Source organism: Oncorhynchus mykiss, chromosome 18, assembly GCF_013265735.2.
Source record: "Oncorhynchus mykiss isolate Arlee chromosome 18, USDA_OmykA_1.1, whole genome shotgun sequence".
Taxonomy (NCBI): domain Eukaryota; kingdom Metazoa; phylum Chordata; class Actinopteri; order Salmoniformes; family Salmonidae; genus Oncorhynchus; species Oncorhynchus mykiss.
The window spans coordinates 44476768-44548856 of record NC_048582.1 but is presented as its reverse complement, the minus strand read 5'-3'; the positions used below and the strand labels follow the sequence as shown (position 1 = coordinate 44548856).

The 72089-nt window shown below is 42.2% G+C and overlaps 2 protein-coding genes across 4 annotated transcripts; both read left to right on the top strand.

Annotated features, from left to right (window-relative positions):
- The first annotated feature begins 11713 nt into the window (after positions 1-11713).
- Positions 11714-61588, top strand: LOC110496351 (transcriptional repressor p66-beta). 2 transcript variants are annotated; one of them, XM_021572192.2, is made up of 11 exons: positions 11714-12016; positions 39947-40321; positions 40935-41064; positions 41259-41390; positions 42027-42155; positions 42876-43043; positions 43349-43733; positions 44086-44288; positions 47138-47248; positions 51723-51963; positions 56753-61588. In XM_021572192.2, exons 2-11 carry the CDS (start codon positions 39948-39950, stop codon positions 56887-56889), a joined length of 2010 nt encoding a protein of 669 aa, XP_021427867.2. In that variant the 5' UTR covers positions 11714-12016; position 39947; the 3' UTR covers positions 56890-61588. The 2 variants fall into 2 exon arrangements, with proteins under 2 accessions (XP_021427867.2, XP_021427868.2); XM_021572193.2 differs by lacking the exon at positions 11714-12016 and having other exon boundaries at positions 39948-40321; positions 51723-51939.
- Positions 61589-62129: 541 nt separating this feature from the next.
- Positions 62130-71661, top strand: LOC110496350 (DNA-directed RNA polymerase III subunit RPC7-like). 2 transcript variants are annotated; one of them, XM_036952922.1, is made up of 9 exons: positions 62130-62339; positions 62829-62964; positions 63335-63464; positions 64144-64212; positions 64406-64450; positions 64593-64649; positions 69509-69579; positions 69721-69840; positions 70877-71661. In XM_036952922.1, the coding sequence occupies exons 2-9, from the start codon at positions 62845-62847 to the stop codon at positions 70961-70963; spliced, it is 699 nt and encodes a 232-aa protein (XP_036808817.1). In that variant the 5' UTR covers positions 62130-62339; positions 62829-62844; the 3' UTR covers positions 70964-71661. The 2 variants fall into 2 exon arrangements, with proteins under 2 accessions (XP_036808817.1, XP_021427866.1); XM_021572191.2 differs by lacking the exon at positions 64406-64450 and having other exon boundaries at positions 62132-62339.
- Positions 71662-72089: the final 428 nt, after the last annotated feature.

Here is a 72089-nt window from a genome sequence, read left to right as displayed (position 1 = left end):
TCAGGTGGACTGGGGACAGCAAGGAGTCATCATGTCTAGTCACTCGTAGGCTCAGGCACTGGTATACTTTTATTTACAAAGCCATTTTGGGTTTACTGCCTTTTTATTTGAGCATTTTTATTGTTCAGAAATGTGGTGGGTACTCTCTTCGTTCGCTGGACTTTTCCTGCTAACTGTTCCAAATGTCCAAACTGAATTTGGTAAAAGGGCTTTTGTATTCTGCGCGATCGTCTTGGAACGCCTTACAAAATACTTTTAAACTGGAAGAACTTGTCCCGATTGGTATTTTTAAATCACTGATGAATGATCTTGAGACTGATTCCCTGACCTGTCAATGTTTTTAATTTGCTGTTTTTGATTTTGTTATACTCTTGTGAATTCTATGGTTTTTACTAGATTACTTGTAGTTTTTCATGTTTGTCTGTAATTTTTTGTAATGACTTGGTGCTTCCTATCTTGGCCAGGACGCTCTTGAAAAAGAGATTTTAAATCTCAATGAGCCCTTCCTGGTTAAAAAAAAAAAAAAAAATGCTTTCAGGAACAATCGACAAGACAGTTGGACTATTGTGTCAATGTGAGTTATATCTTCTCTTCAGTTAAAGTGTCTTTACTGTTTTATGTTCTCACATGGTGTGTCTGTCTGCTTGTCCACTGTATCTACTGTCTGGAACACCACTTGTTCCTCTCTCTAACATATGGCAGTCTTACCAAAGTGTTTGCTGCCTTATCCGTATTTTGTAGTATGGGTTTTTTAATCAGGAGTTAAACCTCGTAATCTATTTAGAGTCCGTATTTAATGTGGGCCCCATGTTGACACACCAAATTTAGAGGGGGCCGGATTATAGAATGAATTTGGGCAACCGTAATGAAGTGGGTTTTTTTTGGGCAAAGACTGGACGCGGGGCCAGTTGAAACCTACATACTCCATCAGATCTCCCTATGTGTGATTGTTTGTCCCTTTCTACCCAACTGTATGTCGACGAGAGGTTAATGTCAGATTAGGCCAAACAGCACATCTAATTGTGGTGTTAACATATTTCCGTGTCAGCCGGGGCAATGTTTTTTCAAACAAGTGTTTTTGAGTGATGACAAAACTCCACTTTGATCTATAGAGACAGGGCCGCTGCCAAGAAAATCTGTCCATCAATTAGATGTGAGAAAATGCCTATGAAGGGATAACAAAGCAGGTATCTTTAACCACATTATTTTAGACTCCCTGTCCCTTAGAGCAGGGGTGGGCAACTCCAGTCCTAGAGGGCCTGATTTGGTGTCACACTTTTTCTCCATCCCTAGCAAACACAGCTGATTAATCAAATTGCATACTAAACTGAAGATCATGATCAGGTGATTGTTGAGTCAGGTGTGTTAGCTGGGGTTGGGGCAAAACTGTGACATCTATCAGGCCCTCAAGAGGAGGGGAATTGCCCGCCCGTCTTAGAGGGATGAACAACCTGACGTTATTGGTGGCCCAATGTAAGCATGCATTTTAAATGAATGGTTAAGCAACTGCCAGACAACCATATGAGTGGCAGAATGTACCTGTACTGGCTGCAGTTCTCATCAGCAATCAATCCATCAACGTTTGCGATAGCACAGTTTTTCTTTGCCATGCATGCTATTCGCTTAATAGCCAATTAACCAAACTATTTTACTGGAATGTCAGGGGAATCTCCAGTGCTGTAAACAAAGAATATGGCTGAGATTCATTGCATGGAGCTGCACTATAATTGACGTTAAAAAGTCATTTAAAAGGTTATTTAAAAGGAACAACTATATTGCTCTCTTAGACTGAATCCTGGCCTATGTCTTCCGAATGGTTGAGAAGGGCAAGGGTTGTGTTCATTAGGCACCAAACTGCCTAATGAAGAAAACTGACTGAAAGAGGGACTTCCTGGACTTGTTCAATATGAATCGCGGATAACATTTTCCACTAATGAACATGACCCAGGTTACACTGCTGTGCATCACCCTCCCTCCGTATCTGCAGTGTTTTGAGCGGTCCCTCACCCATGTAGCTGTAATTTCCTGTCATGTAATCAAAAAAAACTTTTCAGAACCCTTAATCCCCACCTCCTTTGATGGAGAGTTTTGGTCACGCATCCTTTCATATGGGGTCAGGAAGTCACTCAGTGTCTCTGTTGGAAGTACTTTGAAGAGGTGTTCTTCCTCCCTTTCATTGGAGGAGTCATTGATTTAACATGACTGTTATGTGTAAGTTCTGTGTAGCCATGTAAAACAATACTTCCCCTCTCTTCCTTTCCACACAAAAATGGCCAACCATTAGAGAACATGTTGTTGGATTTACAGTGGGCATGTTTGAAATGTATCTGTAATCTATTGTAGGTAATCACCACTGAATAATCACTACAGAGGAAGTAGTGTTCAAGTAGGTGCTTCACAAGGGGAATGCTTTGACAAAATGTTGCAGGGAAATATGGAACTTTACAAAGGCCTTTGTTGGGCCAATAGTTGACAAATACAGTATTCAAAAGGTTCATATCTAAATCACACTGCTGGCTCAAGCAATGTGCATTAAGGCACTGAGATTAAATAATGCATGAGATAAGTCACACAGCATCCTCACTCAAAGCAAGGTACAATGAATATAATGTAACATAATGCAGTTGGTGGACTACTGCAGTGTTGCGGTGCTGCAACCCTCCAGATGCCTTCTCTGTTTTCTGTTGATCTCTTGTCCAGTTGCAGCGCCCACCTTCACATGAATGATTTAGAGCAGGCACCGGAGAAGAACACTCTGGCTTGCACATTTTGTGCCCTGCATGGTCCTCTGATAGTACAGCTGCTCCATGGATGTTAACAGACATTCGGTGCAGGGGACTATGTCGCATTTCATTCCTACTAGTACATTTCATTCCTACTACTACGTAATGTGTACCTACCATTGCAAAACCACTGCCTGGCGCACAATTAGCGCTTTACTCTAGAAGACAAAGCAGGCTACCGAAAACAGGTTGACTTCTTGTGTTTCTGGGTTATTTTTGGGCAGCAGTGGTAGATCACTTCTGGGAAAGGTTCTGAATGTGTTTGAAACGGACAGTACAGTACTGCAGTTAGAAAGATGACCTGGTGGCTAGGGAATTTGGATAATGAAAACAAGGGAAGCGTTGTGTCTGAATTTAGAGTAGGGGACATAACCGGGAACTGACCCCTATCAAGGTGCACTTGACCCTGACAAACTGCAGAAAAGTAATGTTTATATTCTGTGATGATTTTCCCTGTAATCTTAATTTTAGGATTCATAATTATTTGGTGATGAGAGTCCTAAAAGAGAGAAGTAATCGACATCAGCATCAGCAAAAAAAACTTGCTTCTCACTGAGCGACAGATGCATTTCTCATATTTGGAGTCCGCTTTCAATATCAAGCAATACGTTGATGGCAGGGGTTAATTAGAAACACACACACCCACACCATACACATGCACACAGACACACAAACACACACATTCTAAAAATGAAAAAGTGTCCACAGTCATCATATTCTGCCCATAAAGGGTGACAAAGCTCTTATTTTCACTGTACAATACTGTACATAGGGACTGAAGAACCCTGAGCAAGAGTCTTGTTGCTTGTTTTGGAGGCACTACCTCATCCCATTGAGTAACAGTCAGTTAGTGAACAAAGCTCCCTAACCAGGTTTTCTTGTCTACTCTTCCTAGGGTTAATCGAAAAGCAAGATAAGATGACTTCAAGATGGCCTTGCCATCATGATTATATCAGTGGTTGATAATGTGACGTTCTATTTTACATGACATGGCTAAGCCAGCTCGGGTTATAAGACCAACGTGACCCAGTTTAATATTTAATCGTGAATAATTAATTAAAAACAGTGTAATATAACGTTTATGGTAAATAACAAAAAAACTGATGTGAAACCCATAATTTACAGATGGTAAAAGCCTTAAATTTGCATCACTTACATGAGTAGCATAGTGTTTGTGATTTTATACAATCACCTGATAGGCCTATTGCACATATGACATATAGTGTCATGTGTTGGCCAAGTGCCACGCGAGGGTTCCTTTGCACGTCATAGAGGGCTCAGTTACCGCTGTTGCCAAACGTAATGATATTTAACAGTGAAGATCAACACAATTGCGATTCATATCAAGAAAACTGTGGCTCTGCACGCCTGCATAGGGTTGCAGAGCTACGGGTAATATACCAATGTTTACCAGAATCTTCAGTAATATTGGTAATGAATAGAAAATGCATGGCACTCTATCGTCACGTTGGTCATTTATACTAATAACTTTTATAAAATGTATTCATATGGAGTATTCATGTTTTATATCTGTGTCCATATTGTCCACAAATTTCAAGAGATAATAGCCTAATTAATGAAAAACAATTGCATTATTTTAAATAGCCTCTGCAACTCATCCAACTATTGACTTTTTCGCAACTGCCACCAGTTGGATGCCAAAACATTGTTGTTGACATTATTTATTTATTTATTTACCTTTATTTAACCAGGTAGGCAAGTTGAGAACAAGTTCTCATTTACAATTGCGACCTGGCCAAGATAAAGCAAAGCAGTTCGACAGATACAACGACACAGAGTTACACATGGAGTAAAACAAACATACAGTCAATAATACTGTATAAACAAGTCTATATACAATGTGAGCAAATGAGGTGAGAAGGGAGGTAAAGGCAAAAAAGGCCATGGTGGCAAGGTAAATACAATATAGCAAGTAAAACAGTGGAATGGTAGTTTTGCAATGGAAGAATGTGCAACGTAGAAATAAAAATAATGGGGTGCAAAGGAGCAAAATAAATAAATAAATTAAATACAGTTGGGAAAGAGGTAGTTGTTTGGGCTAAATTATAGGTGGGCTATGTACAGGTGCAGTAATCTGTGAGCTGCTCTGACAGTTGGTGCTTAAAGCTAGTGAGGGAGATAAGTGTTTCCAGTTTCAGAGATTTTTGTAGTTCGTTCCAGTCATTGGCAGCAGAGAACTGGAAAGAGAGGCGGCCAAAGAAAGAATTGGTTTTGGGGGTGACTAGAGAGATATACCTGCTGGAGCGTGTGCTACAGGTGGGAGATGCTATGGTGACCAGCGAGCTGAGATAAGGGGGGACTTTACCTAGCAGGGTCTTGTAGATGACATGGAGCCAGTGGGTTTGGCGACGAGTATGAAGCGAGGGCCAGCCAACGAGAGCGTACAGGTCGCAATGGTGGGTAGTATATGGGGCTTTGGTGACAAAACGGATTGCACTGTGATAGACTGCATCCAATTTGTTGAGTAGGGTATTGGAGGCTATTTTGTAAATGACATCGCCAAAGTCGAGGATTGGTAGGATGGTCAGTTTTACAAGGGTATGTTTGGCAGCATGAGTGAAGGATGCTTTGTTGCGAAATAGGAAGCCAATTCTAGATTTAACTTTGGATTGGAGATGTTTGATATGGGTCTGGAAGGAGAGTTTACAGTCTAACCAGACACCTAAGTATTTGTAGTTGTCCACGTATTCTAAGTCAGAGCCGTCCAGAGTAGTGATGTTGGACAGGCGGGTAGGTGCAGGTAGCGATCGGTTGAAGAGCATGCATTTAGTTTTACTTGTATTTAAGAGCAATTGGAGGCCACGGAAGGAGAGTTGTATGGCATTGAAGCTTGCCTGGAGGGTTGTTAACACAGTGTCCAAAGAAGGGCCGGAAGTATACAGAATGGTGTCGTCTGCGTAGAGGTGGATCAGAGACTCACCAGCAGCAAGAGCGACCTCATTGATGTATACAGAGAAGAGAGTCGGTCCAAGAATTGAACCCTGTGGCACCCCCATAGAGACTGCCAGAGGTCCGGACAACAGACCCTCCGATTTGACACACTGAACTCTATCAGAGAAGTAGTTGGTGAACCAGGCGAGGCAATCATTTGAGAAACCAAGGCTGTTGAGTCTGCCGATGAGGATGTGGTGATTGACAGAGTCGAAAGCCTTGGCCAGATCAATGAATACGGCTGCACAGTAATGTTTCTTATCGATGTCGGTTAAGATATCGTTTAGGACCTTGAGCGTGGCTGAGGTGCACCCATGACCAGCTCTGAAACCAGATTGCATAGCAGAGAAGGTATGGTGAGATTCGAAATGGTCGGTAATCTGTTTGTTGACTTGGCTTTCGAAGACCTTAGAAAGGCATGGTAGGATAGATATAGGTCTGTAGCAGTTTGGGTCAAGAGTGCCCCCCCCCTTTGAAGAGGGGGATGACCACAGCTGCTTTCCAATCTTTGGGAATCTCAGACGACACGAAAGAGAGGTTGAACAGGCTAGTAATAGGGGTGGCAACAATTTCGGCAGATAATTTTAGAAAGAAAGGGTCCAGATTGTCTAGCCCGGCAGATTTGTAGGGGTCCAGATTTTTCAGCTCTTTCAGAACATCAGCTGAATGGATTTGGGAGAAGGAGAAATGGGGAAGGCTTGGGCGAGTTGCTTTTGGGGGTGCAGTGCTGTTGACAGGGGTAGGAGTAGCCAGGTGGAAAGCATGGCCAGCAGTAGAAAAATGCTTATTGAAATTTTCAATTATGGTGGATTTATCAGTGGTGACAGTGTTTCCTATCTTCAGTGCAGTGGGCAGCTGGGAGGAGGTGTTCTTATTCTCCATGGACTTTACAGTGTCCCAGAACTTTTTTGAGTTAGTGTTGCAAGAAGCAAATTTCTGCTTGAAAAAGCTAGCCTTGGCTTTTCTAACTGCCTGTGTGTAATAGTTTCTAGCTTCCCTGAACAGCTGCATATCACGGGGGCTGTTCGATGCTAATGCAGAATGCCATAGGATGTTTTTGTGTTGGTTAAGGGCAGTCAGGTCTGGGGAGAACCAAGGGCTATATCTGTTCCTGGTTCTAAATTTCTTGAATGGGGCATGTTTATTTAAGATGGTTAGGAAGGCATTTTTAAAAAAATATCCAGGCATCCTCTACTGACGGGATGAGGTCAATATCCTTCCAGGATACCCCGGCCAGGTCGATTAGAAAGGCCTGCTCGCTGAAGTGTTTCAGGGAGCGTTTTACAGTGATGAGAGGAGGTTGTTTGACCGCTGACCCATTACGGATGCAGGCAATGAGGCAGTGATCGCTGAGATCTTGGTTGAAGACAGCAGAGGTGTATTTAGAGGGGAAGTTGGTTAGGATGATATCTATGAGGGTGCCCGTGTTTAAGGCTTTGGGGAGGTACCTGGTAGGTTCATTGATAATTTGTGTGAGATTGAGGGCATCAAGTTTAGATTGTAGGATGGCTGGGGTGTTAAGCATGTTCCAGTCTAGGTCGCCTAGCAGCACGAGCTCTGAAGATAGATGGGGGGCAATCAGTTCACATATGGTGTCCAGAGCACAGCTGGGGGCAGAGGGTGGTCTATAGCAGGCGGCAACGGTGAGAGACTTGTTTTTAGAGAGGTGGATTTTTAAAAGTAGAAGTTCAAATTGTTTGGGTACAGACCTGGATAGTAGGACAGAACTCTGCAGGCTATCTTTGCAACACCGCCCCCTTTGGCAGTTCTATCTTGTCTGAAAATGTTGTAGTTTGGAATTAAAATGTCTGAATTTTTGGTGGTCTTCCTAAGCCAGGATTCAGACACAGCTAGAACATCCGGGTTGGCAGAGTGTGCTAAAGCAGTGAATAGAACAAACTTAGGGAGGAGGCTTCTAATGTTAACATGCATGAAACCAAGGCTATTACGGTTACCGAAGTCGTCAAAAGAGAGCGCCTGGGGAATAGGAGTGGAGCTAGGCACTGCAGGGCCTGGATTCACCTCTACATCGCCAGAGGAACATAGGAGGAGTAGAATAAGGGTGCGGCTAAAAGCAATAAGAATTGGTCGTCTAGAACGTCTGGAACAGAGAGTAAAAGGAGGTTTCTGGGGGCGATAAAATAGCATCAAGGTATAATGTACAGACAAAGGTAAGGTAGGATGTGAATACAGTGGAGGTAAACCTAGGTATTGAGTGATGAAGAGAGAGATATTGTCTCTAGAAACATCAATGAAACCAGGAGATGTCATTGCATGTGTGGGTGGTGGAACTAATAGGTTGGATAAGGTATAGTGAGCAGGACTAGAGGCTCTACAGTGAAATAAGCCAATAAACACTAACCAGAACAGCAATGGAGAAGACATATTGAGATTAAGGACAGGCATGCTTAGTCGAGTGATCAAAAGGGTCCAGTGAGTGGAGAGGTTGGTTGAGGGTCACGGCGATTTAGACAGCTAGCCAGGGCATTGGTAGCAAGCTAGCATAGGATGGAGGTATGTTGTTAGCCACCTCTTGCGTTCAGTCAGTAGATTAGTGGGGTTCCGTGTGATAGAGGGGATTAATCCAAATCACACAACAACAAAAATAGGAACAATAGATATAGTTATAGAGGCCCGAGAAGAAAACATAATAATAATAAAAATAAATAAATTGTCCGATTGTCTATTCAGATAGCAGCCGGTAAGACAGCTAACGGTTAGCGGGCCGCAGATGGGCGTTCAGGTAACGTCGCGACGGAGGAGCCAGCCGGATCTCCTTCAGGTAGATAACGTCGGCAGTCCAGTTGTGAAGGCCCGGTGGGGCTCCGCGTAGGCAGTAAAACGGGTCCGGATAGGTGACTGCAGCCCAGGAGTGAATGATGGAACTCAGGAGTGATTGACGGAGCTGGCTAGCACCGGAATAATTGATGTTTGCTCCGGAATCGACGAAAGCCGATTGTCACACGGATAGCAGCTAGCTAGCTGTGAGATCCGGGTATGAATGTCCAGAGAGCAGTTGAAATCCAGGGACATGGAGAGAAAAATTGGTCCGGTGTGTTCCGTTCCGAGCCGCGCTGCGCCGTACAAAACTGGCGATAGATTTGAGCTAAAGGATAGCTGATGACCACAAACCATGGTTAGCTGAATACTAACGATTTGCCAGTAAAGAAGCTAACTAGCTTCTGATTAGCTTCTGGGCTAGCTCCTGGCTAGCTTCTGGCTAGTTTCTGGCTAGCTTCTTAGAGTTTCTGGCTAGCTTCTTGGAGGATTACAGATCTGAGGTAAATAATACTTTTTTATAAATATAAATTGGTGAGGCGGGTTGCAGGAGAGTGTTTTGAAGATGAGTTGATGGAAAATAAAAAGTATGTGAAAAAAGTTGTAAATATATATATACAGGACACGACAAGACGAGGACAAAAGACGTCTGAACTGCTATGCGATCTTGGAGTGAAATAATACAAGTTTGTAAAAAAAATATAAAGGATATTTAATGCTGAAGCCCTCATATTAAACAGCAATGGTATTTACTAAGTTGATGGTTTATATTTAGGATAATATTTTACAGCTTTGTCATTCAATTGTTTATTTAAAAATAATATTATTTCACATGTGATAAGACCAGAGAGAGGGCCCGAGATAATTACACCTGTAACAATCTGATGTACCCAAAAAGGGCCACTAGATGTCCTGTGATGGATTAAATAAAATCTTTGAAAGATACCAAAATTCTGGTAGTTTACTGGTAAACGTCGAAGGTTCCAAGTAATATACCCTCACTTTGCAATGCTGTGCCTGCACGTGCATGTAAAAATATATGGGTATATTTGTCCAACATAAACATTACTCCAATTAACCATTAACTTGCCCCAAAGAAACACCAAGCTCCAGCTGTTGACACACATTTTGACACTTGAAGACAGGATAGTGGTTTTGATTAGATGGCTGCTTATTTTTTAGTCATTACAATAATATACAATGTCATAATAAAATGTAGCATTTGACAGAATATACAGTTCAAGTCAGAAGTTTACAAACACATAGGTTGGAGTCATTAAAACTAGTTTTTCAACCACTCCACAAACTTCCTGTTACCAAGCTATAGTTTTGGTAAGTCAGTTAGGACATCTACTTTGTGCATGACACAAGTAATTTTTCCAACAATTGTTTACAGACAGATTTCACTTATAATTCATTGTATCACTGTTCCAGTGGGTCAGAAGTTTAGATACACTAAGTTCACTGTGCCTTTAAACAGCTTGGAAAATTCCAGAAAATTATGTCATGGCTTTAGAAGCTTCTGATAGGTTAATTGACATAACTTGAGTCAATCGGAGGTGTACCTGTGGATGTATTTCAAGGCCTACTTTCAAGCTCAGTGCCTCTTTGATTGACATCGTGGAAAAATCAAAAGAAATCAGCCAAGACCTCAGAAAAAAAGTTGGAGACCTCAAGTCGGGTTCATCCTTGGGAGAAATTTCCAAATGCCTTAAGGTACCACATTAATCTGTACAAACAATAGTACACAAGTATAAACACCATGGGACCACACAGCCGTCATACCACTCATGAGCAAAATCTTTTTGTATCCAAATCCGGCTTTAAACTTCTTCACAACAGTATCTCGGCCCTGCCTGGTGTGTTCCTTGTTCTTCATGATGCTCTCTGCGCTTTTAACGGACCTCTGAGACTATCACAGTGCAGGTGCATTTATACGGAGACTTGATTACACACAGGTGGATTGTATTTATCATCATTAGTCATTTAGGTCAACATTGGATCATTCAGAGATCCTCACTGAACTTCTGGAGAGAGTTTGCTGCACTGAAAGTAAAGGGGCTGAATAATTTTGCACGCCCAATTTTTCAGTTTTTGATTTGTTAAAAATGTTTGAAATATCCAATAAATGTTGTTCCACTTCATGATTGTGTCCCACTTGTTGATTCTTCACAAAAAAATACAGTTTTATATCTTTATGTTTGAAGCCTGAAATGTGGCAAAAGGTCGCAAAGTTCAAGGGGGCCGAATACTTTCACAAGGCACTGTATCTGACTTCAACTGTATGTGCAATGAAGGGGAATCTGAACTCGGTCACTGAGTTCATATGGAGCTGTCTGTACATACAGTAGGCTAAGCTTTAAGTAAAACTTGCTCATGCACCATGAGCTTTTTCCACGTTTTCCCCTGCAATATGGCTATAGCCTACTGTATAGGTAATGGTTATTATCACAGCCATGGCGGCCATCAATAAACTATGACTGAAGTCTTAGAATTTAGATTATTACAGGCTAAGGCTATACAATGCTTACATAGTCTATGCATAACCAATGCAAAACATGTTTTTAATGAATAACAATATTGCTTGCCTTGTATGGACGACCTAAAGTGGAGTTCAACAATACTTCTGAGCCATATCCCTGTTTTAACAATCCTATTTTAGTTCCAAAATTGCATATTGAAACATTTACATTCGACTGGGTTGTAGTTTGTTAAGTAGGTCAGCAAGTGGAAGGCATTTTATTGTTCATAATCGATTATTTTTAGTATATTTCTATTGTAGCCTAAAATGATAGGCTACTGATGTTACATGGTCATATGTATGAATATGTATGTGCAAGCCCTATATGTAGAATATGTATATAGGCTATATAGCCTATATTTTTTTTATACAAATCCTAAATTGTGTAAAAAAATATACAATTTGAAAATAGATCAATTATATAACACCAAATTGTGTTATCTTAATTACGCTTTTGCGCATATGATTTACTGCCGTATCAAGCGGTTGATCTAGTGTTCTTGGTAGAAAGGCGATACAACAAGTTAATTGAAATAAAATCTGTGGAAAAAATACCAGGTTCAAGATGAGTCATAGAAACGGCATTGTTCCTCGGAGATTCAGTCGATGACCATCGCCGAATGAAGAGGGAGTTCATATGGCTGTCCACTATCTGTCAATGTTGTAAGCTTGCCTGGTGCTGCCGACACGGCGCGCATAACAACCCATTTAGTTACCATCATTGCACTGCTTCTTGTCCCCTCCCCTCCAGACATAGACAACAACACACACCTTAATAATAGGGGCGCGCCTTCGACATAGCCGGCGACCAATAACCCGTCTGTCTGGACTGAGACCAAGGGGATGAGCGCTAGCCGAGGCCCAATCAGCGCTTTTGTGTTGCCTGCCGGTGCCGGGGACTGGTCGCGAGGAGCTACTGCAGCGCTTCAGGATCTGAAAGAGAACCCCGAGCTTGTGGAACCTGAGGGGAAAGTCGAGTCAGGTGAGTCCGAGGATATGGATAAGGCCTAGCTGAGATGGAATATAATTTTTGAAATTGCGGCGGCAGGATTTGGATTATTTCGGTTGGAGTAAACTCTCATTGGGTAGTAATAATCGCATCCAAGGTTATGGGGGGTGATATGGGGGGGTGATAGGAGAGGGGGGGTGCTGCATAGACAGACAATACAATAACATGGTTCATATATTGATGCAAGCTGATTTGCAAGCGACCAACAACCAACGGTTCAAAGTGACTAATCAAGGTCTGGGATCATTTGATAGGCATTTTTTGGATACGTGTCGCGCTTTGTCATAAAGGACTCATGTGAAAGAAACAAAAGTTTAGAGAAATATTAAAGATTCGTGCAATGGCAACAAATCCGTTTCATTTTTTAATTTCGCGTCTCTGGGGGTTAACTCAGATTGGCGGAGAAAGCCCTGCGTGTGCCCGGTGGATACACAAGCAAAGCATGTGCACACGGTGAATCCTCTAAGTATACACAAATATTTCGCTTTAAAACACCTTGTATGAAGCATATCCGTGTGTAAGACCAACGTAGTTGTAGACACAAGACTAAAGTGATAGCTTCACAGAGCTGTGTGGATGATGTTACGGTGCACTGTAGTTGAGGCTGTACAATTATTTTTTTTTAAATCCGAAAATCTATCAGCCATATACGTAAGTGAGGACGTTCTTAACTTGTTCCATATGCACTCAAATGGCTGCCTGACGCATGACATGTTGTAAGACTTGAAATGTAATTCTAACGCGAATGCATGCATTGATTGTCACCAAGGGGCAACCACTGATTAGCAGCGGTAGATGTCTAGATGACTTTAGGAAAGAAACGCAGATCAATAGCTAATATGGGCCGGCTATTATTCTCGGTGCGGCAGACAAGTCAATAGTGAGACAGCGCCTAATTTATTTAGATAGGCAGACTGGGTAGAGCTGAGGCTACTCAACTGGGCCAAGCCTAACTGTCTGATCCTTATGCGGCTTTGGCAACATTTTGGGGAGTCCGTGTGTAGACTCTCTTGCCAGGCATCTGTTGGAATATATATATACATTGGTTCCCACTGAGAATAGTTTTCACCCATTTATTAGCCTATCGATGGGATTGCCAAAATACTTGGATTGAATTCAATTTAAATTATTCTACCCTTCCCTCGTTGAATTACTTTCTAAGATTTAATCTGACAGCAGGAGCGCAGTGTCTATGTAGGCCTGGCTATTGCCTGCAGTTTACAGAACAATGTAAGGAAAAGTCTGCTGAATTGATGAAGACTAGTTGGAACACAGGAGAGACCATTCGTAAAAGTTCCAAATAAAGCCTATATCCACAGCCACATGAATTAGGGGTGCTAAGCACCCCCCTGAATAATCAGAATTGAATAAAAAATAAATAAAATAATACAAAATAATCATGTACAAAACATATTTTTCACAAAAATAGTGCACTGGGCCTTTTACATTATATATATTATACATGTTTGAAGCATCTCCAGCACAGGGTAAACCTTTTTTTTCTCTGCTTTGGCAAAATAAGGTAGCTGTATAATTAAGAACAGTATCTTGCAGGATTCAGTAATTGTAAGAGTTGTTGCCTTGTCCCTTTCTCTGTGATTGTCATTATAATGGGATCCAGAACAAACAAACTCTGTCCTCAAGTATTTACATCAAAAGGTGCAAAGTTATGGGCAAAGACACAAAACAACCACATCAAATTAAAAATGGGAAACAACCACTTTTTGTGCAGTATTGATTTACCATCCTTACAAACCACTTAATGTACATTACTGTATTGTAAATAGGCTAGTCATCTAGGTTTGTACCTGTAGACTTCCCATCAACATAAAGAAAAACAATGCACAATATAGTAATTGAGACACCAAGTGGTTTGAAATGAGATGTGATGATGTGGCTCAGTTGGCAGCATGGCACTTGCAACGCTAGGGTTGTGGGTTCGATTCCCACGGGGGACCAGTACGAAAATGTATGCACTCACTAGTGTAAGTTGCTCTGGATAAGAGTGTCTACTAAAATGGAAAAGGAATGAATAAATCATTTCAGTTTTTCACATAGAAATAAGTTGCATTTGCAAAGTATTTAAAGATACTGGAAAACATATATATCAAGCAAGTATTTTTATATTCCGCAAGTATTATCAGATTAACTGATTTGTGCAGATAAGTATAAGACTCAAATTACAAATGCTGGTACATACTAAAATACATTTAGTTTTTTTTTAAATCAGAAAAGTAGTGCGCTGGGCCTTTACTAGTCCTGTGTTAACAGACCGATATAGACATCTTCAGCGTGGGCAAAAAAAAATAAAAATTGCACCACCCCCAAACTACTTCCCCTGGCTATGCCTATATCTGTTCTATTTTGGGATCTCAACTTCAGAATGACGCAGGGGTACTCGGGCGCAATGAACAAGTTCCTTTTGGAGTTAAAACGCTGAAGCCAAGAGGAAGTATTTTCTTTCAGATCAAATATGGAAATAAGACATGCATAACCTACTGTAATCTATACCAATCCAAGATATGCAGGAATTAAGGATAAACACATCTAAACATGGATCCTTCATCATGGGTCTTGTTGTCTGAATATTGTATTTTTGCTTATTTAATGTTCCCAGTCTTTATAGGCCTACAATACTCTTTGAGAAGTATTTCAACCTGTGCTTTTCCACCAGACACTATATTCTACCAAGTAATCCAAAAGTACAGTACTTTCTGAGCCCTGGAAAATCTAGTGCTCAGCTCTCTCTCTCTCTCTGTCTACCTATCTCTCTCTCTCTGTCTACCTATCTCTCTCTCTCTCTCTCTGTATGAATGAAAGTCTGCAGTCTGTGAATGGGACTCCCTGGTGTTGAACACTGTCTAGCAGTATGAATGAATGGTTACGGCACTGCTTTGTCAATGATGGACCATCCATGGCCATGTCCTCTAATGTGTATCACTCTACCATCCATACGCTCCTTCCCATATGTGTATGGAGAGACCTGTGGCCCTGATCACGCTCAACTACATGGGGTAGAAGAGGAATCCATTACAAATCTCTTTATGGGGTGGCTTTAGCATATTCTTGAATTCTGTTCCTGATATAGAGCATCAATAGTTCATCATCAAGATGGTTTTACCCAGTTTAGGTAGTATGTGACTTATAATGTTATTTATTTATTTGATTTCTTTGCGGTTCTTTAACACAATTGCTGTGCTCCAGTACACTGGCGCTGCCCGTGAAGGGATTTCACACAGTGTGCACACTTTAATTTCCATGGTGCCTTATCGCTACTGACTGCCTGGTGTCGCAAAGCCCATGAGGCCTCTGTCCTCCTGCATTTCTGATGCGACATTGTGCCAAGATTCAACCCTGACAAGTTCCTATTGATACAGATTCAGTTCCGCAGAGAAAGGTATGCTATTGCCTTGATAAATGTTCCACTGGTCGGTTTCTGTAGATGTGTATCATCAATGCAATATTTCAGATTGATCACAGATTATGGCTACAGCCAGTCCCTAGGCTCAGTAGAACTTGCCGATTGAATTTTGATCATCCGCTAAAACTATCAGGTTCTGCATCATTCTAATTTTAAGGATAAGCAACCGCTTCCTCTCCTGGGAACAAATCTCTTCCAAATAAACATTGCTTATAAGTGAGATTTTAGGCCTATATCGGACAAACTGGGCAGTTTTATGTAGGCCTTTATCATTTTTTGAGGGAAAGATCACAAAAGCACTAAATGTAGGTGGCCTTGGCTGTGCTTCAGGGTTGTTGACCTTGGTCAAAAGAAAAAAAGGTTTGAAAATGGACGGGCTGCCCTTTTAAACGCCCCCGTTGTCCCAGACACAACAAAGTGACAGCCTCTAAATAAACGACCAGTGCACCTGCGGTTGGATAACAATAAACCAGGTGCCCTCCACTGATGTGCTTAGGATGCAGTCACAACGACCTCTGATGAAAGGTTAATGTTGTGTTGGAGAAGCTTCAATGTTGAATATCCTATTATTGATCTCATGACTTTCAGAGGGAGGGGATTTGTCTCTCATGGTGTTGGGAAAAAATACGGTGTTGATTGCACTCACCCATTGATTCAGACACTCCGTGCTTGTGTTTCAAGAGACCTGTGTGTGTGTGTGTGATGACCCTACCACTGTGTTGGCATGTCCAGATTGACTCAATGGCCCTGGGTTGGGCAGGGGACTGATGTGCTCTCTCTCACAGATAAAGCATGTGTGTCTTGACACCAGCTGTTCACATTCCCTGTTTTTTCTATACAAAAGCAGAGTCATGACAACACCATTACCTCAGACTTTCCTATGACAGAGTGTACAGGAAAGCTCTCTGAAAAATATAATGAGTGTACGACTTATTGGTCTGGAGAAGCTATGGCCCGGCAGCTTTCCCACTTAAGTTTTTATCATTTTATTTTAATGTTTTACTTAAAGGAGGTCAAATTTGCAGTTGAGTCAGCTTTGGTACCACTATGTTGCTATGTTATTGTCCAGCATTCAAAAGTAGGCCTATGTTTTTGAGCTCAGAAATATTTGCAGTGCAAAAGGATTGTCATACCCAACACAGCCTGTGGTAACTTCTGAAAGCTGCTGTGTCCAACAACTCCTTCCTTGTGTTTTCAGTCATGGGAAGAGGGATCCTTAGCACCCTATTCAAATCTATGCTCATTTAGTGGTCCGTACTTATTTGAAATTAAGAGATAAACGCTCTCTGTTCGAGGGGAGAGAAATCTGTATAATTAGCTCTTAATCAGGAAAATTTAGTTTCTTTAAGAATCCGCCCAAGTGAAACTCCTTTGAGGGCGAGAAGCCTTGTCGGTAGCTGGCACGTGGCGCTAATTGATATGTGTGATGGTAATGAATGCATGTAAAGTGTAACTATAAACAAGGGATTTATCTTGCATAGCAACGTGTGTACAACGGGAGTGTGAAAAAATGTCTTCACAGGCTTCTAATTTGTTTCTGACATGCCCAGGAATAATGTTTTGCAAGCGATATCGCAGTTGATTCACATTGCGATTGTGCACATTCAAGCTTGTACGGAAAATTGAGTATTGAGAAGATCACTGTGGTGCAGTGTTGGTTTTAGCCATTTTCTCCCTTTCTACGGGTCATGAAAGGTCAGCCCAGCTACTGATGTCCCGTTAATTACATGTGTAGTTTGTGTTATGTTTTAACCTATTTAACCTGTGCTGTTCCTTGAAATAATTGTAATTCAAAAGCAGTGCCGGTCCAAGCCAATGCGTAAGCCTTCAGTTTTAGTGAGAGCTAAGGTATTCCCAAAGAGGAGTGTTGAGGCATGCATTGGGGGATATCCTTGCTTGTAATGTGGGTTCTGTTCAGTGGAAGTCCTGAATCAAAAATGGGTAGACTAAATGAAATTTCCAGCAGCTGCAGGCTTTACATGCTTACACATAGCCATTGGTTTACCAAAATCCGTCATTTTGAATCCGGAGGTGAGAGGGGAAGGTATTTGGCTAGACTTTCCCACAGATATTACACTGGTATTTGGGGTGGCAGGTAGCCTAGTGGTTACAGCGTTGGGCCGAAAGGTTGCTGGATCGAATCCCCGAGCTGACAAGGTAAAAATCTGTAGTTCTGCCTCTGAACAAGGCAGTTAACCTACTGTTCCCCGGTAGGCCGTCATTGTAAATAAGAATTTGTTCTTAACTGACTTCCCTAGTTAAAGGTTTAAATAAGTAAATAAATAAAAAAAATTTCATTTTATTTTATTTTATTACATTGACCCATTTGTTGTCAATCATAGAAGAAAGTACCTTTTACCACTCACCTTGGAATGCCCCTTCTTTCAATGGGCAAAGCAACCTTAACCAGCAAACTGAGAAGAGTATCAATTTAATGAATTAGCAGCATGGGATGTAATTGGTTTGTGAATGGGTCTCAAGAATGCTTGGTTTTGCGTGTTAAGTGTGTGTGTGTGTGTGTGTGTGTTTGGCGTCGCATCCTTGTTAACACCTGAATCGGGGTGGCTGTGTTCAGTGGGCTTCACGCAAGGCTTATTAAATCCTACGCAGAAACAAACAGCTCAGATGAATGGCTCCCTGCAACTCTTAATTAGCGGGCTGCCCTAACGTTTCGACTCGATAAGCTACAGTGGAACACGTGGTCACCAAGAATCACCAGGTCCCGGCTGACTCATACCCTTTCACACTACCATGCCCACCCGAACCTTGCTGTGCTGGAATATATATTTTGTTTTCCAGTATAGTTCCAGCAAAGATGGTGGATGCGTAATCAAGCCAGCCCAGTACGACTTGGCTCAGATGAGTAGTGTGAACAGGATAGCCTTTAAATGGTTCGATCAGACGAAACTGAGACCTTTTAAATGACTCCTTTCATAAGAACATTTTAGGTCCACGGGGGTCCTAATGCCACCATGTTCTGTTGTGTTGGACCTCTGTGTCAGTAACCAAAAGGTTAAAACACGTAGGGCACCATGATGGCTAATTGGCACCCTTGTTCTGGATGAGTAGTTTGCCTCTGTTGGCTTTTACAACATCCCCATTTCTGGGTGTTCCTCGTTGGGTTAATTATGTTTTTTGTTAAGATGAGCTTAAAATGCAAATGAATGGACTGCAAAGCTAGGCTGGGAGGTTGGCACGAAGGGGGTGAGTTTGTAAAAGGAACAATAATGAAAGGCTGATGGACTGAGAGAGAAGTGGTTCTATGCTCGGTCCGTTGATCATTTGCATGACACTCGAGTGAAGATGAGTTGACAGTGGAAAGAAGATGTAGGGATAACAAGGCTACAAGATAATGCAACTTTTACTTTGGCGTGTATAAAGTACTGCTTAATAGACTTGTAACATCTCCATTTAGGTGAGAAGACCATTATGTACCAATATCCCCTCAGACTTGGTTTGATGAAGAGAGGTGGTGATATGTATGCAGGTTTTGTATCAGGAACTGCTTTCTGTATTGGACTCATAGACTGAAGTGACACTGTAGATTGACATTGGTAACTCACTTCCCACCTGTCAATGCAAAGATGGTTCCCTTCTCATAGCACTTCCCAGATCCAACAGGCAGTAACTTCTCAGATTTTCTCAAGGTTGATTGTGCAGCTGCAGGGCTACACCACTGTAGCTCTCCTTTTGTTGCACTGTGTACATTTCACATCTGAAAAAATACCTTTTGAAAATTGCTTAGACAGGAAATCACTGTTACGCCCTGCAAAAAACAAATTATTTCAGTTTTATGTTGTGCCATGTCTTGTTAAATGAAGTGAATTTAATTGTTAATTTTTTAAATATATATATATATATTTTTTTTTAAATCCACCAAAATTTGCCATTCACACATCACACCACTTTGACCCTCTGACCTTTTGTAGAACGTGTATCCTGTCACGGCTTTGCTCTTTTGACCTTTTCTCCCTGTGTTGAACTCTTGTGTCCCATGTTCCCAGGGGGACGTGTCCTGGCTGTCATGTGTATCCCTTATCGTCACCCAAACACTGTCCCCTTCATTTACTGTATCTGTAGTGATGTCTATGCTGTTACGATTCAGCCGGAGATGTAAAGTAGTGTGAAAAGAACTGGTTGGTAAACACTGAACGCAAGTTCAGTCTAGTTATAGTTTAATTTCTTTGCTCTCGCTGTCTTAGTTCTCTACACTAAGGTCAGTAGGTGAAGGAGAATCTTGCACTCCATTTTTCTGTCAATAACTGTGCTGTTATCAATGGCGTCCATCTTGGACTCTCCTTCAGGACAGCGTTTCTCAACGTATGTGTTTTCCAGCACCACCTGATTCAACTAATCAGTCCAGCCTTTGATTTGTTGAATCCGGTGTGATGAAATGGAACAAATATGGTTGGGGGTCCCCGAGGGCTATGTCCTAGTCGTCTTCACCCACAGCCCTCTCCCTCCCTCTCTCATATGAGCATGTTTATGCACTGGAACAGATTGCTATTCTACCCCTTGAGTTATTTCCTCATCCGTGTCCTTTATGGCAGTGTCAACCCACCATGATTACAAAACTACGGTTTACCTTCTGCAATAGGGCACCTTTGTGTGGCTGTGGCCAGACCTCAAATGTATTTTGTTCGTACAGTTAGTGGCGTCAGCCCACAGAAGGCATCGGAAACGAGCAAGATGTTTTCATATGCTCTGTGTTTGTAGCTTCCTTCTCTCTTCCTTCCTGTAACCTATTTTCACCTGGCCCTGTATAGTGGGATCTTGTGTTGTCCTTTGTGTGTATGTGTGTGAGTGTATACGAGCCCATTACTCTTAGGTTGAGACAAGTGACTCTGCTGACGCTATCTCCACTTGATGAAGCATCCCTCCCGTAAGAGGGTCAGTTGTGTGATTCAAGGGGTTAGTGCTCACAGGGTTTAATGTAGAAAATCAGTCTGGGTGCGTCTGTGTTGATGTCTTCACTGTACCTATTATTCTCTGCTCTCCTCTCATTTCGTGGAAGACATCGATACCCTCACTGCCCCATTCAACCCCATTTTACAAATCTCTCAGCTACCTCAGTCTCTCCAGGCCTAAGTTCCAGCACCCCCCCCCCCCCCCCCCCTTTTTTTTTTTTTGTTTAAACAACGAATGCCCCACCCTGTGGTCTGAAGTTCCGCAATGATCCCATTTTGTCAAGGTGCCAGGTTTTAGAATCAACGTCTCGCAAGAAGTAGATTTTCCTCTTTCTGCCCTGAAAGCACAGGGGCTTCATTGCCCCTCCCCCACCCCCTCTCCCTCCCTCTGACTTTTTCTCTCTCCCTGTCTTCGTGTGACGTCCTGACCACTAACGGCTACATATTAAGAGATAATTCCATACCCTGAGGTTACAAACCGGCTTAGACTGGCTCTCTCACGTTTTTGACTGTGCTGGGTACTCTGGGTAATAAAAAAAGAAAAGTGAACAGAATTGTGACTTTTTTTTAAAGGAACAGGAGACATTTATGCCAAGAGTGACATTAAGTCAGTGTACTGTGTCTGAGAAACACAGGCACATCCACAAATACAAATGGTGGATGGAGTAGACAACAGATTCTCATCGCAAAATGTGGTAATCGTGGGGATAACCACATATCCTCAATGAACGAGACTCAATTCATTAGAGTAGACTTGTTTGCATGGTGAACCAATGACTTGAGATGGTTTCTGATGCCCTCTTAAAATGCACTTATCTTTTGTTCCACCCTTGCCTCTCCAATTCCTCCTTGAGGAGGCAGAGTACCTCAAGAAACAGTGTCACCAGTCATTGTTATGTAGTTACATTACGGTAAGGTAGGTCAGGGAAAATCCAGTCTCAGTGAAAATCGTAATTAGTTCATCTGTATGCTAACCTACTGTATACGCCACAGTGCTGTATGTCAGCATGCCCTCTTAAAGTGAAAGGGTTCCATGCTTGATATGCACACAAAATCATAATCTATAAAAGCACAACGTCATGTCCATATGACCAACACTCAAAAATGAAACTCATTGGTCTGAATAGACTGGAAAACAGCATGATATTTCAGTAGAAACATAGCTGGAGTATCAATGTTTTTCAAAAAACACATTTTATGTTAGATAAACTATAAACATTATCAGCTAAATATTCACACCTCAGTACCCAATCATTTTCTCATTTGAGCGTATCATGGTTTTCCAGGATGTGCTGAATAAAAGATGGGTTCCATTGAAATGAATTCCCAGTCAGGTTCAATTAAATTAATGAAATGAGTTTACGCTCAAATTCAATGTAGAGACGTTACTGGAACTGGAGGTACTGTAACCAATTTCATTTCGATCCCAGTGTATATGTGTCCAATCTGTTTGTTGTATTATGGAATATGGTGTTTAGGATAATTATTATTATTATTATTATTTTTTTGCATTCGCACTACCCCCAAGCACGGAATATCCCACACCTGTCTTTGAGACAACACATTTTGTTAATGGCCATTCTTCAGAACCCATCTGACCTTTGTGACCATGGGTTATGTAATTTATGTCTTTCCCAAATGAAACATGGGAAACTAGCCTATGGCGTAGGGCCTCGGATGAGCTAGATTTGTTCTCAGCAATGTAACCTAAACTTATTGGGTCCTGGACCAATTTGGTCTGTGATTGGTAACCATGATGACCCATTGGGTTCTTGTCCGTTACCGCCCGTATGGTAGTCTCCAAAAACCCAGACGGTGAGGCAGCCCTGCCGTCTGTCGGGGACTTATTGGAATTAAATCCTGGGTTGTGTTCATTTGGCATCAACTGGAAGAAAACTGACTGAACTGAAGGGAAGGACAACATGGACTTGTCCAGTAAGAAACGTACATTTTTGTTTTGTGTTGCAAAAATATTCTCAAAATAGTTTAAAACTGATGAACACAGCCCTAGTTGAAGATTCATTCCTTTTCTCGATAATGCTGCTACTGCTTGCTGCTCACCGCTGATGGTCCCTCAAGGCCACTGTCGAGCTCCGCCATGTCAGCTACCTCAGGGCTCGCGTTTGTGCGCTCGACTCTTTGTCTCCAAACTTCACACCCCCACACACTTCCTCCACTCTGCCCCCTGCCACTGCCCACCCCTCTTCACCACCACCCTCCTCCTCCTCCTTCCTAGCCGCCCCTCTCTCCCTCCCTCAGGCGACAGCAGAACAGGAATTGATTAGTGGCATGGCTTAAAAATAGAAGGGGGTCGGTTGTCATGGCGATGACCACAATGAGCTGTTGTCTTGTTTAATGAAGACCAGGGGTGTGTTTTAAGTATTGTGGCTGAGCAGGGGTAGTGCGAGCGGGAGGAGAGACTTAGGTGTGTATCGATGCGGGTGTGTTTGCTGCCTGAAGGAGAGATGTGCGTTTGGTGTTCAGTAGATGAGGGAGACTTGCTCGTATTTTATGTTAGTGTGCAGGTGTGCACATATATGTTTGTACAGTTGAAGTCGGAAGTTTACATACTCCTGAGCCAAATGCATTTAAACTCAGTTTTTCACAATTCCTGACATGTAATCTTAGTAAAAATTGTCTGTCTTAGGTCAGTTATGATCACCACTTTTATTTTAAGAATGTGAAATGTCAGAATAATAGTAGAGAGAATGATTTATTTCAGCTTTTATTTCTTTCATCACATTCCCAGTGGGTCAGAAGTTTACATACACTCAATTAGTATTTGGTAGCATTGCCTTTAAATTGTTTAACTTGGGTCAAACATTCTATAGGATTGAGGTCCTATAGGATTGAGGTCAGGGCTTTGTGATGGCCACTCCAATACCTTGACTTTGTTGTCGTTAAGCCATTTTGCCACAACTTTGGAAGGATGCTTGGGGTCATTGTCCATTTGGAAGACCCATTTGCGACGAAGCTTTAACTAACTGATGTCTTGTGATGTTGCTTCAATATATCCCCATAATTTTCCTCCCTCATGATGCCATCTATTTTGTGAAGTGCACCAGTCCCTCCTGCAGCAAAGCACCCCCACAACATGATGCTGCCACCTCCATGCTTCACGGTTGGGCTGGCGTTCTTCGGCTTGCAAGCCTCCCCCTTTTCCTCCAAACATAACAATGGTCATTATGGCCAAACAGTTCCCTTTTTGTTTCATCAGACCAGAGGACATTTCTCTAAAAAAGTATGATCTTTCTCCCCATGTGCAGTTGCAAACCGTAGTCTGGCTTTTTTACGGCGGTTTTGGAGCAGTGGCTTCTTCCTTGCTGAGCTGCTTTTCAGGTTATGTCGATACAGGACTCGTTTTACTGTGGATATAGATACTTTTGTACCTGTTTTCTCCAGCATCTTCACAAGGTCCTTTGCTGTTGTTCTGGGATTGATTTGCACTTTTCGCACCAAAGTACGTTCATCTCTAGGAAACCGAACGCGTCTCCTTCCTGAGCGGTATGGTGGCTGCATGGTCCCATGGTGTTTATACTTGCGTACTATTGTTTGTACAGATGAACGTGGTACCTTCAGGAGTTTGGAAATTGCTCCCAAGGATGAACCAGACTTGTGGAGATCTACAATTTTCTTTCTGAGGTCTTGGCTGATTTCTTTTGATTTTCACATGTTAAGCAAAGAGGCACTGAGTTTGAAAGTAGGCCACAGGTATACCTCCAATTGACTCAATGATGTCAATTAGCCTATCAGAAGCTTCCAAAGCCATGACACAATTTTCTGTAATTTTCTAAGCTGTTTAAAGGCACAGTCAACTTAGTGTATGTAAACTTCTGGCCCACTGGAATTGTGATACAGTGAAATAATCTGTCTGTAAACAATTGTTTGAAAATTACTTGTGTCATGCACACAGTAGATGTCTTATGTGACTTGCCAAAACTATAGTTTGTTAATAAGAAATTTGTGGATTGGTTGAAGAACAAGTTTTAATGACTCCACCCTAAGTGTATGTAAACTTCTGACTTCAACTGTATTTATTTGGAAGCCCCCCCCACGCCAATTGTACGTGGATGTTGTTGCTTCTGAGATGTGAGACTGATTTTCTCTGTCACAGTCTAACCCTTGATAGGCTTACTCAACCTGAGGGTAAACAAAACCACCAATATGAAATGAGATGTTGTAAGTCTGTCAACATCTCACGGTTGCAGTGCTTACTATTGACTTTGAACTCACATCCTCTTATCCATAACTCCTGAGCAGTTCAAGCCAACCAATTACAACTCTGTTGCCATGGGCGCAATCTGCCTAATTGGCCTAATTAGTGTCAGAAACTAGCCGTATGCAAATTCTGGTCATATTCCCAGCAGAGCCCCCCATCTGAGTAATATACGTCAGTGTGTGGGTTGATCAGGATGTAGGTCCAATTAGTACATTAACCAATGAGCTGAGCTGCTGTCTCCTGCCCAGACCTCCCATTGGCTTTAAAAAAATAGCTGTGCCTTGTTGTTTTTGCTATTCCCAGACATAACTTTATCAGCACAACATTTGTGATACGGTTGACCTCAAATTCCCTTTCTAACAACAAAAATGTGTTACTGATCAGTCCTAGGCTGTAGTAACATTATATATATCTACATTTGTGCGAAAAGAGCACATTAAATGTGAGCTATGGACTGCCACCTTTTGTCCGACTAATGTGAACTTTACTTGTGATCTGTGTCTACCAAACTCACAGCACTGATGGTCTTTCCAGAAAATATGTATTTTTACATTTTTAGATTTGATTGTGTTGATGAATTGATTGTATATTTATTTGTAAATGGGATCAAATAATTCAGCATTAGCTGCTATTGATACCATGTAATGTTGCTTCATATAAAAGAATGTATGAACTGTTCTTTCTATCTTGTAGCTCAATCAATTGGCCCACTTACCATTACCAGTTTGTTTTTCTATGTAGTTGCACAACGTTTAGTGCAAAAGCCAAGCTAACGGTATACCTCCCAGCAACTCGTAAAGCTAATTGGCGCATTGTTCCAATTCTCTGCCCTGCCTTAGTGTGCCAGTGAATTTGTCAATAATCCGTTTTTAACAGATTTGATGACTAATGAAAATGGGCTAGTCTACATTTCCCCTCAGTTTTCTTGAACGATAGGATTTAGACATTCTCGCTGTATGCTTCCACTGTTTTCTGCTTACAACATTTGCAGATCCAGGTAGTTTTCCAACCTGCATCAAGGTTTATTCCAATCGTAAGACCAATACTAATCAAAGTATTGATTTCTATCAACTAGATTTGTTTTTTATTTTTATAAACTCATCAGTCAATGTTGATTTGAGGTACTAAGCCTGGAAACCAATATAAGGTTATATAATTACTAAGGAATGGGTATGGAGCTCTTGTCGGAAACCTTTGTAGAAACCAAGCTTTGGCCCCAAATGAACCCACATCTCTGGCATTTTGGTGCTGCTCTCCATTTGGTAAGCTCATGTTCCCCTATAATGCATTTTCCTTTAACTATAAGCACTATAAAAGAAAAAAAGGGGGCTCATCTGCAAATGCTATTACACCGAAGAGATCTTATTGAATGAAATGGGGGGAAAGGTGGAAACAGGACGTCTGCAACGCCAGCGTTTCTGACCTGTATGGTGTTTTGTCTCCTGCAATACATCTCCTGCTCCGTTACGAGGTGCATGAATGGCTGCAGCATGAGATCATGAAACCAGTGTCTGTTGCTGAAGTAATATTTCTGCTTTATGTGCCCTTGGGGATGTCGCACTCTCGCCTGGTGCGTTGTCGCCTGTGTAAGCGAGTTCACAGTGTCTGTGCCCTGCTGTGCAGAGCCCCATCGGACTGCTCTCCTAATCACAAAGGATTGGCTGTTTGTCGTGACGACCTTCAACCCCGAGCAGGGCAGCTCAACTGCCTTAAATCTGGACTTTGTCTCCATTGTGCAGAAATGCGGGTCTGCCGACGAATGTTAATCATAAATATCCCTCAGGAGTTCAGAGCATACAGCTACGCTAATGAAAATAGGCCCTTATCTGATCCGTTGATACTAGGGTCGCAAACGGCCTGTGGAATTCAGAAGAACTCCAAATCTGAGGATGCGTGAGGGATACTCGGGGATTACAGCCAATTTAAACACCAGTCACGTGTAGGAAGCTATTTTCAGCAACTAAAATCATATGACAAAATTATATGACCTCCACATGATGTCATTATTCCAATAACATTATTGCCATGTTCAACTGGCTAATAAATGTTCACCAGTTCGTGAAATGTTCATAGGAGTTCTCTCAGAAATCCATTAATCACAATGTAAAGCCAGTATTTCTATGTTCCATGTTATTCCTCAGACAGTTTATATTTATCTGTGGTACAAGCACACCACCCTATGTCTATAGTTACTCTATCCTGCTTTGGAACTGGGAATGTGGAACTAGAGATTAGTCAGCCATCAATGGCCATGGGCGCTGTGCTCAAATTAAAGATGTCTGCCCTATAGCCTTAGAGAAGCTGACTTACCTTTTCACTTCACCGACCATTATCTTCCACAAATAGGTGCCTATTCCTCATCCGCATGAACTTCCATGAAACGCTATAATACAACTTTGAATGAAGTTTGTTAATTATGCAAGCTAGTTAATCAATTAGACTCCTTTTAATTTCAGCATATGTACATAGTTGTGGCACTATCCCTCCAAACCACATACAAGGCCAAGGGGGATAGCAGGACTGGATTGTGTGTTTCCAGAAAGGTCCCAGAGCCCAGCAGCCACCTCGCATCCCCAGAGACTTGCAATGCTCACCCTGTCTGACCCTGTGACAAGGCCAGGCTTTTATAACTCCTAACTGGGTCACAGCCCAAAGCTTTGTGGTACCATACCACAGATTACGTACATTACTTAGAACACCATACATAAGTGACTTATAAGGCCATGGTGATAACGGTGATGATACAGATGATTTGTAATGACAAATATGTTGACTCGATTAGGGATTCAGCCCCAGAGCATTTCACAAGGGTGAGTGTCCACTTGTGTTATGGTGATGGCGGCCATTTTGTGTGCCTGCAATGCTCGCTCGGCATCAGATGCGGTGAAGAGGAAAAGGATTAATCGAGCCAATTGAGCTGGTGGGTGATCAGACAAGCTGGATGGGTAGAGCCAGAGATTTTTTGGGAGTTTGGCCAGGATCACAGGATAGAGATGAGGGGGCAGGGTGGTGCTGGCACCCCCCCCCCCCTGCGCCTCTGCGATAAACACCCCTACCATCAGACGAACGTAACGGTTAATAAATATATACATATTAGTAAAAGAGGATGCTCTCATAGACTTGTGTGAAGTTGAGTCATAATGGGGTGAAAAATGTCATTCTGCTCTTTCTCTCCCTCTCTCTAGCCCTGGGTGAAAGATGCAGTGCCACCAGGGTTTTGGGTTGGGGAAGGTGTGGTGCAGGAGTTGCGTCAGCCAAATGAAGTGGCATGATGCAGATCATGTGAAATGAGCTGCGGATTCCACCGTATTGTTGCGAATGGCCTTATTACTGTTGTACCCCACCATCTGGAATTTGGCCTGTTTGGTAAACTCTCCAAACCAGTTATGTCTAGTAGCATAGGACGATTGATTGTGTGGACGTTTTGACGTTAAGGTGTCTGGAGGTGGTGGATTTTTGGGGTGCAAAATAAAGAGGCGGACATTTTGCTGTGTGTGTGTGCTCTGATCGACAGGCAGCAGTTGTGTGCACATAAAGAAAATGGTGTGTGTCGGTGAGGGGGATGGGGGGAATTAATGGTTGGCATTATGACAGGGTAGCGTGTCAAGAGAGCGTTTTTGTATTTTTTTTCTGCTCGATCTTCCTCTGTCCTCGCCCCCACCCTCCCACCTATCTCTTCCTCACACAGCATCCCCCACCACGCACACACAAGTGCTCACACACTTTTTTAGATGGGGGTAGTGTAATGTAAATGCATTAATAAAAAATAAAGCCCTCCGCTGTCAGTACCTTCGAGGGCCCCCAAAAAGTAAGCATGTGTGTTTATTTTCACAACGAGGGGGGAGAGATGGGGGGGGGGGGGCAGGCAGGCAGGCATACTTCTATTTTTTGGGGAGGGGGGGTGCAGAGGAAGGGAGGAGTCACTTATGCACACTTCTTTGTGGTGTGGCACAGCTGTAGTAGAATGCTGGAGAGGGGAAGACGAGGGTGGAGCATGGATGAGGGGGGGTTACAAAAGAGTGCCTTATTTAGGAATGGTCTGTTATGTTCCAGTGACACATTTTTGGGGTAGGATGCCCGTCTCAGCCCCCTCACTGTCCCTGGGTTCTGACTGCTCCGTGTGTGTGAGTGAGTGAATGACAGGGTATATTTACAAAAAATGTGATTTTCTTTCAAAAACAAGGACATTTCTATATATACTACCATTCAAAAGTTTGGGGTCACTTAGAAATGTCCTTGTTTTGTTTTTTTTTGTCCATTTTAAAATAACATCATATTGATCAGGAATACAGTGTAGACATGGTTAATGTTGTAAATGACTATTGTAGCTGGAAACGGCTGATTTATAATGGAATATCTACATAGGCGTACAAAGGCTCGATATCAGCAATCATCACTCCTGTGTTCCAATGGCACATTGTGTTAGCTAATCCAAGTTCATCATTTTAAAAGGCTAATTGATCATTAGAAAACCCTTTTGCAATTATGTTAGTCCAGCTGAAAACTGTTGCTGATATAAGAAGCCTAAAAACTGGCCTTCTTTAGACTAGTTGCGTATCTGAAGCATCGCTGGTGTTTTGCGTCTACTATTTAATGAAGCTGCCAGTTGGGGACTTGTGAGGTGTCTAGTTCTCAAACTAGACACTCTAATGTACTTATTTCTACTCTGGTTAGAGCCAGTTTGCACTGTTCTGTGAAGGGAGTAGTACACAGCGTTGTACTAGATCTTCAGTTTCTTTGTAATTTTTCGCATGAAATAGCCTTCATTTCTCAGAACAAGAATAGACTGACGAGTTTCAGAAGAAAGTTCTTTGTTTCTGGCCATTTTGAGTCTGTAATCGAACCCACAAATGCTGATACTCAACTAGAGAAGGGCAGTTGTATTGCGTCTTTAATCAGCACACAGTTTTCAGCTGTGCTAACATATTTGCAAAAGGGTTTTCTAATGATCAATTAGCCTTTTTAAAATGATAAACTTGGATTAGCTAACGCAACATGCTATTGGAACACAGGACATTTTTTAAAATTTTCTTTAAAAAACAAGGACATTTCTAAGTGACCCCGTGTGTGTGTGTGTGTGTGTGCGCGCACGTGTCAATGGCAATGTGAGGTGAGGAACTCTGCCCAGAGAGGGGGGGTAGGGTAAATGAAAAATGGCGATTTGGGGTAAAGGGGGATGATGTTCTTGTCTCAAATTATCTCCTCCCTCTCGCACAGTCTTTCTTTCTTTTTCGATTCCCTTAGCTGCTGCTGCGTTGGCTGGCAAAGTGCCCAAAGCCATGAGTCTGTCACGGAATGCGCGTGTGCAGGTTTCTGTGAAAGGAGGGATGGGAGGGCGTTTAGGCGGAGGGATAAGGGGGAGAGTGGTTGGGGAGAAAGAGTCTGGTTTGTGTAGCAGCTGACTGAAACAGCCATTATATTATGTAAAGGCAGACGGGGGAACAGTGGGGGCAAGACTGACGCGCACCACAGAAGCCGCACTGATTGGCTCGGCCAGTGCCATTGTTGGCCATGCGCGTGCTTGTGCTCTTTTTTTAATTTGTATTTTCTGTCTCTCATTAGAGGTGGGTGGCTTGGCATGGAGGTTGCAAGGGTGTTTATACATGAAATGGAGACTGTGATTCACATCATGCCTTTTGAGGCATCCAAAATGAAACGAGGCGAATGTGCACTCGCATTGCCCCGACACTCCCTGCGTTCTTATTATTGTGGAGGGGATATTACGTTATCGTAAAAGATTCCTCACTTTTTATTTTTTTTTAAAGAGAACGCTTCAGATCTGGAGATGATAATATTGAGATGTAACAGAATGACAGGCTGAATAGATTTAATGGTGCCAGCCAGAAGAATAAGATAATGCTATAGATGAGGGGGAATTATAGAAAGACATCACAAGGAATAATCCACTAATAGGGAAGTGATTAAGCGATAAAAGGGGCCAATTAAATCTCTTATTTGAATTCCAATTGATGAGGCGCTCGCTACATGACATTTTTGTAAAGTTAGATGTAGGGCCTTTGGGATTAATTAGATGATGGTTCCTGTACACCGGTGCAGGTGAACTACTAATGCTGATGGCTCAGTCTTACAAAGGTCAGTTCGAGGCAGGTGTTTGCATACTGTGACCCTTTTGTGGGCCAAATCTTCTAACGAGATTCAGTGCTGAAGTTGAGAACATTTTGGACTAGAAAAAGAGTCTTCGCACTCTTCGAACAATGCACATTTCAGTAATTTAATGTGCCAAGCTTTTGACCTTTGTCAGAGCATCTGACTCTCTGATCGCTTAAAACAGAATGTGACTGTTTTGAGAGGCCAGTGAAACAAACTTGCCCTTGAAGAGCCTGACCTCCACATTGCCCTTCACTTGGCAATGACCAGCAAGCATTATTTTGACAGTTGAAATCACAGCAAATTGGGATCCATTTTGTCTTTGAGACCCTTAACTTTTGGGCATTACTTTACTGGTGGTGGGTACTTCTGGTTCTTTATTTGGTTTCAAGTTTTGTGAGACTCATTTGCACCAGGACTAAAATCTTAGTGCTAAAGTGGTAGGCTATAAACGGAATACTTCACAAGAAAGTAGACCATTGGTATGTGTTGTGAGGACCAAGGATTCAGTGGAACACAGTCACCAGTCTTCTTCAGACGGTGTGTCTGGAGACTGTTTTCTTCTTACCAGACCTCATCAAACACCTCCATCTCTGTGAGGTCAAGTGCGAATCAGACCACATCCGTCAACATGGCTGAACACACATAGCGGTTACAGTCTAGCATCCTCTGTGCCTGTCACCAAGGCGAATAAGGTCAGAACGTCAGCAGAAAAAAACGTACTATACAAGGTTGTCCACTGTTGACGTATCTATTTATAATGGCCATTAAAATGTTAGCTATTCAAATCAGATCCAACATTGTTATGAAGGGTCTAAAAATCAAAGGTTTAAAAACAATCAACAATCAATCAAATCAAAGTCCTATGCTGCTAGACAAAACTGGTTTGGAGAGTGACGACTCATGTTTTCTTTTAAATCCGCAATCTGGATCACTGCACAGCCTCCTGGAGTATCTAGATCATTTCTCTAACCTCTCTGGATTATAACTGAACTATGATGTACCATATTGTGTATTAGATCACAAAAAATGTAAACTTTTTCAGATTCCTGTGTAGTTACCAATAAAATAGTCTGACGGTGGACATACTCGATATTCATATAAATGATCTCACTACAATACATTTTTATAGAGAGTTATCAAAAATGGATAAGGTCTTGCTACCACGGAATGGTAAATACCTGTCTTTTTGTGGAAAAATCTCCCTGATTAATTATTTAGTCTTCTCCTAGGTTACCTATTTACTTACAGTGCATTCAGAAAATATTCAGACCCCTTGACTTTTTCCACATTTTGTTACATTACAGCCTTATTGTAAAATGAATTCAATCGTTTTATTTTTAGATTTTTTTGATGTTGAAATGTTTGCAAATGTATTAAAAAAAAGTCCACAATTACATACAGTGGGGCAAAAAAGTATTTAGTCAGCCACCAATTGTGCAAGTTCTCCCACTTAAAAAGATGAGAGGCCTGTAATTTTCATTATAGGTACACTTCAACTATGACAGACAAAAGGAGGAAAACAAATCCAGAAAATCACATTGTAGGATTTTTTATGAATTTATTTGCAAATTATAGTGGGAAATAAGCATTTGGTCAATAACAAAAGTTTATCTCAATACATTGTTATATACCCTTTGTTGGCAATGACAGAGGTCAAACGTTTTCTGCACCTGAGCTCAATTGAGTCTCGTAGCAAAGGGTCTGAATACTTGTAGATGTAGATAAGATATTTCTGTTTTATATGTAATACATTTGCAAAAAAATATATAAAAACCTGTTTTTGCTTTGTCATTATGGGGTATTGTGTGTAGATTGAGGAAACTTTTATTTAACCCATTTTAGAATAATGCTTTAACGTAACAAAATGTGGAAAAGGGGATGGGGTCTGAATACTTTCCGAATGCACTATATGTGGCCCTGCCTACACCGAACAACTTGATTATTTTAATTATATTGCCAGAAAATAATCTACATTTATTTTGGCAAGCCAGATAAAATTCAATGGGCCTATGTTATATAATGAATATGAATTCGGAGAGGGCTTTAATGATTTAAATATTAAAGCATAGAGAGAGGTTCAAAAGGCTTCAGTCATACAATAGTTATACTGAAATCCAAACTTGTTCTCCAGCAGAATAGTAAGAATGGCTCACCCCGTTTAAAAAAAAAAAAAATAATAATAAATGTTTAAATGTTTTTCCCTTTATCCAGATTACAACATCCTCCACTTTCGGTTATTTGAAAATGAAATAATGTACAAAATGTGTTATTTTTAAAGCCATAGAAAGCTGGTTGCAATTTCAGTTTCATCCACCAGAAAAGACAGAAACAAATGTTATGGTTAACTCAAATATTCTAATTGATCTAAAAAAATGTCCCCTTTTCTTAATGATATCATAAATAGCACTGGTGGAGTTATGTCACACATCGAGCTAACAAAATAACAACCAATTGATTGCAGCATTACTGCAAAAATGGAGGAGGCAAGTCAAAGGGGGAGAAGCTAAGGAACTTGTCTGTCAGCCCTACATTATTGACCAAAGTTAGTATAAAATGTTTTGTGAAACATTACAGCATAGTTGAAAAAATATATGGCAAGTAGAAATCAAAAGTGGGTGGTTTTCAGAGATAAACGGGAGGTGCTAAGGGTAGCGGAAGGGTGGGACTAAAGGAAAATAAGGATAAGTAAGGTCACATGTATATGTATACTTTGGAAGTAAAAGTCAAAGTATTGTTGTCCATTAGTTTACTCCAATTAGAGGGGTGATAGAGTTAGGGGAATATAATAATGAAAGAAAATACATTGAACACAAATATAAATGCAACACGTAAAGTGCTGGTCCCATATTTCATGAGCTTGTATAAAAGATCCCAGAAATGTTCCACAAGCCAAAAAATAGTGTTCACAAATTTGTTTACATCCCTGTTAGTGAACATTTCTCCTTTGCCAAGATAATCCATCTACCTAACAGGTGTGGCATATCATGAAGCAGATTAAACAGCATGATCATTACACAGGTGCACCTTGTGCTGTGGACAATAAAAGGACACTCTAAAATATGTAGTTTTGTCACACAACACAATGTCACAGATGTCTTTTGGGGGAGCGTGAAATTGGCATGCTGACTGCAGTAATGTCCACCAGAGCTGTTGCCAGAGATTTGAATGTACATTTCTCTACCATAAGCCACCTCCAACATCGTTTTAGAGAATTTGGCAGTACGTCCAACCGAACAAATCAAATCAAATCAAATTGTATTTGTCACATACACATGGTTAGCAGATGTTAATGCGAGTGTAGCGAAATGCTTGTGCTTCTAGTTCCGACAATGCAGTAATAACCAACAAGTAATCTAACTAACAATTCCAAAACTACTGTCTTGTACACAGTGTAAGGGGATAAAGAATATGTACATAAGGATATATGAATGAGTGATGGTACAGAGCAGCATAGGCAAGATACAGTAGATGGTATCGAGTACAGTATATACAGTCGATGATATAGAGTACAGTATATACGTATGCATATGAGATGAATAATGCAGGGTAAGTAACATTATATAAGGTAGCACTGTTTAAAGTGGCTAGTGATATATTTACATCATTTCCCATCAATTCCCATTATTAAAGTGGCTGGAGGTGAGTCAGTGTCAGTGTGTTGGCAGCAGCCACTCAATGTTAGTGGTGGCTGTTTAACAGTCTGATGGCCTTGAGATAGAAGCTGTTTTTCAGTCTCTCGGTCCCAGCTTTGATGCACCTGTACTGACCTCGCCTTCTGGATGATAGCGGGGTGAACAGGCAGTGGCTCGGGTGGTTGATGTCCTTGATGATCTTTATGGCCTTCCTGTAACATCGGGTGGTGTAGGTGTCCTGGAGGGCAGGTAGTTTGCCCCCGGTGATGCGTTGTGCAGACTCACTACCCTCTGGAGAGCCTTACGGTTGAGGGCGGAGCAGTTGCCGTACCAGGCGGTGATACAGCCCGCCAGGATGCTCTCGATTGTGCATCTGTAGAAGTTTGTGAGTGCTTTTGGTGACAAGCCGAATTTCTTCAGCCTCCTGAGGTTGAAGAGGCGCTGCTGCGCCTTCTTCACAATGCTGTCTGTGTGAGTGGACCAATTCAGTTTGTCTGTGATGTGTATGCCGAGGAACTTAAAACTTGCTACCCTCTCCACTACTGTTCCATCGATGTGGATAGGGGGGTGTTCCCTCTGCTGTTTCCTGAAGTCCACAATCATCTCCTTAGTTTTGTTGACGTTGAGTGTGAGGTTATTTTCCTGACACCACACTCCGAGGGCCCTCACCTCCTCCCTGTAGGCCGTCTCGTCGTTGTTGGTAATCAAGCCTACCGCTGTTGTGTCGTCCGCAAACTTGATGATTGAGTTGGAGGCGTGCGTGGCCACGCAGTCGTGGGTGAACAGGGAGTACAGGAGAGGGCTCAGAATGCACCCTTGTGGGGCCCCAGTGTTGAGGATCAGCGGGGAGGGGATGTTGTTGCCTACCCTCACCACCTGGGGGCGGCCCGTCAGGAAGTCCAGTACCCAGTTGCACAGGGCGGGGTCGAGACCCAGGGTCTCGAGCTTGATGACGAGCTTGGAGGGTACTATGGTGTTGAATGCCGAGCTGTAGTCAATGAACAGCATTCTCACATAGGTATTCCTCTTGTCCAGATGGGTTAGGGCAGTGTGCAGTGTGGTTGAGATTGCATCGTCTGTGCACCTATTTGGGCGGTAAGCAAATTGGAGTGGGTCTAGGGTGTCAGGTAGGGTGGAGGTGATATGGTCCTTGACTAGTCTCTCAAAGCACTTCATGATGACGGAAGTGAGTGCTACGGGGCGGTAGTCGTTTAGCTCAGTTACCTTAGCTTTCTTGGGAACAGGAACAATGGTGGCCCTCTTGAAGCATGTGGGAACAGCAGACTGGTATAGGGATTGATTGAATATGTCCGTAAACACACCGGCCAGCTGGTCTGCGCATGCTCTGAGGGCGCGGCTGGGGATGCCGTCTGGGCCTGCAGCCTTGCGAGGGTTAACACGTTTAAATGTCTTACTCACCTCGGCTGCAGTGAAGGAGAGACCGCATGTTTTCGTTGCAGGCCGTGTCAGTGGCACTGTATTGTCCTCAAAGCGGGCAAAAAAGTTATTTAGTCTGCCTGGGAGCAAGACATCCTGGTCCGTGACTGGGCTGGATTTCTTCCTGTAGTCCGTGATTGACTGTAGACCCTGCCACATGCCTCTTGTGTCTGAGCCGTTGAATTGAGATTCTACTTTGTCTCTGTACTGACGCTTAGCTTGTTTGATAGCCTAGCGGAGGGAATAGCTGCACTGTTTGTATTCGGTCATGTTACCAGACACCTTGCCCTGATTAAAAGCAGTGGTTCGCGCTTTCAGTTTCACGCGAAAGCTGCCATCAATCCACGGTTTCTGGTTAGGGAATGTTTTAATCGTTGCTATGGGAACGACATCTTCAACGCACGTTCTAATGAACTCGCACACCGAATCAGCGTATTGGTCAATATTGTTATCTGACGCAATACGAAACATATCCCAGTCCACGTGATGGAAGCAGTCTTGGAGTGTGGAGTCAGCTTGGTCGGACCAGCGTTGGACAGACCTCAGCGTGGGAGCCTCTTGTTTTAGTTTCTGTCTGTAGGCAGGGATCAACAAAATGGAGTCGTGGTCAGCTTTTCCGAAAGGGGGGCGGGGCAGGGCCTTATATGCGTTGCGGAAGTTAGAGTAACAATGATCCAAGGTCTTTCCACCCCTGGTTGCGCAATCGATATGCTGATAAAATTTAGGGAGTCTTGTTTTCAGATTAGCCTTGTTAAAATCCCCAGCTACAATGAATGCAGCCTCCGGATAAATGGTTTCCAGTTTGTAAAGAGTTAAATAAAGTTCGTTTAGAGCCATCGATGTGTCTGCTTGGGGGGGGGGGATATATACGGCTGTGATTATAATCAGAGAGAATTCTCTTGGTAGATATTCTAAATCAGATGAACAGAAGGATTTGAGTTCCTGTATGTTTCTTTCATCACACCATGTCACGTTAGCCATAAGGCATACGCCTCCGCCCCTCTTCTTACCAGAAAGATGTTTGTTTCTGTCGGTGCGATGCGTGGTGAAACCCGTTGGCTGCACCGCCTCGGATAGCGTCTCTCCAGTGAGCCATGTTTCCGTGAAGCAAAGAACGTTACAGTCTCTGATGTCCCTCTGGAATGCTACCCTTGCTCGGATTTCATCAACCTTGTTGTCAAGAGACTGGACATTGGCAAGAAGAATGCTAGGGAGTGGTGCACGGTGTGCCCGTCTCCGGAGTCTGACCAGAAGATCGCCTCGTTTCCCTCTTTTTCGGAGTAGTTTTTTTGGGTCGCTGCATGGGATCCACTCCGTTGTCCTGTTTGTAAGGCAGAACACAGGATCCGCGTCGCGAAAAACATATTCTTGGTCGTACTGATGGTGAGTTGACGCTGATCTTATATTCAATAGTTCTTCTCGACTGTATGTAATGAAACCTAAGATGACCTGGGTTACTAATGTAAGAAATAACAAGTAAAAAAACAAAAAACTGCATAGTTTCCTAGGAACGCGAAGCGAGGCGGTCATCTCTGTCGGCGCCGGAACCAACAACCGCAGACCCCGTGTAGCTACCCCAAATGATATAAATTGACTGATTTTCCTTATATGAACTGTAACTCAGTAAGTCGTTAACTGTTGCATTTTGCGTTCATATTTTTGTTCAGTGTATATTTAAAAAAATATATGGGGGGGGGGGGGGGTTGTAAATGATGCAGAATCTATCTGCACTATTAAAGCTGATCTACCCTCTTAAAAAATAATAACTCTGTAGCATAATAATGCTACTGTCACTTACAGGCCCTGGCGCTTCCCCTATGAACATTTGTAATCTCTCATCTTCAAACCAGAACAGAAAGGGGAATGGGAATGGGATGGGGAAGCATCGTGTCACAGAACACCTGCATTGAAGTGGTATGTGCGACTACAGACAAGTCATCCTCCATGGCGGTACGACTACAGCACTGTTTGACTGTTGGTGCAGTGCGCTCATGTATGCATCACTGAAGGCCTCATCTGTCATCTGTTAACTGAGAATGAACTTGGCTCTCCCCGCACATTGTCTGAATATGAATCGGAACAGTTTCTTAATTTGGATGGGTTTTCATCAGATATTGGCTGTGTCTGCAATGGAAATCCATACATATATGCTGCCACGGGAAACTTATCTTTGTAGAAAATCCTGGAAATACCTGAAGATCATAACAGAGCCATACATCCACAGATTTGAATGTAATCAGCGTGTTTTTCCCAACATCTTGTGTTCATACTATCCTTTGATGTGCTGTTGTTTATGTTATGTTTGTATGTCTGGTTGGGATGTTTTATCTATTATATTTCTGACAGCTATCTTGTGTTTTGTCTACGTATAGACAGCGGAAAGCATTTTGTAAGTTCAGTTCTGAACTGTCTGCTTATTGTTGGGTTCTTTTTACCTCAGAAAGTCCTCTCTATGCAGAGCAAGATCTCAAGGAACCGATGCAGACGTCAGAGCACTATGCAGTGCAACGCCTGATAGTAATGCACTTAATCTCAGGCTTGCTATCTATGCTGACTGGAATACAAATGTATTGGGCAGATAGGGAGTTGCCAGCAGACAAAAGCCGACACACACTGTCTGGGGGTGTGGGTGTGTGTCCTCGGGCCTTCCCATAGCCCACCCAAGCGTGCTTAACTTAGTGTGACTGGCACGCACACTCATGATCATTTAGATCGTTTGTACGTGACACATGGTCAAACCCGGAGCAGACTGTATGTATGCACACAATTTAACTCACGGGCACTTAAACACGTACGACCTCATGCGCATATGTTCTCCACACACATTGATCATCCACTATCTAGTATGATCTGGATTGATACTGGCCTCTGAGTAATGTTTCTCCCTATGTGTGTATTATAGGACCGTTCTTTAGAATCTAAATCTTACGGCTCTGCTGTGACTGTACCGAGGGCTCATTTCATGTGCGTTATGAAGATGTATGTGTAAAAACATACAATCTGAAATTGTTACCTTATTCAGTAAACATGCAATTACTGTGACAATGTGTGAGTTTTTTTTTTTTTTTTTTTTTTTTTTTTTTTTACTTCCACCTTGCATTCCTGACACAGGCTTTTGATTGGACCAAATGTTCAGTCAGTCTACTTATAGCAACCAGTCACATGACAAAGCCGTGTTTGTTAGAGGTCATTGGTTGCCACCCAGCCGAAGTCTTCCTCACTGATGTGATCCACATAGTAACCACGCACAATTTGACTCGCATGTGATATGATTTGATTTGAAGTTTTCTGAGCAAAAATAAATTCAAATTAAATGTGTTTTTTTATTTTAATTGTTGAACATAAGACTATTAAAAACACTAGCATATCAGCTCCAAGTGAAATTATTGATTGTTTTAGTCAAATATGATCTGTTCGGGCTTCTTGCGGTCAATTTGCAGTCGACAAATCATTTGCAATTATGCTCCGCCACCCTGACCATCCGCTAAAGAAAGATCGGCCCACGGCCGAATCTAGTTGAGGATCCCTGTCCTAAAGAGATGTCTTGAGCACCACAATGTAGGTGACTTGAAAATGTCAAGTCAATGTTTAACACGCATTCATTTTATTTGTGTGTTCCTTCTCATGCATTAATTTGCTGGATAGGAACTTGTTTTAATATAACGACATGACATGAATAACCGTCATCCACTTGTTAACATAATTGTCAGTTAGTCACGGGTCAATGCACCTGATGTCATCTGGTGCTGTAGCAAAATAAGGACACCCCCATTCACTGAAGGTGGAAGAGTTCACTCTCACAGATTCACCAATGAGAATGAGAATTCTGTAGGCTTTCAAATATCTAAATGTAATGCTTGTGTATTTAGTTCATTCGATACTGTCAGCGAGTTGCCTGATTGCGTAGTTAGTCAGTGCGCAGTCAGGAATATAGCAATCCCACACACTCATTTTTACATGGACACACACATAAAGAGCAACAAAGGCCCTATTTTCACTATAAAATACACAGCTCCAGGGCGAGACTGTTCGTTTCGAGGTGTTATCTTCACATAGGCCCCTTCTCAACCATGGTTCATAAGTATCTGTGATGTGTGAAATGCTTTCAAATATTTGGTTGAATTGAATTGCGTTGAATTGAACCTCACGTTCCTCCCTCCCTCCCTTTGTTTCCAGGATGGAGCGGATGTCTGAGGAGGCGCTGCGGCTGAACCTTCTCAAGCGGGGCCTGGAGACGTCCGAGGAGCGTGAAGAGGCCCTGGCCAAGCGCCTTAAGATGGAGGGCCACGAGGCTATGGAGCGCCTCAAGATGCTGGCCCTGCTCAAGCGCAAGGACCTGGCTGCGTTTGAAGGGGCAGCGGTGGCAGCCGGGTCCCTGGACGGCGGCAAAGGCGGACTGGGGGGGAGCCACCACCACCAGAGTATGCTGGCGGGCGCGGCGGCGGCCTATGAGGAGAAGATGAACGGGAGGCTGGGGGGCCACGGAGGGCCAAGTAAGAACGGCAAGGAGAACATGGTGGACGAACCAGTGGACTTCAGCGCCAGAAGAGGGTAAGAATCATATAATTAATCATGATTTAAAATGGACGAAGAACAGGTGATGGGTGGAAATGAGTCGTGCAGAAGATATGGACTTTGGAAGTGTATTTAGTTGGTGTGTTATGCAGATTTGAAAAACAAAAACACCTTATACACGTATTCATGCGATGCGCACTGCAGAGGACACCAGAAGAAGAATTATCACAATGAATTATTGTAATGTTGGTCCCATTAATCCCATGAGGGATGGGTTGCCAACTAATGTAATTCAACATGTAATTCATTCATTGTACAATGCATATTGTTGTAACCTGTTTAGTATTGTGTTACTCAGTGTAGCTCCATGTAGAGGAGGTAATGCAGTGTAGCTCCATGTAGAGGAGGTAATGCAGTGTAGCTCCAGGTAGAGGCGGTAATGCAGTGTAGCTCCATGTAGAGGAGGTAATGCAGTGTAGCTCCAGGTAGAGGCGGTAATGCAGTGTAGCTCCATGTAGAGGAGGTAATGCAGTGTCGCTCCATGTAGAGGAGGTAATGCAGTGTAGCTCTATGCAGTGCTAAACAGCGTACACCATTCATCCTCTGTTGGACGTCATTCGCCGCTGGTCCCCCTCTCTCCCACCTCCAGCGATGTGGACCGTGAGCGACACACTCCGTCCCCGGACGTGATCATCCTGTCGGACAACGAGGCTTCCAGTCCCAGGGGGACGCCCCATCCCGAGGAGAGGCTGCACCAGGCCAACCTGGAGATCTTCAAGGTACGTTGTCACCACTTGGCCTGTGTGGTCTAGGGGTTAAAGCCACTGACTCTGACCCCGGCACACATGTAGACCAGAGTCGGCATGGTTCGAATCTGCTCCACCGCCCTTCATACTCCTCCTACCTTTCCTTTCAGCCATTTACTGTCCTATCCATAAACGTGTGTGTGTGTGTGTGTGTGTGTGTGTTCTAGGGGAAGACTGGCGAGGAGCGGCAGCAGATGATCAAGGCTCTGAGGGAAGAGCTGCGTCTGGAGGAGGCCCGTCTGGTGCTGCTCAAGAAGCTTCGGCAGAGCCAGATCCAGAAGGAGAATGTCGTGCAGAAGGTTAGTACCAGAGTTGACGCTAATACCATTCCGTATTCAATTCAGAAGGTTGATTGAAATATCGTTATAGAAAATGAGACCCAGCACCCCTAGTTTGTGACAAAATATTGGTGTTACAATAACCTTAGCCAGCTACCTCACTTTACAATGGATAATCACCCGGTAAACAAAAATCGCAATCAGGGACGCATTATCGCTAAAATCAGCATCAAATATCATAATGGCTCCTATATCCCACAAAATACAGGCACCGAAACAGCCTGATACTAGTGAAATGGGAATGGCTCAGCAGGTAGCAGTGTTACCTAGCAGTGTTACCTGTTTGAAGTGGTAGTGAGATTGTGCTGACACACAGGCTAAACATCTCAATGTCTCAGAGCAGGAGTAAACATGGCAGAGATCAGTGGCGTTATTGTGTGCTGTGTGCGTCTCAGTTTTGAAAGAGAGAGAGAGAGTTTTGCGTGTGTGTTCGTTCGCCTGCCAGACCTGACCCGGCTTCGTGTAAAGCATGATATATGTACATATGTACATGATATACATTGCACAAATTGATTTGTAACGTCGGTGTGTAAAGTTCTCTAGTGTTTTTTTTTTTTATTGTTTTCTATTCTAACTGTTCTATTCCAACCCATCCAGGTACCAGTGGTCCAGAATACCCCCTCTTTAGTGCAGCCATCCCCCATCCACAGTTCACAGGGGATGGGAAAGCTGCCGGTGCGCCCTGGCATGCACACCCCGGAGCCCCAGAACTTTCGCACTGCACAGGTGTGTGTGTGTGTGTGTATTGCAGTGATTTTGGCAGTAGCCTGACCGGAACTCTACCTGCACCTCTGGTCTGAGCCAAACCTGCTATCCACAGCTCCAAGAGCATTGTTGCGCCTTCAGTTGGAACGTCTTGTAATGCATTACATACCAACACTGTAGGATCAATACTCAAGGCTAATTTGTGTTTGCATGCTGAGGCAAATCTATTTCACTACTCTTTGGATCATGCTTGTGTTTAGAAAAGTATATCGTTCCTGGTTAGGTTGATATCTTACATCTATGTTAGGAAGACATTGTTAGGAAGTCATTGCCATGATCCCTTGAATTGCACATGGGTTGGTCAGGTAAGCTTTTTATCTAAGCTGTTCACTGTCTGTCTGAACTGTGACAATAAGGCCACTATTGTGGTCACTATTGCCCTCTAGTGACCACAAACGGTACAACATATACCCATTCATAGAATCATTACATTCGTGAATGACTAGCTCTCTCTGTTTCAATGGCACACGCCATGTAGCAAATGTGGATTCCTGATCAATTCAATTGCGGAATTAATTCAAATGCATCCAAATTTGAATTGTTCTCATAATTCTCCCCATTTTATTAACCCAGTCCTCTTTATCACTTTCTCACCTTTTCCTGTCCCTCTTCCTCCTCTATCCCTGCTGGACATCCCTTCTCTTTCTATATCCTCTAACCTTTCCTCTCCTCTCTCCGCAGGGTCACACAGTCATCAGGTCGGGGGCCAATGCCTCCCTGCCACCGATGATGATGTCACAGAGGGTCATCGCCCCCAACCCATCCCAGCTACATGGCCAGAGAATGCCCTCCAAGCCTGGCATGGGCCGCTCCAGCTCGGGCAGTATGAGCAACATCAGCTACCAGCAGGTATGGTGCCATCCCTCTGCTCTCCACGTTTCAGTAAACACTTGTTGCATTCCGATTCTCTAACCTTTACCCATGAGTATGCACTCGGTCACGCCCCCTCATGCATTTAAAAGCATTGGATCATTGCAAGCATGACTGGAGGATGTTCCAACTATATTCCTTATACCACTTCATCCCTTGAGCCTGTTCAAATGTCATAAAAGCCACCCAGAGGACCATTCCGTGTGAATAATAGCAATCACTTCATCTAGTCTCACTGTCTTTCCACTGTGCCCCTTTTCCCTTGTGTGTTGAATGCACCACAGGCCACCAGCCAGCAGGTGGCGGCGTCCCAGCGTTCGGGTTCCTCTGCAATCTACATGAACCTGGCCCACATGCAGGCGGCAGGGGCTGGTGGTGTGGGCGGTGTGGGGATGGGCGGCAGTGGGATGGGCGCTGTCAGCCCTTCCACCATATCGAGCGGCACAGGTGGCGGCAGCAGCTCCGGGGTGAGTTCCCTGGCGGACCAGGCCAGCAGCCAGGCGGCAGCCAAGCTGGCCTTGCGCAAACAGCTGGAGAAGACCCTGCTGGAGATTCCCCCACCCAAGCCTCCGGCCCCACTGCTGCACTTCCTGCCGTCGGCCGCCAACAGCGAGTTCATCTACATGGTAGGCCTGGAAGAGGTGGTGCAGAGCGTCATCGACAGCCAGGGTGAGCCACTGAACAGGCACTACTACAAATCTACAAATCACACTGCATCCCAAATAACTACTCATTATATGATCAAGATTAGTGATTCTGCACCTCACCATACTGTCCAGTGAAAATCTAACTTGTTAAAGTTCATATTCTGTTAACTCATACCCAAATAATGTTGTTAACTTATCCTATACTCATATTTGTGGCCAAAGCAAAATAATGAAACAACTTTGGAAGGAAACTATTTTGTAATTAATTATAGCTAATATTTCATAGAAATCTGTAAACACAGGACAGTTAGTTTAAACTGACCCCCTCAAGAATCAAAACCTTTAATAAATGCCTCTCTCCTGCCTCTCATCAGGTAAGCTGCGGGGGACGCTGTCGCGCATGGAGCCCTTCTTCTGCGGCCAGTGCAGGATCGACTTCACACCCCACTGGAAGCAGGAGAAGGGCGGGCGTATCCTCTGTGAGCAGTGCATGACGTCCAATCAGAAGAAGGCCCTGAAGGCGGAGCACACCAATAGACTGAAGAACGCATTCGTCAAGGCCCTGCAGCAGGAGCAGGTTAGCTCGACCCCTTTTAACAGGGCTTTAACAGGGCTTGCTCTACAGTGCATTTGGAAAGTATTCAGACCCCTTGACTTTTTCCACATTTTGCTACATTACAGCCTTATTCTAAAATGTATTAAATTGTTTTTTTCTCATCAATCTACACATAATGCCCCATAATGACAAAGCATAAACAGGTTATTAGACAGTTTAGCAAATGTATATATAAAAAACAGATATCACATTTACATAAGTATTCAGACTCTTTACTCAGCACATAGCCAAGACAACGCCTTCGGGACAAGTCTCTGAATGTCTTTGAGTGGCCCAGCCAGAGCTCGGACTTGAACCCGATCAAACATCTCTGGTGAGACCTGAAAAAAGCTGTGCAGCGACTCTCCCTAACCACCCTGACAGAGCTTGAGAGGATCTGCAAAGAAGAATGGGTGAAACTCATGTGCCAAGTGTGTAGCATCATACCCAAAAAGACTTGAAGCTGTACTCTCTGCCAAAGGTGCTTCAACGAAGTACTGAGTAAAGGGTCTGAATACTAATGTATGTGATATTTCTGGATTTTTTTTATATACATTTGAAAAGTTACTGTCATGTAACAGAATGTGGAAAAAGGGAAGGGGTCTGATCACTGTAATCTGATCTAAAAGACAACTGATCCTAGATCCACATTCCAATTTATGAATGTTATCAGATCTTCAACCAAAACCTGGTATTAGATAAAGGGAGCCTGAGTTTACAAATAACAAAAAATATATATACTTATTTTATTTTTAGCAAATTAATGCAACACCCAATTTCCCTGTGTGAAAAAGTAATTGCCTATTTACAGTCAAATACTGCTTGTGCAACCTTAAGCTGCAATGACTGCAGCCCTTTAATTATTATTTTTTTAAAACATTTATTTAACTAAGCAAGTCAGTCTAGAACAAATTCTTGTTTTCAATGACGGCCTAGGAACAGTGGGTTAACCTTGTCAGCTCGGGGATTCGATCTTGCAACCTTTCGGTTACTAGTCCAGCGCTCTAACCAATAGGCTACCTGCCGCCCCAAATGCTTCCTGTAGTTGTTGATCAGTCCCTCACATCGCTGTGGAGGAATTTTTGCCCACACTTGAATGCAGAACTCCTTTAACTCAGTGACATTTGTGGTTTTTCAAGCTGCTTGTTAACTGCTTGTTACAAGTCCTGCCACAACATCTCGATTGGGATTAGGTCTGGACTGTGACTCGGCCATTCCAAAACATAAAATTTGTTGCCTTTTAGCCATTTTCATGTTAACTTGATTGTGTGTCTTGGATCATTTTCTAGCTGCATGACCCAGCTTTGTTTCAGCTCACAGACGGATGTCCTGACATTCTCCTGTAGAATTCTCTGATACAGAGCAGAATTCATGGTTCCTTCTAAGGCAAGTTGTCCAGGTCCTGAGGCAGAAAAGCATCCCCGGGCCTCCTGATTGGCGCAGTGGTCGAATGCACTGCATCGCAGTGCCAATAGAGATCCTGGTTCGAGTCCAGATTCTGTCGCAGCCGGCCACGCCGGGAGACCCATGGGGCGGTGCACAATTGGCACAGCGTCGTCAGGATTAGGGGAGGGTTTGACCGGCAGGGAGGATCTTGTCACATCGCGCTCTAGTGACTCCTGTGGCGGGCCGGTTGCAATGCACGCTGAGACGGTCGTCTCAGACACATTGGTGCGGCTGGCTTCCGGGTTGAGCGGCCATTGTGTCAAGAAGCAGTGCGGCTCGGCTGGGTTGTTTCGGAGGACGCATGGCTCACGACCTTCGCCTCTCCCGAACGATGGGACAAGACTAACTACCAACTGCATACCACGAAATCGGGGAGAAAAAGGGGTAAAACAATTAAGAAAAGCATCCCCAAACCATCACACTGCCACCACCTTGCTTGAGGTTCTTACTGTGGAATTCAGTGTTTGGTTTTCGCCAGGCATAACGTCATCTAAAAAGTTATACTTTTGACTCAGCTGTCCAAATAACATTCTTCTAAGAGTCTTGATGATCATCCAGGTGCTTCCAGATGCTTTTTGGCAAACTTGAGTCAACATTTTGGACAAGTCAAGGGGTAACATTTATGTCTGGCAAACACTGCATTCCACTTTAAGAACCTCATACCAACGGTCAAGTATAGTGGTGGTAGTGTGATGGTTTGGGGATGCTTTGCTTCCTCAGGACCTGGACAACTTGCCTTAATAGAAGGAACCATTAATTATTCTATATATCAGAGAATTCTACAGGAGAATGTCAGGCCATCTGTCTGTGAGCTGAAGCTGCAGCACAGCTGGCTCTAGCAGCAAGACAATGATCCAAAACACACAATCAAGTTTACAGGAAAATGGTTAAAACATTTTTTTTCTTTTTTTAAGGTTTCAGTATGGCCTAGTCACAGTCAAGACCTAATCCCAATTGAGATGTTGTGGCAAGACTTGAAACGAGCAGTTAATGCTTGAAAACCCACAAATGTTGCTGAGTTAAAGCAGTTCTGCATGCAAGAGTGGGCCAACATTCCTCCACAGCGATGTGAGAGACTGATCAAAAACTACAGGAAGCATTTGGGGCTGCAGTCATTGAAGCTAAAAGTGGCACAACCAGTTATTGAGTGTACAGGGGCAATTACTTATTCACATAGGGGAATTGGGTGTTGCATAACTTTGTTAAATAAATAAATATAATAAGCATAAATTATTTTTTACAAGTGTGTGTGTGTGTGTGTGTGTGTGTGTGTGCTTTTGTACTTTAATTTCTTGTTTCTCTCCCCCACTCCTTGTCCCACAATTTTTTCCCATCTGTTGTTCATTGTCTCAACCCTTATCTCTTTCTCTCCTCATGTTTAACAGGAGATTGAGCAAAGGCTCCAGCAGCAGGCGGCCCTCTCACCCAGCACGGCTCAGACAGTTCCCAACGTCAGCAAGGCCGAGACCATGATCCGACATCATGCCCTGCGTCAGGTAACGGGCCTACACTTAGACACCTTAAAATGACAGTTCACTGCAAAACCTTAATTTGTCAGCTGTTGTTAGACTTCAAAAGTAGACTGAAAATCTTAAGTGTTATTACATACAGCCGGGAAGAACTATTGGGTATAAGAGTGACCTCAACTTACCAACATAATGACCAGGAATACGACTTTCCCGAAGCGGCTCCTTTGTTCGCACCACCACCCAGGACATTGTATCTAATCCCAGAGGCCGACCCAAAACAACGTCACTGCAGAAGAGGTAGACGGAGGGGCCTCCTGGTCAGACTTCGAAGGCGTGCACACCACCCACCGCTTCAGAGTATATTACTTGCCAATGTCCACTCTCTAGACAACAAGGTAGACTAAATTAGGGCAAGGGTTGCCTTCCAGAGAGACATCAGAGATTGTAACATTCTCTTTTTCATGGAAACATGGCTCTCTCGGGATATGTTGTCGGAGTCGGTACAGCCACCGGGTTTCTTCATGCGTCGCGCCGACAGAAATAAACATCTCTCTGGGAATAAGAAGGGCAGGGGTGTGTGCTTCATGATTAACGACTCATGTTGTAATCATAACAACATACAGAAACTAAAGTCCTTTTGTTCACCTGACCTAGAATTCCTTACAATCAAATGCCAACCATATTATCTCCCTTCAGCAAATCCGACCACGACACCATTTTGCTCCTACCGTCCTATAGGTAGAATCTCAAGCAAGATGTACCTGTGACAAGAACGATTCAATGCTGGTCTGACCAATTGGAATCCACGCTTCAAGATAGTTTTGATCACACGGACTGGGAAATGTTCCGGGCAGCCTCAGAGAATAACATCCATTTATACACTGATTTGGTGAGTGAGTTTATAAGGAAGTGCACTGGAGCGGTTGTACCCACTGTGACTATTAAAACCTACCCTAACCAGAAACCGTGGATAGATGGCGGCATTCACGCAAAACTGAAAGCGTGAACCACCTCATTTACCATGGAAAGATGACTGGGAATATGGCAGAATATAAACAGTGTAGTTATTCCCTCCAAGGCAATCAAACAAGTGAAATGTCGGTATAGGGACATGGTAGAGTCGAAATTCAACGGCTCAGACACAAGATGTATGTGCCAGGGTCTACCGGCAATTACGGACTACAAAAAGAAAACCAGCCACTTCACGGACACCAACGTCTTGCTTCCAGACAAACTAAACACCTTCTTTGCCCGCTTTGAGGATAATACAGTGCCACTGACACGGCCCGCTACCAAGGACTACCGGACCCCCTTCTCCACTGCCGACGTGAGTAAGACATTTAAACGTTTTAATCGTCGCAAGGCTGCCGGCCCAGGCGGCATCCCTAGCTGCGTCCTCAGAGCATGCGCAGACCAGCTGGTTGGTGTGTTTATGGACATATTCAATCGCTCCCCATCCCAGTCTGCTATCCACACATGCTTCAAGATGGCCACCATTGTTCCTGTACCCAAGAAGGAAAAGATAACTGAACTAAATTACTATCAAGTAGCACTCACTTTTGTCATCATGAAGTGCTTTGAGAAACTAGTCAAGGATCATATCACCTTACCCGCCACCCTAGACCCACTTCAGTTTGCATACTGCCCCAACAGGTCCAGAGACGATGCAATTGCCATCACACTGCACACTGCCATATTTCCATCTAGAAAGAGGAATAGCTATGTAAGAATGCTGTTCATTGACTACAGCTCAGCATAGTACCATCCAAGCTCATCATTAAGCTTGAGGCCCTGGGTCTCAGCCCCGCCCTGTGCAATTGGGTCCTGGACTTCCAGACGGGCTGCCCCCAGGTGGTGAAGGTAGGAAACAACATTCCCATTTTGTTGATCCTCAACACTGATGCCCCACAATGGTGCGTGCTCAACCAAATGTACTCCCTTTTCACCCATGACTGCGTGGCCTTGCACGCCTCCAACTCGATCATCAAGTTTGTAGACTACACAACCGTAGTAGGCTTGATTACCAACAACAATGAGACAGCCTATAGGGAGGAGGTGGGGGCATGCACAATTGAGAGCATCCTGTCGGGCTGTATCATCGCCTGGTACGGCAACTGCACCGCCCACAACCGCAAGTCTCCCCAGAGGGACATCTCTGGGATGCGTTGTACGGTCTGCACAACGCATCACTGGGGGTAAACTACGTGCCCTCCAGGACACCTACAACACCCGATGTCACAGGAAGTCCAAAAAGATCATCAAGGGTAACAGCCACCCGAGCCACTGCCTGTTCACCCCGCTACCATCCAGAAGGCGAGGTCAGTACAGGTGCATCAAAGCTGGGACCGAGAGACTGAAGCTGTAACACAGAGGCTGCTGCCTACACACAGACTTGAATCATTGGCCATTTTAATAGATGTATCGCTGGTCACTTTAAATAATGTCACTTTGATAATGTTTACATATCTTACATTACTCATCTCATATGTATATACTGTATTTTATACCATCCATTGCATCTTGCCTATGCCGCTCGGTCATCGCTCATCCATATATTTATATGTACATATTCTTGTTCCATCCCTTTTAGACTTGTGTGTTTTAGGTAGTTGTTGTGGAATTGTTAGATTACTTGTTAGATATTACTGCACTGTCGGAACTAGAAGCACAAACATTTCAAATCAAAGTTTGTCACTTGCGACGAATTTCACCTTACAGTGAAATGCTTACTTACAGGCTCTAACCAATAGTGCAAAAAATGTATTAGGTGAACAATAGGTAAGTAAAGAAATAAAAACTGTTGAGAAGCCTTTTTGTCCTAGACTTGGCACCCCGGTACTGCTTGCCATGCCGTAGAAGAGAGAACAGTCTATGGCTGGGGTCTTTTGACAATTTTTAGGGCCTTCCTCTGACACCACCTGGTGTAGAGGTCCTGGATGGCAGGCAGCTTAGCCCCAGTGATGTACTGGGCCGTACCCACTACCCTCTGTAGTGCCTTGGGGTCGGTCGGAGGTCGAGCAATTGCCGTACCAGGCAGTGATGCAACCAGTCATGATGCTGTCGATGTTGCAGCTGTAGAACCTTTTGAGGATCTCAGGACCCATGCCACATCTTTTTAGTTTCCTGAGGGGAATAGGCTTTGTCGTTCCCTCTTCATGACTGTCTTGGTGTGTTTGGACCATTCTAGTTTGTTGTTGATGTGGACATCAAGGACCTTGAAGCTCTCAACCTGCTCCACTACAGTCCCATCGATGAGAATGATGCTTAGCTTAGTGATGAGCTTTGAGGGTTCTATAGTGTTGGAACGCTGAGCTGTAGTCAATGAATAGCGTTCTCACATAAGTGTTCCTTTTGTCCAGTGTGGAGTGCAATAGAGATTGCTTCATCTGTAGATCTGTTTGAACGGTATGCAAATTGGAGTGGGTCTAGGGTTTCTGGGATAATGGTGTTGATGTGAGCCATTAAAGCACTTCATGGCTATGGACGTGAGTGCTACGGGTCTGTAGTCATTTAGGCAGGTTGCCTTTTTGTTCTTAGGCACAGGGACTATGGTGTTCTGCTTGAAACATGTTTGTATTACAGACTCAATCAGGGACATGTTGAAAATGTCAGTGAAGACACCTGCCAGTTGGTCAGCACACATCCTGGTAATCCATCTGACCCCGCAGCCTTGTGTATGTTGACCTGTTTAAAGGTCTTACTCACGTCGGCTACGGAGAGCATGATCACACAGTCGTCCGGAACAGCTGATGTTCTCATGCATGCCTCAGTGTTGCTTTCCTCGAAGCGAACATAGAAGTGATTTAGGCTGGTGTAGGCTGGTGTCACTGGGCAGCTCGCGGCTGTGCTTCCCTTTGTAGTCTGTAATAGTTTGAAAGCCCTGCCATATAAGACGAGTGTCTGAGCCAGTGTAGTATGGTTCAATCTTAGCCCTGTATTGACGCTTTGCCTGTTTGATGGTTCGTTGCAGGGTATAGCAGGATTTCTTGTAAGCGTCCGGGTTAGAGTACCGCACCTTGAAAGCGCCAGCTCTGCCCTTTAGCTCAGTGCGAATGTTGCCTGTAATCCATGGCTTCTGGTTGGGGTATGTACGTATAGTCACTGTGGGGACGACGTCCTCAATGCACTTATTGATAAAGCCAGTGCCTGATATGGTGTACTCCTCAATGCCATCGGAAGAATCCCGGAACATGTTCCAGTCTGTGATAGTGAAACAGTTCTGTAGTTTAGCATCTGCTTCATCTGACCATTTTTTTATAGACCGAGTCACTGGTGCTTCCTGCTTTAATTTAATTTCGCTACACTCGCATTAACATCTGCTGAAGTTGTGTATGTGACCATGATTTGATTTATTTGGCAGCGTTTGTAGACCATACTCCGGCACAGTATCATATTATGTTTTAAATTGTAATGTTACAAAAAAAAAAACATTTTTGACTGGACTGATGTGTCTAGAGGTCACTGATTTCCTCAACTTTCTCTCCACTCTCTGCTCCCTCAGGCTCCCCAGCCTCAGGCCTCCATGCAGAGGGGTCTCTCCAGCTCGGCGAGGGGCGTCCTTTCCAACTTCGCCCAGGCATCCCAGCTCTCCGTGGCCAGCGGCCTGCTGGGGATGACGGGGAAGCAGCGCTGCGGAGGAGGAGGTGGCAGCAGTAGTGGTGGCGGTGGCAGCAGTCGGATCCAGCATGATGGCCGTCGCCAGATCTACAACATCCCCGGTGGGTTTTTGAGAACCCCTTATGGTAACACTTCAATTAGGCCTAAAGCCTGCAGATACAGTGCCTTCAGAAAGTATTCACACCCCTTGACTTTTTCCATATTTTGTTGTTGTACAAAGTGGGATTGAAATTGATTTAATTGCATTTTTTTTGTCAAAAAATACAAAGTGGAATAAAAACTCTTAAATATGAAAAATAAAACACTAATATATCTTGATTAGATAAGCATTCAACCCCCTGAGTCAATACATGTTAGAATCACCTTTGGCAGTGATTACAGCTGTGGGTCTTTATCGGTCAATCTCAAAGAGCTTTGCACTACTGGATTGTACAATGTTTGCACTTTATACTTTTACAAATTCTTCAATCTCTGTTAAGTTGGTTGTTGATCATTGATAGACAGCCATTTTCAAGTCTTACCATAGATTTTCAAGCATATTTAAGTCTGACTGGAACTAGCCCACTCAGGAACATTCAACGTCGTCTTGGTAAGCAACTCCAGTGTATATTTGGCCTTGTGTTTTAGGTTATTGTCATGCTGACAGGTGAATTTGTCTCCCAATGTCTGGTGAAAAGCAGACTGAACCAGGTTTTTCTCTAGGGTTTTGCCTGCGCTTAGCTCTATTTCGTTTATTTTTATCCCAAAAAACTCCCTAGTCCTTGCTGATGGCAAGCATACCCAAAACATGATCCAGCCACCACAATGCTTGAAAATATGAAAAGTGGTCCTCAGTGGTGTGTTGGATTTGCCCCAAACATAACGTTTTCTATTCAGGACATAAAGTTAATTTCTTTGCCATATTTTTTGCTGTTTTACTTTAGTGCCTTATTGCAAACAAGATATACATTTTCTTGAATATTTGTACTCTGTACAGGCTTTTTTTTACAGGCTTCTTTTCATTGTCAATTAGGTTAATATTGTGGAATAACTACAATGTTGTTGATCCATCCTCAGTTTTATCCTATCACAGCCGTTAAACTGTAACTATTTTAAAGTCACCATTGGCCTCATGTTGAAATCCCTGAGCTGTTTCCTGCCTCTCCGGCAACTGAGGAACGACGCCTGTATCTTTATAGTGACTGCGTGTATTGATACACCATCCAAAGTGTAATTAATAAGTTCGCTATGTTTGAAAGGGTATTCAGTGTCTGCTTTGTTTTATTTTTACCCATCTACCAATAGGTGCCCTTCTTTGCGAGGCATTAGAAAGTCTCCCTGGTCTTTGTGGTTGAATCTGTGTTTAAAATGTAGAGAGAGGAGGTAGACATTAAAAAATATTTGTAAACACGAGGAGGTAGTCAACGAAAAATATTTGTAAACACTATTATTGCACACAGAGTTAGTCCATGCAACTTATTTGTGACTTGTTAAGCAATGTTTTACTCCTGAACTTATTCAGGCTTGCCATAACAAAGTGGTTGAATAATTATTGACATTAGTAAACAATTCTAAAAACATAATTTAACTTTGACATTATGAGGTATTGTGTGTAGGCCAGTGACAAACATCTAAATATAACCAATTTTATATTCAGGCTGTAACACAACAAACTGTGGAAAAAGTCAAGGGGTGTGAATACTTTCTGAAGGCACTGTATAATGCTATTACGTGTGTGTGTGTGTGTGTGTGTGTGTGTGTGTGTGTGTGTGTCTGTGTGTGTGTCTGTGTGTGTGTGTGTGTGTGTGTGTGTGTGTGTGTGTGTGTGTGTGTGTGTGTGAAATATATAGAAGTAACAATCATGTTTGGAAACCTACTCCTTCCAGGGTTTTTCTTTATTTTTACTATTTTCTACATTGTATAATAATAGTGAAGACATCAATACTATTAAATATCACATATAGAATCATGTAATAACCAAAAAGTGTTAAACAAATCAAAATATATTTTATATTTGAGATTCCTTTGCCTTGATGACAGTTTGTACACTCTTGGCGTTCTCTCAACCATCTTCATAAGTTAGTCACTTGAAATGCCTTTCAATTAACAGGTGTGCCTTGTTAAAAGTTCACTTGTGGTATTTCTTTCCTTCTTAATGCGTTTGAGGCAATCAGTTGTGCTGTGACAAGGTAAAGTTGGTATACAGAAGATAGCCCTATTTGGTAAAAGACAAAGTCCGTATTATGGAAAGAACATCTTAAATAAGCAAAGAGAAACGACAGTCTATCATTACTTTAAGACATGAATAGTCAATATGGAGAATTTTAAAAGTTTCTTCAAGTGCAGTCGCAAAAACCATCAAGCGCTATGATGAAACTGGCTCTCATGAGGACCGCCACATGAAAGGAAGACCCAGAGTTACCTCTGCTGCAGATGATGTTCATTAGAGTTACCAGCCTCAGAAATTGCAGCCCAAATAAATGCTTCACAAAGTTCAATTAACAGACACATCTCAACATCAACTGTTCAGAGGAGACTGCGTGAATCAGGCCTTCATGGTCGAATTGCTGCAAAGAAACCACTACTAAATGACACCAAAATGAAGAAGAGACTTTCCTTTGTCCAAGAAACATGAGCAATGGACATTAGACCGGTGGAAATCTGTCCTTTGGTCTGAGTCCAAATTTGAGAATTTTGGTTCCAACCGCTGTATCTTTGTGAGACGTAGAGTAGGTGAACAGATGATCTCTGCGTGTGTGGTTCCCACCGTGAAGCTTGGAGGAGGAGGTGTGATTGTGTGGGGGTGCTTTCCTGGTGACACTGTTAGTGATTTATTTAGAATTCAAGGCACACTTAACCAGCATGGCTACCACACCATTCTACAGCTATACACCATCCCATCTGATTTGCGCTTAGTCCCACTATCATTTGTTTTTCAACAAGACAATGACCCAACACACCTCCAGGCTATGTAAGGGCTATTTGACCAAGAAGGAGAGTGATGGAGTGCTGTTTCAGATGACCTGGCCTCCACAATCACAGGACCTCAACCCATTTGAGATGGTTTGGGATGAGTTGGAACGCAGAGTGAAGGAAAAGCAGCCAACAAGTGCTCAGCATACATATCCTTCAAGAAAGCATTCCAGGTGAAGCATTGGGAAAGCATTCCAGGTGAAGCTGGTTGACAGAATACCAAGAGTGTGCAAAGCTCTCATCAAGGCAAAGGGTGGCTACTTTGAAGAATCCCAAATGTAAAATGTATTTTGATTCGTTTAAAACTTTTTTGGTTACTACATGATTCCATATGTGTTATTTCATCATTTTGATGTCTGTTACTCTACAATGTAGAAAATAGTAAAAATAAAGAACCCCTTGAATGAGTAGATGTGTCCAATCTTTTGACTGATGCTGTGTGTATAAATACAGTACCAGTCAAATGTTTGGACACACCTAATCATTCAAGGGTTTTTCTTTACTTTTACTTTTTTCTACATTGTAGAAGAAGCTGCAATGCTGCCTAAAAACCCAGCAGCATTGCAGTTTTGACACAAACCTGTGCACCTGAACTTACCCCGTTCAAAGGCAGTTCAATCTTTTGTCTTGCCCATTCACCCTCTGAATGGCACACATACACAATACATGTCTCTCTTGTCTGAAGGCTTAAAAATCCTTCTTTAACCTGTCTCCCCTTCATCTACACTGATTTTAAGTGGATTTAGCTAGTGACATCAATAAGGGATTATAACTTTCACCTGGTCAGTCTGTCATGGAAAGAGCAGGTGTCCTTAATGTTTTGTACACTCAGTGTATAAATGGTTGTGGGATCGATTTCTCCAAGGGACCAGTATAATGTGTAAGGCTCAAAATAAGTTTTGTCTTTCTATGTAGCACATTTTAAACATCTTCCAAATGGCTGTTTTTAATTCAGTCAGGATCATTATGAGATGATAATATGGGGGACGTACCTGCTTATGACAGGTCTTACAATGCATTATAATGCATTATACCGGAAGGTGATGCCCAATGTTGAGCATTCAAAGAAAGCGTAAGAGTGATACACGATGGGTTTTACACATTTTTCACAAAGATGGCCATACTGAGAGCATAAATAAAGTAATTATTGCAATAATAATTGTCATACCTTATGATTGTCTAACAAACTCTGAAATCTCTGGTGAGGTGGACAGCAGGGTTGGGATTAATTCAACAAATGACATTCTAATTAAATTCCCTGTCCCTGTAAACTCAATTCAAATTCCAGGTTAGTCTTTGAATTCAATCCCTCCAAGTTCCAATGTTAGGTTATAAAAATAAAAAAAATGTAATTGCCAATTCAATATTATCCACAACAATTCCACAAATTCCAATTAAATTCCCTCAGGCTTGTTAGGCTGAACATGTCATTGTTCAGACAGTGTAGTAATACTGGACATAAAAATACAACTTTAAATCATTTTAAAACAAATCCTGCTGTCAATTTTTGATACTAAGTGCATTAACTGTGAAATGTAGATATTCAATTAAATTCCTTTTTTTTTTTTTTACAATTCCAGTTCAAACACACTAATTCCAATTCAATCATAATTCCATAACTTGAAGATTGTTAAAACTTTAATTGAATTCAATGTAAATTCTCCGCTTCATGAGTAAAATCAAGTATTACATTTTGAATTTCAAATTAAATTGGAATTGACCCCAACCCAGGTGGACAAAACAGACACATCCGACTGGAACATTTTTACATTTTCAAATATGTTGCGGGTACAAAGGTTTTATTGAATGTGTTCCTCTTTCTTCCTCATTCTTTTTCCTCTCTCTCTCTTTCTGTCCTTTTTTAACTTCCCTTTCCTTGTTCATTCTCTCAACCGCTTGTTTGAACTCTGTCTCTTTCTCTCCTTCTCTATTATTCTTGATCTCTTTCTCCTTTTCTGTCAGGATTGAACATTGCATACCTGAACCAAGGAGGAGTTGGGGCCCACAAGGGCTCCAGCTTAGCTGACCGCCAGAGGGAGTACCTGTTGGACATGATCCCGCCACGCTCCATATCGCAGTCCATCAACGGACAGAAATGAACCCCGCCCTTTACCCCCACCTTCCCAATCCTCTCCCCAAGGGCCACCTTCTCCACCCCCCCCCCGCCGCCGCCATGCCCTCACAAAAAAAAGACCACCTCCCCCACCCCATTGCATGCAGTGCCTGTCCGTGTGCCTACCTAAACTAACCCATGAGAAACGACACAATCAGCCTGAGAAACGACACAATCAGCCAGACAAAAGACAACCAAACTGTCAGTGCATCTTCTCGACTTTCTTACTATAGCAAAATGATTTAGAAGACTCTCAAATAATTTGTACTACTATTATTGCCGCTGTTACTATTATTATTATGATAACTGTTACCGCTTCAGTTACTATTACTCTTATTAAGCTTTTTTATTGTTATGCTATGTAGAGCGCCTTTCAGTTCATACCTTTACTTTTATTTATTTGGGGGGGGGGGGGGCGACTATTGCAGGGTTGCTTTCAGATTTCATTGTTTTTCTTTTGGCATAATTGTATTTTAGTTACTCCCCTTCTACACTCTATATGTATGGTTATTTTAGTTTTCAAAATGTTTAAAGCCACCTTCTGTTATGGATTGGATTCTTGTGAATTTTCAACGCGGCAAAAGAGATGGACATATCGCTTTGTAAGAGGGCGATCGTGTGGAATGAACCGGATCTAACTGGACACTGGTCCAAATGACTGACTGCCCTGCTTTGAGTCGGCCAGCAAAGATGATGGATCATAACCAGGAAGCACTATTCATATTTTTATTTGACACAGTATTAATGGAAGCGAGAAAATCCAGAAAGTGCGCGCTATGGAGCAGATAGATATTTTTTAAATCTATGAACTAAGCACAGGAAAGTCCACCGGTGTTTGCGGTGAGAAAAAAATACCTGCCATGTCACCGGTGGAGGCCATGGCCTGCATAGAGAAGGAGCGTGGCAGCCATTTTGGACTGTGGCGTATCGTCCCATCTCGCTGCTTGGCACAGGCCTGAAAATGGGGTCATGAAACCTGCCCCCAAGATTCTCCATTGCCCCTCAATGCCTTCACTTTCAGCGTATGCAGAGACTTCAAACCTTTCTAAACCCAACTGTTTCTTGTGGTACCGCGAGGGAAATGGAGAGGACTCGAGCAGGAGGAGGCAGTGGCATGTTATTTGTTTTCTTGTTGTTGTAGGGTTTCTTGATTTGTCGTTGTTTTTTTTGCGCCGTCTCCTGTAGAAAAGGCTGCGTATCTGTGAGGTACTTGCCCCAGGAGACGATAATTATCAAAAAATAGTGAACAGATTGAAACTATTCAAATATCTATATGGATTATGTATTGATGGCTAGCTTGAGAGAAAGGAGACTGAACTGGATTTATCTAGAAAATGGGATAGATGGATCAATCATCGTGTTCAGGCAATGCACACGAGATGCCTCATTCTCGAGGAGCACTTTTCTTATTATGAATCAAATGAAAATAAAAAGTTAAAAATGTTACAATACCCAGGTACCCCAAGGTGCGGATGTCATCCGATTGTCTTCGGGGGAGAGAGACCATTGTCCAGAGTGTTCATGTGGACTGTATCAGACGACATTCAATTGGTTAACCCTCTTATCTTTTCAATGATTTGAACAGTTTTGTTAACGCTGGCACTGACACCAAATTGTTTTTATCCTTCTTTTTGCCCCCCGTTGTCCTTTGGGGCATCGGTCATACAAGCATGGTCTCTCACACCTGTCAACACTCTTTTACCACTGCCACACACATTTCACCAGCAGCACGTTCTGTGTTTGTCTTTCGGTTTGGTTTTGAAGTCAAGTTTGCTACACGTCATACAATACATTAAAGCAGTGTTCAGTAAATGTGCAGTATTACTCCGAGAGAGGTAGACCAGCAGATCTTCAATTGGTTTGGGTTTGTCTGGCTGGCAGAGGAGATACGTTTTTATATGTGTGTCCGTGTTGAAGCTATAGGGGGTTTATGGCTAGTCTTGGGAAGATCAGACAGGACTTTTAGTTTGTGCTAGGTTCAGCGTCACAGTTTTCAGTCTTTCAGGCTTTTAGAGGATTGTTGCATTATTTACTGCTATAACCTATCTTTGCAATTTCACCTCTCACTGTATCAGGAGTTTAGGTCAACCGTTGGAACGACATAAAACGTTTGGCCCTGTAGGCCATTGGCTCAACAGCGTATTATGTCCGTTTTGGGTCAAATAGGTCAGTGAATAAAGGGTTAGGGCACATCACCATCCCCATGGCCATAGAGAGTCTTAAGTAAAGCCAAAGGACCATCGAAGACCCTGCAATAATATTGGCACTTAAACATGTCTCACCTGTATTGTTCACTGGCCTCAAGAAAGAGTTTGGGGTTTTTCACCCTCTTATGCACTGACAACCTGTATGGTGTGGTTGTGAGATTATGACCAACACTGTTAGAGTGGAAGCTATGAGGAGCTGAACCAAACAAGATGGATTCTTTGAAATGGGGTAATCTACTGATTTGGATCAATCTCAGGATAGTTAACACTACTATCACTGGGTGTGTGCAGTTTAGCAGGCCTGACATGACAGGCTTACATTTAGTCCTACAGCAGAGTAGTCTGAAAATTGGATACAAGCTCTACCCACTGGATACACAGATTTGGTGTGTCAAGTGCACTCATGCAGTGGCCTATGAAATCTCAAGTTCCCATTTCCTAGTTCTTGTAAGTTATTTATACTGAACATACACCAAGTCATTATGAAACTACCTTGGGTTTGATTGGCAGGTGCAATATGTAGATGTGAATGGAAGTTTACATTCAGAAGAGTTTTTTTTTTTGTTGCTTATACTATTGTCAATCAATACCTTCTTTTGTGGTTGGTTACTATAGGATGTCATTTGAAAAAATGTTTGTCGGGGTACATTTTCTTTCCCACCCCATCATATATTTGATTTGACTGTCTCGTTTTTTTTCTATGTCCTTTTGCTACAAAGCTGGACTTGTATATTGAAGATCCGTTCTCTCTCTTGCAGACTGTAATAGATGAATCCACACACCTTGGTAATTTCAACCACCATCTTTTATTTTTATGTCAAATGTTTTAGGGTTTTTAAATGTCATTCTTCTATTTCTGATGTCTCAATTCAGTTCATTTTTTTTGTTTTGTTTGTAATGTTTTAAGTTTTCAAGAAAAAAAATCTAAAAAATTATCAAACAACATTTTATTGACTGAAATAAAAATGACACGATATTTGCTAGGTCAGAAGTAATAATGACTTATTGTACATAAGCTTTTTTTTCTCCCTTAAAAAAAAAATGGTATATTGTGTAGAAAAGCAAACAAAAAGCCATGAATATAGTGAAGCTTGCCATTTCGTTTTGTGATCACTGTGTATTATTGTGTAACAAATGTGCAAAATGTATGGGATTCTCTTATTATTATTTTTTTTTTACACATTTTCTCCCTGGATGTCTTTTTTTTGTTGTAGTGAGTAGTGTTTGCCGGAAAAGTGGTCATTGTTCTGACGGAGTTAGATCCATTCCACAGGCTTTGAGCGTGAAGAATGTCAAGTTCACGTATGTTTGTTGTATGTTCTATTAGAAACTCAACGCTGTTCAGTGTATTTCTTACTTTGGTTGAGCTCATGCAGACTTCATTTGTGAGGACGTGGCATGGGTCAAAGCGCTGACGGACAGTACTACCCCGGGATAGTCATCAAATCCACAGATCTCTCTGTGTTTTTGTTGATTTCAATTTCTGTACTGAACTACAGGGCTACCCAGTTAAAAAAATTACATTTCCTTTGCTTTCTTCCATATTTCTATGAATATGAAAATGTGACATTTTGTAATGCTCATGCTTTCCATTGGAACATATAAGTTGTCTAAAAAAAGTTTTAAAAAATTACAAGTATTTGTTTTTAATCTAGTGTGCTAGGAGCTGTTGGAGATGAGTGAAATATTGCCCTCGTCACCATTTTGTTCTGGTCAACATCTGTTTTGGGGAATTTTCATGGAGTTATCAAACTGACAATACTATATTGACTGCCATATAAGTGAGTTAAATAATAATGGGGTTGTGTCTAAAACCTTTTAAGGCAGATAAAGCTGCCCATCAGGACAGTGTTAGTTATGGGGTTTACTAATCGTGATGTCATTCTGATGGAGGACTGATCACATTTCCTGGCTACACAAATGTATTATTTTATTGGTATAATTTCATTTACTCTTGGCATTTTAGTTATTGTTGGAAATACAGGTAACTTTTTGAAGGGGAGGGAGGAGGGATTTATTGCAAATCATTTTCTAAATTTGATGTGAATATGCTGAAAGCTTTTCTTTTTATACATATAAAATTAACTGCAATTCCTCAGTTTGAACATTGCATAATGTTGATGTTGTATATTACATTTGTGAGAAAAAAATGACATTGATAATGACTCAATCTGTATCAATTGAATGGACATTGGGGAATGGGTGAAAATATTAAAATGAATTTTGATCCTATAAAAAAAAGCCCTTTTGTTTTATTTTGATTTCAAATGTAAATCCTGACCTTTTGCACATACTTGATATTTAACTGTCTTCAAAAAAACAAAACAAAAATGAAAGAATATTGATGCTGTTTGAAAACTGCCAGTTGGTTAATAATGATTATGCATTGACTGAAAAAAAATAAGCTAATTTTGGAGGAAATAACTTTGTAATATTTATCTCTTGCAAGCTATGTTTAATAAAGGATGGAACGATTTACTTCTGTAGTGTGACTTGTGCTCTGTTAAAGGAAATAACCCCAGTATTTCCTGTGAAGTCACTATAAGGGTAGATGTGAAATGTAAAGTAATTATTTGGCATTGCATACCATTTAAGAGTCTAACCTTTTCAGCATAACAAGCACAAAGCTAACCGGCAAATCTAAAATTCACCCCGAACTAAACACCACACCCTCATTTTCTCAAACAATCATAAATCATTGTACGTAACATTGGCAAATAACAAAATATGCTAGGAATAATAGCGCCATCGGGTGGCAGCACTGGCCGAGCTATTTTGGGGCGAATGAGAAGAGCATCAATGTCTTGTGAGCTGTTTTTCCTTATTGCCTAGACAGAAGAATGAATTCATGAACAATTGCTACATTTTTTTTCTATGATATAGCTCACCACAACTGCTCAAAAACACTAACACATTTTTGAGGGGAAATTGAATCATGGTAGATTGAATTGGAAACGATCATTCCATATCAGTACTTAACAGTAGGGCGGAACAATTCCTCACAGAATATGTTTCATGAGACATTCAAGGCCGACGGAACACACGTTTACTCCAGTTGAAAACATCCGGCAGTCTGCACGTGTGGATTTATTCCTAAAATGTTGGATGTTCTACAGTATAAGCTATATGTGTCAAGAGGAAAAGCAGCATATGTATTATAGCCTGCAGTTTATTAAAAGGCTCAACCTGCAAGCTTAATCGTTAGCTTCATCGCTATCAAACCATTTAGGTAACGTTAAGTGGAAACAATACCATGCCAGAATGATCCTTAGCGGCGAAATATAGATAGCTAGCTTGAATGCCAGCCAATACTAATGTTAGCTATCTGGCTATACAACAACCACAATGCTGCACTGTAGAGGTCACTGGATGGTAGTTAAAATATCACGGCGAGCTAACTAGATATTTTGCCTGCTAAAAAATGTGATGTAATGTGTGAAATTAATTATCGAGAACTCAGGCCCATACAGCAGTCAATAGGGCAAGGGTGAAATGCAATAGCTACTGTAACTAGCTTTCCTATTCTGTATGGACTCCCATGTGGTTATTGAGTGCTAGCTACCTGACTAGTTACTAGCAATCTATAAACAAAGGTAAATTGGGGCCCAAGTGTTGGGAGCCCTGTCTCAAATGCTAGTTAGATATCCACAATACTGGCTGCTATGTGCATTTGTGTTTGTTAGGCTACGTCTATATCAGTTTTCTTTCATGCATTTAGCTACAGACTCATCACCATGGCTGGAAGAGGCAGGGGTCGTGGAAGGGGTCAGATGACCTTCAACCTGGAGGATTTGGGCATAGGAAGGGGAGACAGCCTGCCCCCCACCACCTTTAAGCCCTCACCCCTCTTCCCTGTGAGTGTGCACATGGAGTCAGGGCTTGTAACATTGTAGCCTAGACTTACCTTGCCGCTGTTGCTTATAGTGCTCTTGTCTTGAGCGTCACAAAATTAAAATAATTACAGTTATCTAATATTACTAGTAATGTAATGGATACATGTTTTGTTTTTCTCTTAGAGGCATTTTTTCTCTCTTGAGGTACAATATCATTTGTATGGACACTGACTGGTTTAGACACACAATATTGCCTACCATCCTCTAACTGGGTTGCAGTATTTTGAAATACTGTATAGTAATTTAAATGTAGTAATGTCTTTACTTAGTGCTAGTGTTGTGGCGCTATAACAACCCAGCCTCTTGATCTGTTCCCCCTCCCTAACCTCAGCCCATGCCAGTCCAGCCTGTGCCCCTGCAGACAGGAGAGGAGGTGGAGTACATGCTGGCTCTGAAACAGGAGCTGAGGGCCGCCAACAAGACCCTGCCCTTCTACATCAGACGGGCCGCTCCCAAAAGAGGTAAGCCAGCACACACAGGATTGAAGGCAGAGTTAGCGATGCACAAAGTAAACGGCAATATCAGGGCAATTTTCGCGAAACGGGTAAGGGCATTGAAGCGTGAGGCTCTGCCATTTTGGTCCCATAGCTATCACGTTATAGCTATTGAATTGCACATGCACAGCTACTCTATGATACTCGGTGAGTGCATTGTCTTGCATCGTGCTCATCTGCAACATCTGTGGTGCTGCTCGTTGCAATGTCATATTGCCGAGTCTCATTTTAAGGGGTGGAGAAATCGTAGAATGTTATTAACCGTGATTGAGCTAAGTTTCAAAGTCATATGGTTAATGTTATTTGTAAACTTTTAAAGAAAATTGCAAGTTTTTGTTATGTAATTTGTCGCGCGTGAAATCATTTCGTAAGTCCCTTTAGGTAGCCAATTGATCAGCTGTCCATGTAAACCGGATTGTAAGGGCAAAGCATGTAAATGTTTAAATCAATCTATTATATTGTCAAAGTATTCACAATAATCGGGTTATTGAATGCATGTAAAAGTACGCAGTTATGATGGATGTTAATGTATGTCAGACAAATGGTATAGAAGGTTTTGTAATGGAGTGTCATACTTGTTTCCCTTTGCTGGTATTATATGAATAGGACGTTGTTAGTTGTAATTATGCTGTTGTTTCCATTGTAGATGTTGATCGCTACTCTGATAAGTACCAGAGTGGAGATCCCAAGGACAGTGCCATCGAGTGGAGCCCAGGTGAGTAATGATGGGCTGGTTTGTGGAAATACAGTGGGTTAGAATCTGCACCCAACAGATCACAGAACAGTTGTCTCTTTCATTAACTATTTAATTCTCTGTACCACTTTCCTGCTCTGCTGCTTGTAGTCTTCAGCGGCAACACCTAGCCAGGCTGAGTCTGTCCTTTTTCTGGTGTTTTCTTTTGATGCAGTGTTGGTATATGTCCAGCAGATGGTGCCAGACAAGTCCATTTCTGGTCTGAATTTGTCCGATTTTTTTATCTTGTGCTGTGGTGTCATTATTCCTTATACTGTGAATAAGATCCATTATGGTGTGTTTTTTGTGATGTGTATTTTTCTGTGTTAACACGTTTCTCTTTTTCTATGGTTCTGTTTCAGACTGGAGCAGATTACCTAAAGAGCTTTGCATTAAAGTGAGGAAGCCTCTGGCTAAAAGTGAGTACTTTGTCTGAAAGGCCTTGAGATTTGTGTGTGGAATTCAAACTTTGTGGACGCCATGTATTGTTTTCAATTGAGAATTTATTTTCCCCCAGATACTCAATAAGTGAACTTTCATCAACATATTTTCTTAGCTACTTACTTTGGCCTTTGAATTCCTCGCGAAACACTTTTGAACCGCTTCCCACCCCTTTCTGTCAAGGGCTGTAACCAGGGTTTGAGTTTTAGTGAGGTCCGTAAAAAAAAAAAACGTTGAAATGCTATTTGGTGAACAGCAAAAATGACCCCAGCCATTCTCAACCTGGCTGCTGTAGGTTCGTTCACCTTAGTCGTTCTACAAACACATCGCCTATTAGTTTTATAATCGTAATGTGATGTGAGAAATTGTTCACACTGACATGTAGCGTCAGGGACGAAATGGAAAACGTATGGCATTTTAGAACTTTGTTTGCATGTTAATCTAGGCCTATAGGGAAGATAGGCCACGTGAGGATGTTCATATTCAAACATATCATTTTTTGTAAGTTCTTATCTTGTTTGATAAGATAAGTACATATTTTCTGAGGCCCAAGTTTAAGAAGCACTGTAGTAACTTCTCTCTCTGCTTGCTTCCTCTCTCTCCTCTGCTACCTCCTGCATGAATTGCAGCCTGCCTCAGCCTCAACACTGAGTGCCACATGCCCACATCACTGTCTGTCTCAGTAGCCTACTCTCTGTAAAGGAAAACCTATTATGAGAACGTATTGGTGTATCGTTTGCTCCTGCTGAGGTAGGATGAAGTAAGAAGCTAAGTAATACTAGCCAGAGACCTTCAACGTTACTGCAATAGAAGTCTCTGCCGGCAGCTAGCCACCAAACTGACTGACATAAGTGACTCTTGACCAGTTGTGCATTATCCGAGAGTCAGTTTTTGTTTGGGGGATGTCTGTAGATACGAATGTAGTCGCGAGACGGTTTTTAAATGGCATTTTGTCCGAAGTCTCGCAAATGCACTTTCAGCAGCATTTCTCCTTGTTTACTCGAACTGACTGTGGGCTGGGGTATTTCGTTTCACATCTCAGGCCCTCGTGAGGCCTGTGCCACGAGAGGGTGGAGTTAGCCTTTTGAGAGACTGGTGAATGTTTTCCTAAAAAGGCTGGATTTGGAGGCATATCCGGGGGACGCAGGTGAACATAACGAACAAACCACTGTTCATGATTCCACTCGTTCGCAAAGAGGCAGGCACAATTAGAACGTTGTCAGATAAATAAAAAAAAGGGTTCTGAGTTTTGGAGCAATATTTAGATGTTGATCCATAATAGATTATCTTTATTGTGTACAAAATACTCTAAGTATACAAAACAATAAACATAGACTGACCAGGTGAAAGCTATGATCCCTTATTGATGTCACTTGTTAAATCCACTTCAATCCATGAAGATGGAGGGGAGGAGAAGGGTTAAAGAAGGACTTTTAAGCCTTGGAACAATTGAAACATGGATTGTGTGTGTGTGTGCCATCCAGAGGGTGAATGGGCAAGACAAAATATTAAAGTGTCTTTGAATGGGGTATGGTAGTAGGTGTCAGGTGCACTGGTTTGTGTCAAGAACTGCAACGCTGCTGGGTTTTTCACGCTCAACTGTTTCCTGTGTGTATCAAGAATGGTCAACTACCCAAAGGACATCCAGCTATACTCAGTATATACAGTGCATTCGGAAAGTATTCAGACTTCTTCCCCTTTTCCACTTTTTTGTTACCTTACAGCCTTATTCTCCAGTGGAATTCAATCAAGTTGTAGAAATATCTCATGGATGATCAATGGAAACAGGATGCATCTCAATTTCAAGTCTCATAGCAAAGGGTCTGAATACTTGTGTATAAGGTATTTACAAAATGTGTAAAAAGTTAGAGTCTAAATACTTTCCAAAGTGTGTGTGTGTGAATTAGAGGTCGACCGATTATGGTTTTTCGATACCAATTATTGGATGACCATAAAAAGCCGATACTGATTAATCGGCCGATTTTTGAAAAATGTATTTATTTATTTATTTGTAATAATGACAATTACAACAATACTGAATGTACACTTTTATTTTCACTTAATATTATACATCAATCAAATCAATTTAGCCTCAAATAAATAATGAAACATGTTCAATTTGGTTTAAATAATGCAAAAACAAAGTGTTGGAGAAGAAAGTAAAAGTGCAATTTGTGCTATGTAAGAAAGCTAACGTTTCAGTTCCTTGCTCAGAACATGAGAACATGAAAGCTGGTGGTTCCTTTTAACATGAGTCTTCAATATTCCCAGGTAAGAAGTTCTAGGTTGTAGTTATTATAGGAATTATAGGACTATTTGTCTCTACCATTTGTATTTCATTAACTTTTGACTTTTGGATGTTCTTATAGGAACTTTAGTATTGCCAATGTAACAGTATAGCTTCCGTCCCTCTCCTCGCCCCTACCTGGGCTCGAACCAGGAACACAACAGCCACCCTCGAAGCATCGTTACCCATCGCTCCACAAAAGCTGCGGCCCTTGCAGAGCAAGGGGAACAACTACTCCAAGTCTCAGAGCGAGTGACGTTTGAAAAGCTATTCGCGCTCACCCCGCTAACTAGCTAGCCATTTCACATCGGTTACACCAGCCTAATCTCGGGAGTTGATAGGCTTGAAGTCATAAACAGCTCAATGCTTGAAGCATTGCTATAAGCTGCTGGCAAACGCACAAAAGTGCTGTTTGAATGAATGCTTACGAGCATGCTGCTGCCTACCACCGCTCAGTCAGACTGCTCTGTCAAATATCAAATCATAGACTTAATTATAACATAATAACACACAGAAATACGAGCCTTAGGTCATTAATATGGTCAAATCCGGAAACTATAATTTCGAAATTAAAACATTTATTCTTTCAGTGAAATATGGAACCGTTCCGTATTTTATCTAACGGGTGGCATCCATAAGTCTAAATATTCCGGTTACATTGCACAACCTTCAATGTTATGTCATAATTACCTAAAATTCTGGTGAATAGGTTCGCAACGAGCCAGGCGGCCCAAACTGCTGTATATACCCTGACTCTGCGTGCAATGAACGCAAGAGAAGTGACACAATTTCCCTAGTTTAATATTGCCTGCTAACATTAATTTCTTTTAACTAAATATGCAGGTTTAAGAATATATACTTCTGTCATTGATTTTAAAAAGGCATTGATGTTTATGGTTGGGTACATTCGTGCAGCGATTATGCTTTTCTCGCAAATGCGCTTTTGTTAAATCATCCACCGTTTGGCGAAGTTGGCTGTCTATGTTAGGAAGAAATAGTCTTCACACAGTTCGCAAAGAGCCAGGCGGCCCAAACTGCTGCATATACCCTGATTCTGTTGCACAGAACGCAAGAGAAGTGACACAATTTCCCTAGTTAAAATAAATTCATGTTAGCAGGCAATATTAACTAATTATGCAGGTTTAAAAATATATACTTGTGTATTGATTTTAAGAAAGGCGTTGATGTTTATGGTTAGGTACATTGGTGCGACGGCAGTGCTTTTTTCGTTAATGCGCTTGTTAAATCACCCGTTTGGCGAAGTAGGCTATAATTAAATGATAAATTAACAGGCACCGCATCGATTATATGCAACGCAGGACAAGCTAGATAAACTAGTAATATCATCAACCATGTGTAGTTAACTAGTGATTATGTTAAGATTGTTTTTTTATAAGATACGTTTAATGCTAGCTAGCACTTTACCTTGGCTCCTTGCTGCACTCACATAACAGGTAGTCAGCCTGCCATGCAGTCTCCTCGTGGAGTGCAATCACCGATTTTTATGAAAACTTGAAATCGGCCCTAATTAATCGGCCATTACGATTAATCGTAATTAACCTCTAATATATATACACAGTTGAAGTCGGAGGTTTACATACACCTTAGCCAAATACACTTAAACTCTGTTTTTCACAATTCCTGACATTTAATCCTAGTAGAAATTCCCTGTCTTAGGTCAGTTAGGATCACCACTTTTTTAAGAATGTGAATTGTCAGAATAATAGTAGAGAGAATGATTTAATTAATTTAATGAATTAATTGTTTATTTCTTTCATCACATTCCCAGTGGGTCAGAAGTTTACATACACTCAATTATTATTTTGTAGCATTGCCTTTAAATTGTTTAACTCAAGTCAAATGTTTTGGGTAGCCTTCCACAAGTTTCCACAATAAATTGGGTGAATGTTGGCCCATTCCTCCTGACAGAGCTGGTATAACTGAGTCAGGTTTGTAGGCCTCCTTGCTTGCACACGCTTTTTCAGTTCAGCCAACAAATATTCTATAGGATTGAGGTCAGGGCTTTGTGATGGTCACTCCAATACCTTGACTTTGTTGTCCTTAAGCCATTTTGCCACAACTTTGGAAGTATGCTTGGGGTCATTGTCCATTTGGAAGACCCATTTGCGACCAAGCTTTAACTTCCTGACTGAAGACTGATGTCTTGAGATGTTGCTTCAATATATCCACATCATTTTCCTCCCTCATGATGCCATCTATTTTGTGAAGTGCACCTGTCCCTCCTGCAGCAAAGCACCCCCACAACATGGTGCTTCCTCCCCCGTGCTTCACGGTCGGGATGGTGTTCTTTGGCTTGCAAGCCTCCCCCTTTTTCCTCCAAACATAAGGATGGTCATTATGGCCAAACAGTGTAAATACTGTGTATATAATATATATGTACATGTGTATATAGATGTAGATACATTTATTCACGTGGTCCTGACCTCTGTGTTCTCATATGTTGTTACGGCCATACTTCTGTCTTGTGCCATTTGTTGCCATGTCTGTTCTCCTTTTTTATCTACTTACTTTTCCATTCTTCTCTTCTAGGACATCCACCCCAAGTTAAACAGCCAAAGAAACCTCTTGTGGGAAAAGAGGAGATTCTCACCAAGCTGGAGGTTGGATACTACAGAAATTACTAACCTTTCTTCGAAAGACTAGAGATCATACATTTATTCCTTTTAGTTACTCCTAATTAAGGGAGATTTGCATATACCCTGCTCTGGTTTTGATGTGTCGTGGAAATTCCCACTCTTCAGACTCTCGAAAAGAACGAAGAGGCGGTGAACTCTGAGGAAGAGGAAGACGGGGAGAAAAAGAAGACGAACGAGGAAGAAGAACAGCCAGAGGAAGAGGACTACGAGGAAGACTTTGAAGAGGTAAGGGGTATTGGCGACTGATGTGGCCCATTTACGTTTTGTAACCATCTCCTCTTGGAACCTGATTGTTATGGTCAGGGTTTTAGGTGTAAAAAATGGTTGAAATGCCAGTTGAGATAATGGGTGGCGAGTAACACTGATGCCAACAACACTCATTTATCATAATAGATACTCAAACGCTATTCACAAAATATAGAAGTGCATAAACGGTGTTTAAGGTGTGTTTAGGCTTCTTAAAATCCACACCTTCTCATCAGAGGTCCATTAGCTGGTAATAGTCGTATTTTGGTGGTTAAAACCCCCCCCCCCCCCCCCCCCCCCCCCCCCATAAAAGCCGAAAATAAAAACATTGCCAGACGCATTTTCCATCAGAAAATATCCTGATGAAAATAAATTTCTTCTATAAGTCCCTTTGTCTATGCATGGAGGTTCAGGTTGTCTTTCAATCATCAGTCGATTATTCCTGTCTGTCTTGAGCGCGTGCTCTTGCTTGCAAACTTGGCCACATTTTATCAACTGGATCCGGCCTTCAGTTTCCCGTGCCATTGAGTTTGTGACAGACACGGCTGTATTTACTCAGGCCGTAAGTGTTCTATGATGTTTTGCGAGATTCACCTCTCCAAATGAGGACTCACTGAAATGTCATGCAAGTTCACAAAGGGGGAGTATTTTGATTAAGTAAGATGCCTTCCTCTAATGTATGGTTGAATAGCTATGTCATACATGCTAAAAAAAACAGCACAAATTAAACTAGCTAGCTACTATACCAAGAAGGTACAGACAAGTGGAAAAATGAAGCGACACTGTAACATAGAATGTTGACAAGCCAGCGGGACCGAGGGAGAAGTGCATAGAGCCATTGTTCCCTTGGTAGGCTATCATTACGCCTTGCATAGCTCAATAATAATTGCAACCGACTCGATTCCATATGTGGTGTCATTTGGCAGTGGGGCACCCTTGCAAATTAAAATCTGGTCTTACAGTGGGTCTCACAAGTTTTTCCTAATGGAAACGCCGCTTCTCATCTGCGTTCCAGGATACCGACTACATCATGTCTTACTTTGACAACGGAGAGGAGTTTGGAGGGGACAGCGACGACAACATGGACGAAGCTACTTACTGAGAGACCGTGCGAGTGCTGATAACACCAAATAGACTAGAAGAGGAGGCCTTAAGTAATCGTCCCCGTGGACGCAGTTACAGTATTTTAATTACTTGTGGAGTCACTGGCCATGGTAACAGACATTGAAGGCCTGCTGCTATTCAGCCATGACAGGTATAGTCTAGAACATGGAAAGAACAATATGCTGCTGTCTGATAACCTAGGTCCAGGACATGGAAGGTGGTGACTGCTGTTGGAAACAGTTGCTCAATGTAGATGTCTAGAGCAAATACTCAGACTTGTTGTATGTGGTGATTTAAAGTCCCAAAGACACTAACTAGTCATGCTGACTGTTCCCCTTTCTTCAGCTATGTTGAGGTAGTAATGGGAGCTGATTTATTTACAGGCCATTGTGGCCTTTTAATAACTTTAATAATAGTTTTTAAGGTTTTAATTAACAGATCATGTGCAATTGTAGTGATAGGGTTTTTAGAGTAACGACATGTTTTAGAGAAAGGTAATTTATTTAATCTTTTTTTTTTTAAGTGTATACAACAATCAAAGTTTTTAATTACAGTTTTCAATGTCTTAGCTAATCGAAAAATGACCTTTTGTTAATTTTAAATATTTTATTTCTGTAATGTGACATTTCTGTTATGCGAGTTGAACATTTGAAAGTGTTGAATTTTATTCTCTAAATACATTTTAAAGAACCCAAATAGTTGTGTTTTGTATCAACCAGCAGATGGCATATTACTCCAAGTTAAATCAAGGGGCGGTTTATGTTCACTGTGTGTAGTTGGTAGGTTATGCAGCTAACAAAAGAAAAGGTTATTCACCATTGCCAAGTAAAAGGCCATTTATAGTGGTGAGCTTTCTTCTTCTATTTCTACCCTTGAAATAGTGTGATCCTCCATTTCATTGAACAGCGTTTAACATTGTTGCTGTCAGCAGTGAAAAGAAAACCCCAAAGGGAGAAAGTTTCCATTGCGTGACTAGTTTTGAAAAAAAGGCATTGTTTATTTGTTTACTCCCAAGTCTTCTGCTCTCTTACCATTGGATTTGGAGAAATTCTCCGAACAACATCAATAACACAACACCACGGGGTGGCAGGTAGCCTCAAGGTTAAAGCGTTGGGCCAGTAACT

Coding starts and splice junctions, on each gene's coding strand:
- LOC110496351 (XM_021572192.2), top strand. CDS start 39,948: ATGGAGCGGATGTCTGAGGAGGCGCTGCGGCTGAACCTTCTCAAGCGG. Junction 43,044..43,348: donor GCAACATCAGCTACCAGCAG/GTATGGTGCCAT, acceptor AATGCACCACAG/GCCACCAGCCAGCAGGTGGC. Junction 47,249..51,722: donor GACATCATGCCCTGCGTCAG/GTAACGGGCCTA, acceptor CTGCTCCCTCAG/GCTCCCCAGCCTCAGGCCTC.
- LOC110496350 (XM_036952922.1), top strand. CDS start 62,845: ATGGCTGGAAGAGGCAGGGGTCGTGGAAGGGGTCAGATGACCTTCAAC. Junction 64,213..64,405: donor TGCCATCGAGTGGAGCCCAG/GTGAGTAATGAT, acceptor CTTTTGATGCAG/TGTTGGTATATGTCCAGCAG. Junction 69,580..69,720: donor AGATTCTCACCAAGCTGGAG/GTTGGATACTAC, acceptor CCCACTCTTCAG/ACTCTCGAAAAGAACGAAGA.